Raw genomic sequence first — 72,089 nt, forward strand, 5'->3', positions numbered from 1 at the left:
AAAACTCAAAAAATACAACTAAATGCATATACACCTATGATTTCATCAGCTTCCCTATTATCCATAAATTTGGCAAATGATTTCAGAGCCTTTTCACTAGAGATTAAAGAAAGTGAACTATGACTCAAAACCTCGAAATTTGTGTCAGTATAACAACTGAACTACCATATCATGCAATAGAAAAATACAAGCAAGGCTATAAAACACAAAATTCCAGTGACCAAAAGGATGCCCCAAAATAATTTCAGGCCAAACTTATTAGACTTAACTTGATTACTCTCGCCGTCACATATTTTATTCTTTCTCATTCTCTGGTGAAATAAAATTCTAAGTGTGGACACAAACAATTCCTCTAGCCCGAGAGTGGGTATAGCCACAAAAAAGAGATTCTATGGAAGATTTCCTTAGGTTAGAACCAATTAATAGGGCCTACCCCTTAGTATGCTTATCATGTTTGGTAATGACCTTGCTTCCTTGCTCCAGTTATCTCCTATTTCTTTCTCTGAGCACCTGAAACAAGTAAACAACAACAAACGACAACTATGATAATAGACAAATTGTATTCAACCTAATTAAAGAGTCAAGAAAAATTAAGCCATAAACATGTGAGATGACATATTATGTAGGAAATCAATATATAGTTGCATATATATTAAATCAAGAAGATATTACAACTACTGTCTTGACGTTGTTGTTCTCCTTCGACAAATTAGGGTTCCCATAAACTTCCGTTATCATTCAATGATGGCCTCAACAATGGTAGTTTTAAGGCTCTTCCATTTAGTCTTCACACTAAACCAAATTCACACTTCTCCCTCACACACAACTAGAGAGCTACAACTATGAATAACTTTCTCATTACTCCAAAATCAAAACTTCAACCAGAGTCAAATTAGAACTAGCTTGTGCTTGGGAAAAAGGGAGTTTTATATAGCATGGAGGGAAGGGAGATGGTTCCTCTTCTCACGCGAGAAGATCTTATCTCTTGAGGTAGTTCCATCCTAATAGGGGAAAGGAGCCCAAACTGACCTCCTCGACTCCATCCGACCTAACTATTTACCAGAGTTCTGTTAGGAAGCATCTAGAGTTAGAAGCTTCAGATCCTTATTTAAAAAATTTCCAAAAGAGGATAAATGCAACAGGAAGAAGGATGAGTCGCTCCTATCGGCACTAGGGGCAGTTGTAATCACTGCATATCGGTACGAGGAGGACATGAATCATTAGCGCTGGTCTTGTAAATTGGGAAAAAAAAAAGATATTTGGGAAATGATGTAAAAGGGAATTGTTCTGCTCATGAAGAGGGACACAATGAAAGTTTCTTCATGAAGGGAAAGTATGTAGGGTTCACTGTAGAGGTCCTCCAGGATCATTGAATGGGGAGTACAGGGATAGTTACAAAATGTTATGTAATAGATGCCCCCTAAAGTCTGAAGTTTGAACTAGAGTAAGGGGTGAAATGCTTTACTAATCAGTGTAGGGAACCAGAGTCTCTCGTCGAAAAACATGCAAGCAAGTATAGATACATATACATAATTGAAAACTATGTCAAATGATACATGAATCATGGCATGGATGCAACCATTTGGAGAACGATCATGTATATGGATCCAGGTATGCGCACAAACATATGATAAAGAGAATCATATCGAAACCAAGGTATGGTCATAGCCATCTAATAATGAGAAGGATCACTTATGATAACTCATGGTATGGCCGCAACCATCCATCTGAAAGAGACATGCATATTAACACAATCATGTTACGCCGCCTTGCAAACTGGACTTTTGGAATTTGAGCCCAGGATCTTGCACTCTAACACGATTCGATCAAAGTACAAATTCTAACATGTGAATAGATGTGTTGAGGTCAAACATGGTAGAAAATCGCTTGATTCCTAGTCAATGATGTAAACTATTAACAAGTGCGAGAGAAACCACCAATAATGACAATGGTTCTCAAGGTACTAGCAGCACAATTCACGGAATGTGAATGAAGGAATTGAAGTCGAACACTGTGCAATCAACTAATCGAAAGCCAACGATGTGAACTTGTCGTCAAGTGCGAAGAACTTACCATTAGGGCATGCAAGCTCTAAGGTATTGGAAGGGAGTCTCTCAGTCAACTTCCTGGATAATTAGCTGAAGTCAACAGGAAGTGACCACGTCGAAGGAGGGCCATGATGTATCCCACGTCATCAACATGAGACAAAGGGATGCAAAATTATTTTGGATGATATAGAGAATCATGGGTAACTGTAACTGTAGAAGGAAAACTATTGAACATATCGGCGAAACGACTCAGAGTTTTTTAGTTTTTGGAACCATAGGATCAGTGGTCATGATGATGCAGAAGAGATCAAATGGAAGGAAAAGATAAATGGCCCAACCCAGGAAGGTCTAAGATGAAGTGAGGATATCCCAACCGGACACGAAACAGAAAGTGTCATGTTCAAGAGTGAGTTGCTGACACAACTGATAGAATTTCCAAATTTCCCCCCACCATTTTTGGCAGGTACCCCAATTATTTTTTAATCGTGAGCTTGAAGGGGATAGCATATGCTTGCACTGTAAGTTCATCCTTTGGATGAATCTGACCTAGTAAGTTTAACGAGCCCTAGGAAGGAGAAGCTTATGTTTTTCACGGTGACAAATATGATGTCGTTTAATATTTTAACGAGTCCGAAAAAGGTGAAACTTGGTATATTTTTCATGTTTAGAGAGTTTGAAAAAGGCATAGAAAAGAAAAATCCACATGATCCATTTTCATGCATTTGTGTCTCTCAAGCCCGAAAAGGTAGAAAACGATACTTGAGAGAACCGCTTGACCATTTCAGTCAAGGAGTACCTTTTTCATAAATAGTGCATCCCAGGCCGAAGAAGGGGTAAATGTATACTAGGTGCATGAAGTTTCACATCCATTAATGAGTTCAAAACGACAAGATCTCAGCAATATTTTCGTGCTTAAAGGGTCAAAAAAGAGCTTGAAATCAAACCCCCCTTTTTATTCTCTTTAACGAGCCAAAAGGTAAAAATACTTGGAAATATTTTCATATGCATTTTACAAGTCGAGAAAAGAGTTGAAACGTGACTCAGTACCACCATCGAACATCAATCACCTGTCGTTGCACAAAAGGTAAAATACATTATCCAATTATTCAAGAAAAATACTTCAAAAATACTTCAAAACCCTAATATTTCATGAAAAACTAAATAAAAGGAGGGAAAAGTAATTATCTTTTACCGTTACCATTTTACCTTTCTGTGAAAACTTTTTACCCACTTGTGCCCTAATTTTTCCGGACTAGATCGCGGGAGATCCGGGAAGACATTTGTCGAATCGTAAGTTGTAGGTAAGGGCCAAGCCCTTAAGCTCCATTTCGAAACTTTTTTTTCTTGCTTTTATCCATTTTTTGCATTTCTGAGGGAAGTTTTGGCAAAAATAATTCACTCTCGATCGACGTGATTTCCAAGCACGGAATCGCATCAGCTGGGGGTTGCTAAAACTACAAACTACGCTGTCGATGCAACTATTTTTAAAACAGGCGTGTTGGCACCATGAACAAAGAAAAATAAAATTTTCTCTTAAATCCACCGTTTGAATCGAAATTTCAGTTGCCAAAAATGATTATTGACTTGAATACATGGTTTTTGCAGGAAATAATCGTTGAAAATGGTGGAATGGAAAGAATGTGAGCACGAGGATGTGGACACCCAATCAATCACATATCCAAACTACTTGGATTCCTTAAGGAACTGTGGGCTCCTCAAGTTATTTCTTACACCAAGGATGTGGGCTCAACCTAAGCTGCTTAGATACTTGACTAGTCTCTGGGACATAAATCGAGAAATTTTTATCATCAGTGACTAGGAGCGGGAGTTGGAGACTTAAGATATTTATTTCATCACATAACTATCCTAGAGATGGGAACCAGTCAACCTATATGGGTCAAGGCCGATTGGGACAAGCATATCCACGCTACTTTCCGAACATTGCCTAGAATCTCTTAAATAAAAAGGTAGCAAGATTGAGATTGTGACTATCCGAGATCTTACACTTAGAGTGCCACTATTGACCATCAACAGAGTGGCTGGGTCCAAAGCAGAGCATGAAACCAACAGGTCAAAGTTTTTGTATGTTATCAACTGTACAACGTCGATGATATTCAATTTGGAAGAAGCAATGAAGATCAACATTAAACTCTAGCTGTCAAAAGCTATGGCAGGGAATCTGAAGCAATTTTCCTTCGGATTTGTGGTAGTGACCTTGTTCCTAGAGTGGGTTCCATTGTTCCAATAACAACTGATTGAGGTGGATTTGTCGATTCCACGAGACCCACGAATGGTTCGTTGGATTCGATTGATGCCCAAAATCACTGGGGGCTAGAACATGTCCTACAAGCCTGCCTTTTTCTCATGGCTATGACGACAACTAATCGTAGTGGAGGATTGGCCTTACAGTGGTACCAACTTCCGCAGAGATCTGGATATGTCACTTCAAGATGGGGAGGATTTCAACAATGAAGGTAAGAAATCAATTTTTAATTTTTTGATTTTTAATTGTTTTTGATATATATGTGTTTATAACATTTTGCTTTATCAATGTAGATGTTGGACCAGAGCGTCCTGCTGGGATGTCCCCAATAGCCAGGCACATCACTCGCCAGTTTCGTGTCACTCCTTATTAGGAAGGAGGTGAAAATGAGGAGGAAATCATGAGGAACCTCGAGGGGTTGACTCATGGGATCCCAGAGTATGCCTAGGTGGGAGACATCCCACTCCAGTACCAAAGCCATACGGTGGGGTATCTAATCAGATTTGTTGATTACTGACTCGTGTAGCATAAGCGGTTGAATGTTACCATGATCACTATGTTGATTAGTTCCTAGGTACATAATTTACATTTTTGAGGGCTGCGTTCCACGGATATATGAGGCCTGCGAGCCGCAGATGTTATTTGAATACACATATTATTTTTTTGGGGTTTTGAAGTATAAAACATTATCGCCATATATATATGTTGTATTTTCTTGATTACTATGGTACAAATGATTTGTTTTAGTTTTTCACATGTTTCGTAAATGTTTATCCAACACATAATTAGCTAATGCATCTGTCAATGTATTCATGTGTCTAGGAATATGATGATATGTAATGTAATCAAAATTTCTCTCTAGTTTATGAATACATAGATACATTCTCAATATCGGAGGGTTTTTGACGGAATATTTTTCATTGAGTTGAAGGACAACAAGCTGTGAATCCAGGTTGACAACTAATTCTCAAATGTTAAGAGCAATGGCTTCTGACAACAATTCAATAACTGCTCTGTATTCAACAATTTTTTTAGTTGTGTGACCTAAAAAAATAACTTGAAGATCAATCAACTCACCATGAGGGTCATAAATGGCCCATGCTGTGGAGGATAGATTATGGGTATTATGGCAAGCACCATCAGCAAAACCAATGTGAGGAGTCACAAACATCTGCAAAGCAGAGAAAAAACATAGTAAATAGGAAAGATGTTTGAAAACTAACACACCAAACCGCACTACACAAAAATGAATGACACACTAATGTACACAAGCAACCATGCAAGATGACCTAAGCATAGTAGTTTTTGAGATAAAGCCCATTTCAGGGCTTATCTAAAGGATTTCCTTTATAATCAATTAGCTCATTGGCCCGTTTTTGCAACACACATTTAACAATGTGGGGTCCATGCCACATGGGTTCAAACTTGCCTGCCCCCAACTTATCATTAGCTTGATCATATAGTAAAACCAAGTCACCCTCAGAAAATGCACGAGGGGAAATTGACCGACCAAAATGGGATTTGACTCACTTCTTTTGTGCTTCTATGACCAAAGTAGCGAGATGATGAGTCTCATCTAGTCATTCTAAATACAAGCGATGCTCTTCTTTAGGTGAGGTGTCAAGGAGAAGTTTGATAGCTAGCTTGAGTGAAAGAATTTCGCACTCAATTAGTAACGTTTCTTCCATACGTAGACTAGCTAAAATGGTGTGAAACCAGTTGGGTCCTTGGTCGAGGCTCAGTAAGCCCACCAAGCTAAAAAGAGCATGAGATGCCAATTCGACTTATGCATCCAATAGGACGCTGAAGCATTGTAACCAAAAATTTTTTCACAGATTCAACTTGACCATTGGCTTGAGGGTAATACGGAGTTGAGCCATCATGGCATAAACCCAATGTAGAGGTCAGCTCAGCCATCATGTAATCTTAGAAATGGGAGCCATGGTTGGTGACAATGGCTTGAGGTATGCCGAACCTGGAAATAATGTGATTGAATAGAAATTGAGCAGTCGTTTTACCATTTGCTGAGTATGTAGTCATCACTTTGGCCCATTTCGTGAAATAATCCACAACAACGATAATATAACCATGCCCCCCATCTGCACAAGGGTTACATGTCATATAGTGAATCCCCCATTTGGCAAAAGGGCCAATGGCAATGACACGGTGTAGGTGAGCGGGTGGGTCTCACATCTTGTGTTGGTAAATTTGGCATTCATGACACTTTCGAACGACAAGGATGCAATCCTTAAAGATGGATTGATAGAAATAACCAGTGCGAAGGATTTTTTGAGCAGTAGCATATCCAGACATGTGAACACCACATGCCCCAGAATGGAAGTCATTGAGAACTCTCTCAACCTCCTTGAGAGTAAGACATCGACAAATAATGGAATCGACACCGACACGGTATAAAGTATCTCCAATAATATGGTAGGGTTGGGATTGATGCTAAATGTGTCGATGATCATCCTTAGTCAACGCAGACTGGAACATGGACGTCTGGAGATACAAGATGATATCACCATACTATGGGTCAAGGGTACTAATTATGAAAAGAGTCTCGTTGAGGAGCTGCCCATCTACACCAGCAGGGAGAGACATAGAAGGAAGGGAGAAAATCAACTCGGCAAAAACCACTGATTTCTTAGATTTGGCAGTAGTAAACACCAAATTGAATTCTTGAAGGATGAAAATCAATTTAGAATACTTTCACCCCAACAGCTAATGACTTAGGATGTAAGTCATGGGGTTGCATTTAGAAATCACAGTGGTAGTGTGTAAGAGAATATAGTGTCGAAAGCGCTGAACAGCCTACATGGCAGCCAAAGCCAACTTCTCGACATGATCATAACACGTTTTGGTGTTGAGGAGATTGCAACTGAGGTAGTAAATAACATTTTCATTTCCTTCATCAACATCTTGTACCAACACCATAGTGATGGTACTGGAGGCTACAGCTAGATAAATGAAGTAATCACGATGATAATCTAGGGGATGCAGCAAAGGAGTATTTATGAGGATACAGTTAAGGTCATTGAAAGACTTTTGGGCAATCTCATCCCAAAAAAAGGGCATTCCTTGCTTGAGCAACTCGGTAAACCCTGAAGGTAGCTTAGTATAATCAGGTACGAAATGATAGAGAAAATTTGCTTTTCCCTACAGGCTCTGCAGTTGGTGCAACGAAGATGGAGGGGGTAAATTAGCAATGGCCTTGAATTTAAGCAGATCAATGTGAATGCCTTTCTAAGAGACAATAAAGTCTAGGAGTCATCTGGATTTGACATAGAAAACACATTTATGTGGATTCAATCGAATGTTGTAGTGTCTATAATGAAGAAAAATCTATTGAGGATGATTAGGGTGATCATGGTGCTGACAAGAATGAGCGGGAAGGTCATCCAAGTAAGGCTGATCTATTTTCTGAATGTTGTGAAATGCATAGGAAATTTCCCTCTGAAATGTATCCCCAACATTTTTTAGACCAAAATGGAGCTTTTTGTACGTGAAAGTACCCCATGGATAGATAAAAGCCATCTTTTCTTGATCTGCCGACACAATCTTAATCTGGTTGTAACCAAAAAAGTTGTCCATAAAGGAAAACATTTTTCTCCTAGCACATTCATCAATGATCTGATCAATGAAGGGAGTGGGATAGTTATCCTTTTGATAGGCATGATTTAGATCATGGAAATCGACGCAAACGCGGGTCATGCCTTTTTTAATTTCCATCGCTACAATATTTTACACCCAATCTGTGAGAGGGATTAGATAAATAAATCCAACTTTGAGACATTTTTCAACTTCACCTTTGATAGCGGCTGATTTCCTAGGGTGCACTGGGCAAAGCCATTCACGAATGGGATTCGCGTGAGGATAAGTCGGTATTTCATGAACGATGATGCTAGGATCAATGGCAAGCATTTCCTCATATGACAACGCAAACACATCACTAATTCTTGGAATAAATGAGTATAAAGATTGATCTCATCTGGGGAGAAAGTTACCCCAATATGGACATTTTCAACAATACCAGGCTTGACAGAAATATCAATTGGCGTTTTTTGGATAATGTTACACAAATTTCCTTCTGGCCATACTTCATGACTCATGATCAACACCTAAAGTGGTAGGGAAGGGAACTGAGAAGAGAAATTTTTGAGACAAGTAGACATGACTGCCGAGCTAAGTAGGAACGAGGAATGATGATGAGTATCATTCCAAGGTGGTTCCTCTAGAGACATTAATTCCATAATACGCTCACCAGAAATAAAAGTATCGTCTAAGGGATCAGGAGATTTTGAATCACCAAGCCACGATGTTGAGAATACGTATCGAGAGATGTCTTCGAAATAGGAAAATCCGAGGATACAGAACTTAAGGCCGAAACAATTTCCACATAATTGATTTCGGTGAGACTAAGTGGCATAACCTCGCCCCAAGTATCAACAAGATCTGCTGAAGGTATGACCGAAGGATTAGATTTGACCGAGATCATGTTGACAAAGGTAACATGAGGAGGTGGGGGTGGAAAAATTCCTAATGAACTAGGTGAAGCAGATGGTTCAGACACCATGAACTTGTCTCAGTTAACAGGAAAAGAGAGATAAATTTCAAGGATTTTAAATGTACTTTAAGGAATACTCACAATTTTCTTTACAAAAGACTAACAAGATGTTATAATATCATGAGCAACAATTTTTTAAGATGCATAAATGAACTGGTGCTCTTTGACGTTTTAAGAGTTGAGAAAGAAGCAAAGATGACTATATCACTTTCGATTAGAAACGAGCTCGAAAGGACAAGCACTCGAATGATCTTTTAAGTTTAATGAGTGAAAAAGATTAAATGGCTACTCCAGATGATCTAGATAAAAAGGATTACCAGGTAATCATGAACTATAGAATACCTCCTGGCAGACCAAGATGTACGGGCAGGCAATCTCCCTGAATCCTATGTTTGGTGTATCACATTTACAAGGCGACAAACTTGGCTTCCTATGGATAAAGGATTGCATCCTAGTGGGGTCTCCCTTTATATACTCGACCGTACAGGGAGCACAAGTCCATACTAGTATTTTCTAGTGTCGAAGATAATGACCACTGCTAAGTTTAAAGACACTGAAACATGTCTCTAGCCTAGACCTTCTATATGTGATCATTAGGCTTCAAATATGACTTAGGTTAATTGAGTTCATTTTAAAAGTTTGTCTTGATTTATGTCTCAGTTTTTAGGGCTTAGCAATGTGACTCGAAAAGTCCTAAATGCAACTAAATGAGACAATACCCTTTCAGTTCGATGAATTGTCTACACTAGAGAGGGTAGAAAACACAATCAAATGCAAACAACCAAACAATCAAAAGAAAAAATGATTTTTCACTACTTCACTTTTTGAAAAAAAAAATAAACTAATGAAAAACTCATTCCAATTCCTATTTTCCTATTAAGTGCACTTCACACAGTCTTTTCAAAAGTAAAGAGAATTCTTTTTCTTTTTCAAATGCAAATGCAACTCGTAGTTTTTGACAATGCTAACTAACGTAACATATCGATGCAACAACCAGAGTTATGTACTTTTCATGAAATGACAAAATGAATTTCTCATAAAATACTTCAATGAAAAAGTTTTCGAGACAATCGATTCTCACGAAAATGAAAAAAACAAAAATAGAATCTCTTTCAAACTAATGATGCAATGAATCAACCAAAAACAATACAAGAAATGTGATCTATGGCAGAAAAGAGACATCTAAACAAGAAAACAAAATTTTTCAAACTTGTGTAATGGATACCAAAGAAATAAAAAGGACCACAAATGAAATTCAAGGAGTAAAGCCACCAACAACTTGACTCACTGAGTTCACAATCAACTGAATAGATGACAACCCAGATGCCCTAGGGACACAAACTATCCAAGGACCCAAAAAATCAAACAAAAATAAGGCAAGTCAACAAGAAAATAAACCAAGTGAAATGTAGCTTTCCAGTCAACGAGAAAACAGTCTAAATGAGCTACAAGGGAGAAATCAAGAGAGCAAGACACATTGGCCAAGATATGGGGTGAACCCTAATCTTCACCTACAGGCATCGATGTGACTGCCTAACTGACAACAAGTGCCAGAAGGGGGTCAGCGCGACTATTTTTGAGCATATCGTGTTGGTCGGCACGACTATCAGCGAAATAAGCGCGCTGAGAGAGGATGCAAAGAAAAAAATAAAAATTTTCAAAGGCTGAGACCAGACTTGCTACTTTGAATTTTAGTCCTAGAGAAGTAAACAAAGCAAAGTAGACAAAACTAAAGGGAAATGGCGAAACTGGAAAAGTTCACACAAAACGATGAAATTTTAAGAAAGCAAAAATAAGGATTGGTTTCCCCAGCGGAGTCACAAATTTGTGGCGAAGTAAAATTCTCAGTGTGGACACAAACAATTCCTCTAGCCTGAGAGCATGTCTAGCCACAAACAATACATTCTATGGAAGGTTTCCTTAGGTTAGAACTAATTAAGAGGGCCTAACTCTTACTACACTTATCCTGTTTGGTGATGACCTTGTTTCCTCGCTCTAGCTATCTCCCGTTTCCTTCTCCGAGCACCTGAAACAAGTAAAAAACAAAAAACAACAACTGTGATAATAGAAAATTTGTATTCAACCTACTTAACAAGTCAAGAAACATTAACCCATAAACATGTGAGATGACATATTATGTAGGAAATCAATCAATAGTTGCATATATATTAAATCAAGAAGAGATTACAACCATTATCTTGACGTTTTTGTTCTCCTCCAACAAGTTCGGGTTCCCATACACTTTAGTTAGCATTCCAAGATGGCCTCAAAAATGGTAGTTTTAAGGCTCATCCCTTTAGTCTTCACACTTATCCCTCACACACAACTAGAGAACTACAACTATGAATAACTTGTTGATTACTACAAAATCAAAACTTTGACAAGATCCTAATTAGAACTAGCTTGTGCTAGGGAAAAAAGGAGGTTTATATAGCGTGGATGGAAGGGAGATGCTTCCTCTTCTCATGGGAGAAGGTCTTATCTCTTGAGGTAGTTCCATCCTAATAGGGGAAAAGATCCCAAACTGACCTCCTCGACTCCATCCAAACTAACCATTTACTAGACTTCCATTACAAAGCTTCTAGAGTTGGAAGCTTCGGCTCCTTATTTAAATTTTTTTCGAAAAGAGGATCGATACGAATGGAAGAAAGCTCAGTCACTTCAATAGGCACTAGGGATAGTTGTAATCCCTACATATCAACACGAGGAGGACATGGGTCATTAGCATCGGTCTTGTAAACTGGGAAAAACAAAATATTTTTGGGAAATGATGCAAAAGGGAATTGTTCTTCTCATGAAGAGGGACACAGTGGGAGTTTCTTCATGAAGGGAAAGCATGTAGGGTTCAATGTATAGGTTCTCTAGGATCATGGAGCGGGGAGTACAAAGATAATGACAAAATATTGTGTAACACATTCTTTTCCTTATTTTTCACAACAACTTCTTCAAGGAAGAGAAGTTGAATTATGTTCCAAAGTGTTGATATGATAATTCTGAAAGTCCTCCTTCAATGGCTGGCGATATTTGGGGCATCATGGACCACAATTCTCGATTGCATCTTGCAAGCACACCTTATAGAATCTTGGGCCACAAGATGTGGATGGGGGTTCCAAACAGATATCAAGAGTTCTTATTGTAATTGTTCCAAGAAACTAGGTTTAGAAAATCCTTTCTCACTTCCATATGGACTAGATTCAGTAGATATAGGAGATCTCTCCTTTGGGAATGTCACCACGTAGATTTAAGGGGCTACTACTTTTCTCATAATCTCTTGTAGAAATTGTAGAATACTCATTTGGTATCATGTTCCTTTACACAAGTTTTTCCTGAAGAACAAAGTTAAGTTCATTTCTTTAAGAAAGCAGATCATCCTCTAGGATGAGAGCTCCAAAATGATGCATGTTGATGGCATCAATATCTTTTAAAAATGGACAAACGTGGGTATGATATGGTGTAAGGGCCACTTAACAATTTAGAAATCTCATCCTTAATCCTACGTTGTCATTTCCAGTACACATATTTGCTATATAATGACCATATAAATTTTCCACAGTGCTCTGCCATGCACTTGTTGTGTAAGAAGAAATCCTGGAACCATGAACATATTGCAGAGGGGGATCTCAGTTGTAAGTGTTTTTTTCCAAAGTGGATTTTTTCTTGGAAACAACCTATTGAAGACCCCCCTCCCCCCCTCATATTAAAGTTCAGATAATCAAGGGGGTCTGCAATTTTTCTTTGTCATTGATTTTGTCCCCTACATTCAGATCTTGACACATGTTCAATGAACTTTGAGTAGTGGTGTTGGCACTTGTTATTTTTGACAATTGATAAATTTAATTGGTTCTCTTCACTTATCGCTTGGATTTTTGACCTTGGGAATTTTTGAGATATATGGAGTACAAAATATTATTTGTTGGCATCTCCCTTCATGCATTTGGACACTTGATTGACCTATTTCCTATGTATTTTAACACCTTTGCACTCAACAGTGGTAAGGCATGAGGCTTTTTCTCAACGCTTGACTCATATGAACATAGAGTCTTTTTGTTTACATGGGATATATATTGTATATTTTCATATGAAAGAGATTGAAGGAAAATATATGTATCATTACATATGATGTCTTCGAACACGTAATGAAAAGGTATACCCTTCCTGTCTCATGACTTTGGGTTGTGCATTGGCCTTAGTGGACTTGCGATGCTTGGAGATAATATACTCTGACCCTTTGTGAACTCTTAGTGTGTAATATATTTGACCTGTAAATATATAAAAATAGAAATATGCCTAGAAATAAAAAGATCTGAAAATATAAATGTTTCTCTCTATTAATAAAAACCCTTGAGGTAGGGTAACACCACACAATCACTCCTTAAGGAAGGAGAACACTCCACAAGCCATATGCTTCCCAATACAATAATCCTTGACATCTCTCAATGCGGAGTCTCTAGCCTCTATATAGGCTTCATACATACAATACCATGGGTCATTACCATGAGTCTCTGAATACCATATATCTAATACAATGGACTTATCACATTATTTTTAACTACTTTTGGTCACTTACATGATGCGGGTTAACCACTTTATTTATTAACTATGGCCCATCACATTTATTACATTATTCCCTTGGGTACCTCCCTCTATACCCCATACTATCCACCCTAGGTACACTACACGATGCTTGGTCCACGACTTCGATGTAGGGATTTAGTTCAATAAATTTTACAATAATATTATATTTTAAACACGTAATTTAATAAAATTATATATAAAATTATATTTATTTAAAATTTAAAATTATTATTAAAAATAACCCAATGAAAATTTTTCCAAGAAACTTTATATTTGCCTTAGAGTTTAATTAGGAAATTATCTCAAAAATTTTGAAATTTTTTGTAGCATTTCTTGGACAAGAAAAAGTTACAAGAAACACTATGTAATTGTGCATTGTACTAAACAATTAACAATTCATATTCGACATTCATTTAGTTGTATATGCACATGTTATGAAACCAACTCACAAAAAGATAGAAAACATAGATCAACTCTTAGAAATAAGCCTCTTCGAGGGGTAAACCTCCTTTACATTACACAAATGAAAAATTCTTGGATGATACAAATGACAAGACCTCCTTTCTATATATAGGAGTCTAAGGGGTCATAATATAATCAGAGCCAACATAACCTTAATAATGTAAGGGCACAATAATCACAATAGTGGGCTTCTATGGGGCACAATAGTAACAATATGGGGACTACATGGGTACATCAATATAATAAGGGGGTTTTACTAATACCAATAAAGGGTTACACTAGTAATATAGGGGCCTAACATGCCCCTCTCCTTCAAAAAGTGTTGTCCTCAATGCTTGAGTAGTTCTTGATGCTTCTGTATAAAATTCTTGTCCTCCCATGTGGAATCTTTAGCTGGTAAGTTCTTCCACTTGATGAGATACTCTGAAATTGATTGATTTCATAGCTGTCAGGTTCTTGTTTAGAAAACTGCTCTAGGTTCCAATATGATTTTTCCTTCCTCTTCAAGTTCTGGCAATATTGTTTGAATTGGTATCTTCTACAACTTTTGAATAAGTGTCCACACTTCTTCGTCCATCTTCCATTCATCCCTTGATTTGTTTATCCAATCTAATTGGATTTTAGAAATAGCACAAAACAATGCTTCCACATCCTCATCCTTTCTTGAGAGTGCATCTGCAACAAAATTTTGCTTCCCTTTTCTAAAGATGATGTCAAAGTCATAACCCAACATATTTGTGACCCATTTTTTCTCTTCTTCTAAAGGTAATATTTGTTTTAAAAAGTATTTAAGACTATCATGATCCATTTTTACCTTGAAGTGTCTTCCCATTCGGTAAGGTCAACATTTCTTAAGTGCATGTAGTGTTGCCAACATTTCCTTCTAATAAATAGCTTGCTTGAGATGTAGCAATAAAAATACCCAATCACCTACATCAAAGCATTTTTCACTATGATGTTGATCTGCCTATTGTTTCATTTGATTTTGCACCAAAGTGGCATTATCCTTTAAAATTTGGAGAACTTGTTGTTGATGCTCGATGTGATCTTTCACTATTTGAACCTTTTTCTTCTTGATATGTCCTTCTATCTTGAGAGTTTGCGGAGCGGTAATTTCTTCCAATGCTTTACAAGATATGGTCGGATTCATTTCTTGATGCTCGATGTGATCTTTCACTTCTTGAACATTTTTTTCTTGATATGTCCTTCTATCTGGATAGTTTGAGTGGTAATTCCGTCTAATGCATTACAAGATATGGCTGGATTCATTTCTTCTTTCTCGATGTGATCTTTCGCTTCTTGAACATTTTTCCTCTTGCTATGTCCTTCTATCTTGAGAGTTTGAAGAGTGGTAATTATTTTCAATGCTTTACAAGATATGGTCAGATTCATTTCTTCTTTCTCTGGGGTTGGTTCCTAGTGTATATACTCTTATTTTGACATTTCTTGATCCTTTTCTTCCTCCTCTCCATAATAAATGTAAAATAATTTCTTCTCGGCGCACTGATGACCTTTAATGTATTTTCTATCACAATTGTAACAAATCCATTTTTCTTTTTTTTCTTCTAATTGTTGTGGTGTAACCCTTGTAGGTTGTGGAAGGCTAGGAGAAACAACACTTCCATATTTATTGTTGTGAGGGGTAGAATTACTTGTTGCCATAATTTTGCTTTCCACTTTGTAACAAAGCCCTTTTTCTCTTTTTTCTTCCAATAATTGTGGTGTTGCTCTAGAGAACGTGTCGTTCTTTGTATTCTCATAATGTGCTATAATTTCCTCTATGAAAATTGACGACGTAACAAGTTGTTTACGTGAACAAAGCCCTTTATACCATAAAAATTGATCTGGTTCTAAATATGAAGATGCAATACATACAAAATATTGCTCCATATGTAGTATCCAATTTACCGGATCCTTGCCATCAAAATTCCTCATCTCGCTTTTTCTTGATTTTAGGAGCTCAATCTTGAAACTACTGTAACTATGTATTTTCAGAGCTTTAAGTTTTGAAATTGTGACCTGCAGTAGCCCTCTGCATCCTCTTTCCAATGCCACTAGTCTGATCAAATTTAGATTCTCCAAGAAAGAGTTATGCACAATCTCCCAAGATGACCTGATTATATACATTTTCAAAAGAGAGAACTTGTATGAAGTGCCACATGTCACTATTTTTACCTTCGGATCTAAAAAATATACAAAAGAAACTGCAGTCCATCCTCTTTCTATAACTTCTTATGAAATTTTAATCTGATGCTCAAAACAAAAGTTATGAGGATTTTCCCCAGGTCACCTATTTGAAATGTAATTCGGGAGTCTGCAAAAAGGTTGAATTCCACAAATCATATATTCAAGAATATAGCGTGAAAAGATCTGAAATTCTAACCCAAAGTTTAGAACGTTTTCATCTCAAATGGTTTTTTTTTTATCTTCTGAAACTTCATAGCGAAATAGTTATAGAGAAAATGCCACGATGACCTATTTGGAGCAGTGAAACCCTAGAATCCAAAGCTCTGATACCAAATGTTATGAAACCAACTCACAAAAAGATAGAAGACATATATCAACCTCTTAGAAATAAGCCTCTTCAAGGGGGAAACCTCCTTTACATTACACAAATGAACAATTCTTGGATGATACAAATGACAAGACCTCCTTTCTATATATAGGAGTCTAAGCGGTCATAATATAATTAGAGCCAACATAACAATAATAATGTAAGGGCACGATAATAACAAAAGTGGGCTTCTACGGGGCACAATAGTAACAATATGGGGACTACATGGGTACAACAATATAATAAGGGGGTTGTACTAATACAAATAAGGGGTTACACTAGTAGTATAGCGGCGTAACATCACATAATGTAATTATGATTTGAACAAGTCCTACAACAATTTTATATTTTAAACAAATAATTTAATAAAAATATCTATAATTGTTGGCTTGATGGGGCCTGACCCAGGTGAAGCTTTATCTCCGTCAACCAACGAAACCCTAACAGCTGGCCCTTTCGGCAACAACCCATGTAGCACAGGTTACAGTGTCACCTGAAGCAGTATTGGGGGATGACAGAACTAGGTTTCTGCATCTAGAGGATAGTGTGATGGATTCCCGAAGTCCTTATGGCTCAATCTACCTTCGCGCACCTTTAACCCTTTCAAATAGACAGCTATAAATATCTAGAAATGACTTCTAAATCTTCATGAAGGTCCTTAATTATACTTTTCATGCATAAAGAGTACAAATATATTAGTTTTGCGCAGTAAATAAGCATTAATTCATACAAATCATAACATATAGAAAAGATACATAAACTTTGTAGAAGTAATAATTAAGACACAAATGCATTATAATTGGCTCAAAATAGTATTTATTAAGTATAATTGTCTAGATACAGACTTCTTTTCCCTGTGCACTCAGCTGCAGGGGCCCGCACACTCAGCCTGTGGACTTACCAAGGTCTACACGCATTGATCCAAGAGGATCTTGTCAAATAAGTTGTACAGGTCTAGTGTTCATCGTCAGCATTCAATCTTCATTTGTATCCAGTGTTGAATCAATGTTTTGGTTCATGGGTATCGTCGTGTGGGGTTTTTGTCACATTATGACAAATGTTGCAAATGGGTCTTATTAAAAGCAAGTGATGAAGTCTAATCCTAAATCATTGCTAAAATGTATGCTACAAACTTAATGACCAACCCTAATAATTAAGACTACACCTAAAATCCTAACCTATACCTAAAAACATAAACCATTCATTAAACATGTGTTTCCTAAGTCTAGAAAAACCCCTTTCAGGCTTTAATACAAAGAAATGTGTTATATTGATACCACCATTCCCTAACCGCAATAGTTAGCAGTGTCGGAACTATCAGACATGTGAACAAAACCAATGAATAGTTGTTAAAATTGGCAACTAGGGAAAAACTTCATGTGGGTCATCTTATTCATGGCTAATAATATTTTTATTAGATTCCTCTCGTCGAGAGGTGTAGGATTGATATAAAGATCATCCAATTCCGATAAGTGTTCATGGAGATATGAATTTATTTTAATGATGGAATTATTATCAAGCCGACCTATAACTCATGTAGGCTCAGAAGCCCAACAGTCGCATCTATTCACCCACCAACGTTGTGTATAAATATAAGAGGACTTTTCCTCACTTGGACTCACTCATCTCATCACATCCCTCTCTCTCTACTGCACAGATATGAGTCTCTTCTCTACTGCGCTGAAATGGGTCTCTCTCTCTCACACATGTGAAGCCGAAAGCTGTTGAATTTGAAGCTGCAACTGCAGAAGTAAAGATTGACTTGCATGGCCTAGAAGATATCCTCTTTGGAATTGCGCCATAGGTTCATCTGAACCTCCTTTGAAAGCCTCAACTTTTGGTGGTGGAATGAAGTCAATCCGACGAACGGTTTGCAAGATATCGACTGCCCTAGTTTGAAGCCGGAAACTGCTGAAACTGAAGCTGCAACTGCAGAAGTAAAGATTGACTTGCGTGGCCTAGAAGATCTCCTCTTTGGAACTGTGTTGTAGGTTCATCTGAACCTCCTTTGAAAGCCGCAACTTTTGGTGGTGGAATGAAGTCAATCCGACGAACGGTTTGCAAGATATCGACTGCCCTAGTTTGAAGGCAGAAACTGTTGAAACTGAAGCTGCAACTATAGAAGTAAAGATTGACTTGCGTGGCCTATCTCCTCATCTGAACTGCGCTGTAGGTTCATCTGAACCTCCTCTAGAAGCCGAAACTTTTGGTGGTGGAATGAAGTCAATCCGACTGTCAGTTTGTGAGATATGGTCTGCCCTAGTTTGATAATGAAGTCACTAATGCTGATGATATTGATCTAGGGTTTGCTACTACTGATATGAATCAGATTTATTGTACTATTTCTCTCTGCTGAATTATTGAAGATAAAAGAAGATTTGATCAAAGGGTTTCCCCACACATTGTGGGGTTTGTCCCTGGCTAGCCGCCACATCTTGTGTCTCTTGTCTTGGCTTGTTTTCTGTCGATCGTTTAATGTTCTATCTGCACTTTACTTTATGTGCATGTGATTGCTAATCGGTGGAATATAATAAGAAAAAGAAGTAAACTGTTATAAGCATAGAACATACCATAACTTAACATGGTATCAAAGCTGAGGTGAAGACAAAGCCCGAGCAAGAGCAAGAGCAATCATTGAAGAGAAGATTGGCAAGGCTATCCTAAAAGAACTATGGGGTCCTCAACACTCTTTCCTGCCGAAGACAAGCTCCGTGAGAAAGCTGACTATCACGGATGGAAGATGTCTATCGATCTAACCCTTGAAGATCAAGGAGTGCTGGACCATGTAAGAGGCAATATTGTTGAGCCTTCATCAAATGCATCTGTTGCTGCCTGGAACAAATGGAAAAATGGAGAAGTCAAAACAAAGAAGATCATCTGGGACTCTATCGACAAGCGCTTGGTGGCCTACATCTCTGATCTAGACACCTCCAAGGAAATCTACGACAGACGGGTGAGTTTATTTAAAGTTAATGATGCAAATCAAGTTTTGTTTCTTAGAAATAAGTTGAGGGAAATCAAGAAGGGTAAAGATGAAAGTATGCAAGCATACTTCTTAAGAATCACCGAGATCAAGAACGATCTCCTATCTATTGGGGAAACTATTACTGACAGAGAAATGGCACTCACAACTCTTGGAGGATTGCCATTTGAATGGTATGTGTTCAGGACTACTCTTTTGAACTATAATTTAATTCTTGGTTTCAAGGAATTAATGGCTAGATGCATTCAAGAAGAAACAAGGGAAGAAGTGCAAGAAATGCCCATGCCTAAAGATCCTCCTGCTGCCTTTTCTTCTCATGCAAAGAAAAGAAATAATTCCGGGACTAAATCAAAAGGAAGGGCTGGACCTAAGGCTAGAAGAAAATGATGATTTTACATTTGCGATAAAGCAAGTCACTATGTATGAGATCATGAGCATCATGAGACCATGGACATAAAGGGCAACATGAGATCATGGACATATAGGATAGCATGATGATGATGCACACTAGTTTGAGCAGCATTATGATGGATAAAATCATGGACATGGGCAGCATGATGATAATCATGATTAGAGAAGCATGGTACAGTATGCAGTGGTGCAACTCAAAATCCCTCTGATGGCAATCAAAGGAATGAAAAATTCAACAACAAAGGTAAGAGGAGAGCTGGGAATCAAGGAAGAGGACAAGCATTCAAGAAGGCTAGAAATTCTAGGATGTATTAAATGCACCTGACCTCAAAAGGAACCTAGTGTCCATCTTGGCAATGGAAGACAGAGGCTACAAGGTAACCTTCAGCAATGGCAAGGTATGTATATGGAAAAATAATGTTAAAGATGCTTTTACTCTTGGGTTTAGTGTTGATTCATTATATCAGGTCGATGGAAGTCCGCTTGGTGTCATGTCTTGTGACACAACTCTTTAGTCTGAACTTTGGCATCAGAGGTTTGCCCACCTTCATTACAAAGCTCTACCCGATGTAAGACAGATGGTAACAGGGATGCCCGAATTCCAAGTAGAGAAAGAAGGTGTATGTCCGGGATGTGCTAAAGGAAAGCTCAAAAGGGGACCATTCCCCTCAAGCCAAAGCAATACCTCTGATATATTACAATTGGTTTACTCAGGCATACCTGAGGTTGGCATTAAGAGGGAGACTACTACACCACATACTCCTGAGCAGAATGGTGTGGCGGGAAGGAAGAACCACATGATGATGGAAGCTGTCCGGGCCATGCTACATGATCAAAGACTTCCAAAGTTTCTATGGGCTGAAACTACAATCACCGTTGTATATGTACAAAATCGATGCCCTCATCAAGCATTGGGTTCCTAAACTCCTGAAGAAATGTTCACCCCCAGTCAAAGGGAAGTCGTGATTAGTCATGATGTCACCTTTGAAAAAGATATGGCTCTTAGCAAGGTGGACAATCTGTTGACTTTGAGTAGCTCTCAAGAAGCCGACACCAGGGAACCGAAAGAAAAGGATGATGAATCAATGCCTGATGTAGAAGAACCCATGGATCCGATTGATCCTCATCCACATGAGCCTTCCTCTTCTAGGAAGAGGCCTTCATGGCTTAGGGGGATACTTGATGATGCTGAAGGACGTGCTGCACCCTAAGGAATATTCCATCAAAGTAAGAAACTTAAAAGGTATCAGGGATACCTGACCATCATGAGCACAATCATACAAAATGAACCTTCATCATTCTCAGATGTCATCAAGAATTAACTATGGAAGGATGCTATGACGATAGAATATGAGTCTATTATGGAGAATGATGTCTGGGAAGTATTTCCCAGACCCTGGACAAGATAATTGTTACTTCAAAATGGCTTTACAAGATAAAGCATGCAACAAATGGAAGTATGGAAAAGTATAAGGTTCATTTTGTTGCTCGTGGTTTATCCCGGAAGGGAGGTATAGACTATGATATTTGCACCTATTGCCAAATATACGACCATCCGCTTGATCATATCCCTTGTGGCTTCACAAGGATGGAACCTACATCAGATGGATGTTAAGACTGTGTTCTTGCATAGTTCTATCAAAGAAGGGGTCTATGTGGAGCAACCTGAAGGATTTGAGATTTATGATTGAAAATCTCATGTATGCAGGTTGGAGAAGGCTCTCTATGGGCTGAAGCAAGCACCCCGAGCATGGTATGAGAGGATCGAGAGCCACTTGATGAAGTTGGGATTCACTAGGAGTGAAGCTGATCCTAACCTTTACTTTAAGGTTGAAGATGACAAGCCTCTCATACTGGTGTTGTATGTGGATGACCTCTTTCTAACAGGTGCAAACCCTCTCATTCACAAATGTAAGAGGGAGATGGCTTCTGAATTTGAAATGAAGGACCAAGGACTTGAAGTGTGGCAGAAGCCAAGGGAAATTTTCCTATCTCAAGGAAAATATGTGGTAAATATATTGGAAAGATTCAGTATGATGGACTGCAAGCCTGTGACTACCTCGAGGATCTTAAATTTTAGAATTTATATGGTAGTGATGTCGGACCAGACTTTGGAAATGCCTCTGAGTTTCAAAAACTCATTCGCATTGATGTTCTTGGTGAACCTCCGTCCAAACATATGTTTTGCAGTTAGCATTGTGAGCTCATATTTGGTTGAGCCTCACTGGATTGATGCTAGGAATCTTCTGAGATGTCTTCAGGACACAATCTCTCATGGATTAAGATACACTGCCGGAGATGTGAGACTACTTGGATATACTGATGTTGATTGGGTAGGCAGTGTGGTGGACTGTGAGAGCACTTCCGGGTACTGTTTCACCTTGGGATCTGCTTCAATATCCTGGATGAGCAGGAAGCAGAAGTCGGTGGCTTTGAGCACCACCGAAGCAGGATATATTGTTGCTAGCATAACCTCATGTGAGGCAGTCTGGTTGCGAAATCTCTTCAGTGAGCTATTTGGATTTACATTGGATACCACTATGATTCTCTGTAACATCCAGAGGTGGGATTCGATTATTGAGGAATCCCGTATTCGTCAATTGCTCCAACAAATAGGCATCATCTGGGATATGGTAAGTCGATGAGCAAGGAAGCTCCATCACATTAAGATGATGTACAGGTTGATACACCTTGTCAAAGCCCCGAGGAAAGATCTAATCTGTGATTTTCCCAAATGACTTGGAGTCGGCAAGAAACCCTTGTACAAGGGTCCTGCATGTTGCATACATTGAGCTCTAGGAGCTCTGAGGGCTTGTGGTTCCTACTGGAGCAACATATGACCACAGGGTGACTCACCCTCCCCTGGTGGTGCACACTGGAACAAGATGATTCGCTCTCTTGTGGGACAAGATGATTCGCTCTCTTGTGGAACAGGATGATTCGCTCTCCTGTGTAGTAGGATGATTAGTTCTCCTGTGAGGCCTGGATTGATGTGTTCTCCATGGTAGCCTGGATTGATGTGTTCTCCATGGCAATTGTAGCAGGATTGATGTGTTCTCCTATGAGGCCTGGATTGATGTTTTCTCCATGGAAATTGTAGCAGGATTGATGTGTTCTCCTGTAAGGACAGGATTGATTAGTTCCCCTGTCGAGACATCCTACCCATGCAGTCTGGGACTCATGGGAAGTACCTCTCATCTGATCAATGAGCAGGGAAATGAAGTTAGGGACCATAGTAGTACCGATGGACGCATCGTTGTAACTACCGTACTCCCTACGCTAGGATGACCTCCATTGATATGGGATCAATGATACTGGTCTGGGACCAGTGGTAGGAGTTGTACCATACTATGACGCTGACTTCGGGTCGGTTGAGACTGGTCTGGGATCAGTGGTACATACAACCAGGGAAAAACTTCATGTGGGTCATCTTATTCATGGCTAATAATATTTTTATTAGATTCCTCTCGTCGAGAGGTGTAGGATTGATATAAATATCATCCAATTCCGATAAGTATTCATGGAGATATGAATTTATTTTGATGATGGAATTATTATCAAGCCGACCTACAACTCATGTAGGCTCAGAAGACCAACAGTTGCATCTATTCACCCACCGACGTTGTGTATAAATATAAGAGGACTTTTCCTCATTTGGACTCACTCATCTCATCACATCCCTCTCTCTCTACTGCGCAGATATGAGTCTCTTCTCTACTACGCTGAAATGGGTCTCTCTCTCTCACACATGTGAAGCCGGAAGCTGTTGAATTTGAAGCTGCAACTACAAAAGTAAAGATTGACTTGCGTGGACTAGAAGATCTCCTCTTTGGAACTGGGCTGTAGGTTCATCTGAACCTCCTTTGAAAGCCGCAACTTTTGGTGGTGGAATGAAGTCAATCCGACGAACAGTTTGCAAGATATCGACTGCCCTAGTTTGAAGCCGGAAACTACTGAAACTGAAGCTGCAACTACAGAAGTAAAGATTAACTTGCGTGGCCTAGAATATCTCCTCTTTGGAACTATGTTGTAGGTTCATCTGAACCTCCTTTGAAAGCTGCAACTTTTGGTGGTGGAATGAAGTCAATCCGACGAACGGTTTGCAAGATATCGACTGCCCTAGTTTTAGGCCGGAAACTGCTGAAACTGAAGCTACAACTGCAGAAGTAAAGATTGACTTGCGTGGCCTAGATGATCTCCTCATCTGAACTGTGTTGTAGGTTCATCTGAACCTCCTCTAGAAGCCGAAACTTTTGGTGGTGGAATGAAGTCAATCCGACTGTTGGTTTGTGAGATATGGTCTGCCCTAGTTTGATAATGAAGCCGCTAATGCTGATGATACTGATCTAGGGTTTGCTACTGCTGATATGAATCAGATTTATTGTACTATTTCTCTCTGCTGAATTATTGAAGATAAAAGAATATTTGATGAAAGGGTTTCCCCACACATTGTGGGGTTTGTCCCTGGCTAGCTGCCACATCTTGTGTCTCTTGTCTTGGCTTGTTTTCTGTCGATCATTTAATGTTCTATCTGCACTTTACTTTATGTACATGTGATTGCTAATCGGTGGAATATAATAAGAAAAAGAAGTAAACTGTTATAAGCATAGAACATACCATAACTTAACAATAGTCGCTAACCATGTCAAGCAGGCTCTAACAATGGTGGAGATTGTAACGCAATGAAACATTTGAGTAGAGAGATCTAAACCGTGACAGGCAGGACAAACTGGGCAAAGGTTGATGAGTATAGTTGTCACATATGCTAACCGCAGATCAGAACCGTCAGAGGGTAACCGTGCAGGAGGAAGTTAGCTAGTCAATTGTTAGGGCATGCGGCCTTGTCACACAGAAACTTCCTGATGAGCACGCCATTTGATAAGCACTAGTGGGTTTGGGGATAGACTTTGGTATTTTGGGTTTTTGTTTATTTTTATGGAGTTTATAATTCGAGGACCATGGAAACCTTATGCTTAGGTGTCCAACCATGACATGACTGAGACCCTTAAACCCTAATTTCAGCCTTTCCACTCCTAAACTCAATAGAAAAGAGTTAGAGTGTATCTGGAGGGCTATAAAGCCAAATTGGTGCTTTGAAGAGAATTAGAGTGGTTTTAGAGTTTTCTATGCATATTCTGGAGATTATAGGAAGTTTTTTTTTTCACTATAACAGGAGCATCGAGAGTCGGAATTAGGAACCGTGATAGGCATTAGAAAGCTATTTCAGAGAGCTTTCTTGTGACATTGATCAAATGTTCCTGCATGATAAATCAGTCTAGTTAATTTTCTGTGTAATCAACCTCCTTGGATTCAATCCTAATAAAGCGGTCAACCATCTTGAAAGCAGACCTGAAGACGTAATCCATCAGGGACAAACTTCGTAATCAATCTTGTTGTCTATTATCGTTGTGTTTTTGCTGCTTTTCACTTATGTTTACATATTTCTTATGTTTTAATTTTGTCGAAAATTCATCCCTTTTCAATCGATTCTCATGGTTAGAGCACTTTAAGTTAAGATTCAGTTTACTGATGGCATTAATCAATTCTACTTCAGTTTAACATATGATCATTTTAGATCATATAATTTAGTATCAGAGTAGGTTTCGTTTGTAGTATTTTTCCAGTGAATGTTAACTAGGTCAAAGTCGCAACGTGGAGAAAGAATCCTCCAGGAGATTGATCCAGAGATTGGAAAGTGAAGAGTAGCTCATAAGTCGATCATGACAGGATCAGATGCAGGTGAAAATCCTAAAACTAAGATGAGAGAGGAACAGTTTTAGTAAGCATTCTTGAGTATGCAACAGATGTTGGGAGAACTCTATGTAGATAAAAAGGCGAGAGATGCAACTTCTTATTTAAATACATCAAAGAAGGACAATGGTAAAGGCAAGGATGATAAACCTCCATCATCTCCATCATCATCTTCTTCTTCTTCTAGTTTAGAATCTGAAATAAAAAAGAAACCTAAGAAAAGATATGTTTTGAAACTTGATGTAAAATTTGAGTTAACTATTTATGGTGGTGAAATGAATCCTGAAAAGTTAGATAACTGGATTAAGCAGTTAGAAGTGTATTGTTGTATTCAAAACATTTCTGAGGATAAAATAAAAATTCAGTTAGCTATACTTAGAATGGGGGGAGCAGCTTTAATCTGGTGGGAAAGTAAAACTCAAATAGATTTAAAGTGGAAAGGTAAAGTCATCTCTTCATGGTCTAGGTTTTTAAGAGCCCTTAGGAAACAATTCTATCCGTTAGGATACATGCAGCAAGTTGTTATTGATTGGCATCACTTGAGGCAAGGTAAAGGGTAGAGTGTTCAGGAGTTTAGAAAGAAATCATTGGTGCTTGGTATTTCATTGGATACACGTGAAAGTTTATTAAAACACATCAGCAATTTACATTCATATTTACAGCATACATTATTCATGTTTAAACATGATGACTATGATGAAGTGTGTGTTCAAGCCATACATGTTGAATCGCGTCGCAGACCATTCAAGTTTTCACAGAAACCATCCAGACAATTGGAAATCAAGGATTCCAAAGACAGCAAGAGGAAGGGCAGTTTGAAGGGAAAGAGATCAGCGATAACTCAAAAGGATGGTGCAAGACCTTCTTGTACCCATTGCCAGTGGATCGGACATGATGAGTCCAAATGTTGGAAAATTCACCCAGAACTCAGACCAAAGAAGTTCTAGAAGAAGAAAGGTGAAAAGAAGGCCAATGCAGCAATCCAACAATATTTGGGCTCCGATTCAAGTGATGAAGGTAAAATAACCACAATGGTTTCAACAAGTAAAACTTTTGTTATGGTTCAATTTCTAGTACTTCTGCACCTTCTTCAAACTGAAATCATCTAAATGAGGATAAAAGGGTTGAACTATTTCACATAAGGATAAATTCTAAGAACAAAAAAATAGATACAATGTTTGACAGTGGATCACAAGCAAATTTAATATCCAAATATTTAGTTAAGAACTTGGGTTTAGAGACACGTAATCATCCAAGACCATACCCATTAGGTTGGTTAAATCAACTCAGATAAATGTCACAAAGAAGTGTCGGTTAAAATTTTCCATTACAGCTAATTACATTGATGAAGTGAAGTTAGATGTGTTTCTAGTAGAAATTTGTGGAGTTGTCTTAGGAAGTCCTTATCTTTATGATCGTGATGCAGTGTTTTATATGAGAGAGCATAAATATCACCTTAAGAAAGATGGGTTGAATTTATTGTCAGGGCACATAAAACTAAAACTCACTTGGATTTAGTTTTAGTTAATCAAATGAAGCGATTAATAAGTTCAAGTAAGAGATATGTACTTATGGTTGTAAAAGAACAACATAAGGATCGACAGGATGTTTTATCAGGTTGTGAATCTCAGTTCAAAGATAGATTGGTGAAAGTGGTAGATTCTTTTCAAAATCTATTTAAGGAACCAAAACATCTTCCCCCTAAAAGAGAAATACAACATGAAATACAATTAATGTCTGAGGCCACTCTTCCTAATTTCAGAATGTATCATTTCAGTCCAAGTTTGGGAGTTATAAGTTACAAGGATGCAACTTAGTATTGGGGAAAGTCAATGTTACATTTCTCTTGTATTGTATCGACATTTCATGTTTCAAACAATTTTGAACCCTCTTTTCAAGTGGAGAGGATTGATCTCGGAGGATCTTGTCAGTCCAACATAAGCAGAGTCTTCATTGGTTCAAGATTGAAGTGGTCTTCAAATGATCGTGGTCGATGAGGTCTTGAACTTTATCAACTTCGGCAGTATTCTTTTTTAGCATTTAGTGTTTGGCATCTTTAGCTTCGACGGTGATGTTTATGGTTAAGGTTGTCCAGTGTTGATTTCTAGTTTCATCGATGATGTTAATGGTTGATATGGTACCTGGTTGTTAACATGTGTTTGTCGTCTATTTCGTCAGGGTTTGGTTGTCAAATGTGGTCCATGTAGGGTTTGTATGTCATATTGTGACTGTTGGACACAGATTGTCATTGATGTCAATATGGCAATATTCAAGAGGAGGAGACAAAGCATATCGGAGCCAAGGGGAGCAAAAGGAGCCAAGAGGAGCGGACCAAGACAGAGGAGCCACATATCGGAGGAGTGTCAGAGCAAGAGGAGCCATATCGAAGGAGTGTCAGAGCAAGAGGAGCCATCGGAGGAGCTACAGGAGCAAATAGAGTGGACCGAGAGGAGCAGATGGAGCAAGAGAGGAGCAATATATATGGAGCAAATGGAGAAAATGGACCGAGAGGAGCAGATGGAGCAAGAGGAGCCAAGAGGAGCCATATATATATTACAAACAAATAGGGCCATCAGAGTCATGTGATTGAAGCCTTGGGAGTCATTTCCTTTTTATACAGACTCCTTAAATCATTTTACAAGTGCTATATCGAATATCTCTGTTTACACAGAGAATTCAAAATATTTCCCCTTAGGTGGGACAGTGGCGGAGTTGAAAGAATATTAATTTTGGTCCAGACCCATATCGGGTCCGGAAACCAAATATCGCATCGGAGGAGAGGCCTCGGAACCACCGAAGTGTATGCTCCGAAATCTCGGAGCCGAAGTATTATGAAGTACAGCGGATAAGGATTTCAGGTCCGAAATCAATATCGCATCGGAGGAGTGGAGCCTTTCGCAATCACCGAAGTGTATGCTCCGACAGACCAGAGCCGAACCATTATAAAGGGGAGCATAAAGTAATATCAGGTCTGCAAAGGCCTTTGGGACTATTAAGTGTAAGCTCCAACTATCCGGAGCCGAAATATTATAAAACAGAGCCTAAAGGAGCATCGGGTCCACAGACCCATTACATTGCAAATCTGCCGATAGGGAACTGCCGATAGGCCGGACCCGAAATCTCTTTAGAAGGGAGCTTAAAGGAGTGTCAAGTCCGCAGACCCTTTGTATTACAAAATCGCTGAGGTGAACTCGCCGAATTGACGGAGCCGAAATTTGAATAGGCTGGATCATAAAAGGGTGTCGGGTCCGTCGCATCGGAGGAGGTTGTTCTATTGTTTACAGCGAACGCCGATGTTCATCGGACCCGAAACAATATTAAAGGGAGTCTAAAGAGCATCGAGTCCGCTCCTCATCGGAGGTTGGAGTAAAGGGATTTATTGTGATCGCCGAATTCCGGACCCGCCGATAACTATAAAGGTGGGCGGATAAGATTTGAAATCTGCGAATGATCATTTGAGCGGATTTACATGGGTTCCTTTGTAGTAATGTATATGTGACCGAAATCTTTATAAAGGGGTTTTATAATGTTTCCCATATATTATATGTGGCTGTGGGTTTAAGCCTTAAGACATATATTGAAACGCTTGTGTTGATTGTATGTGTGGACACGGTTGGGTGGTGGCTTCCGATAGACATAAAAGCGGCAATAAAAGGGTGGCTCTAATTCTATAAGTGTGGCAGGTTGATTAAAGCGCTTGGTGATGGTTGATTAAAGGCTCGGTTGGTGGCTTCCAATGGTTGATTAAAAATCTCGGGTGGTGGCTTCCGATGGGTGATTAAACGCCTCCGATAAAGCCTGTAAGGTATTAACCACATGTCAAGGGCCGAGTTTTGTTTAAGAAAGGGGAGTTTGGGTTTTTCTCTACTCAGATTTTGGAACAATTGTATAGACAGAAGAAGCAAAGGAATAGAAGCCGAAGTGTCAAGAGATCAAGTGAGGAGGAAGCCAAAGAGCCAGCATGTAAGAGGAAACGAATGGACAGGGGCATGGAGCATATAAAAGCAACAAAAACATAGAAGTGTGGTTATTGGTGGATGACATAACTTGAGCATGAGATAGTGGAAGCAGCAGAAGAAAAGGGGGCAGCAGAAGCAGTGGAAGCTGAAAAGAGTGCAGCAGCACACCAGTGTATACCAAAGAGGTTGGAGCCTCAGAATTGAAAAGGATTGAAGTCCTTGGGAGTTGGTGCTCCTAAGTCCAAGATTGGTGTCTTGGCAAAATAGAGTTGGTGCTCAGGAGGTTGGAGCCTCACCAAAGTCCAAGTTGGAGCTTGGCAACCAATTGTGACATTCTATTTATTGTATTTATTTTAATGCATAGTTATATTAATAAAAGCATTTATTCCTGCTGTTCATTTTGTGTTCTGAAAATATATGTTTTAACTAGTAAAACAATAGTGAGAAAAGAAATATTGATTCACCCCCCTCTCAGTATTTCCAACAATTGGTATCAGAGCAGGCTTCTTCATTCTAGCCTAACAGCTTGAAGAAGGATCAGCAACCATGATGATAAATCATGAAGCATCAGGAAAACCTCCTCTGTTCGATGGCACTAACTTTGGTTTTTGGAAGAAAAGAATGACTTACTATTTAATGTCCCTTGGACCTGAAGTCTGGCATTTTTTTCAAACTGAATACCAAGCGACTTCCACTCTTCCAACAGACCAAGACGAGAGGAAAGCCTACATTGCAAATACAAAGGCCATGAACTCCATCACTAGTGGAATCACTGATTCCGAGTTTACAAAAATCATGCACTGTAACTCTGCCAAAGAAATGTGGGAGAAGCTAGTTAGCTTGTACGATGGAGACTCAAAAGTCAAAAAGGCAAAGCTTCAAACTCACAGAAGACAATTTGAAAGTTTGAAGATGGAAGAGGAAGATGATATTGCAGCATACCTCCTCCGAGTAGCTGAAGTGGTAAATTCCCTGAAAGGATTGGACGAAAAGGTTGAAGAAAGTACTATTGTACAAAAGGTATTAAGGTCCCTTCCAGACAGATTTGACTCCAAAATAAGTGCTATAGAAGAATCAAAGGATCTTGACACCCTCAAAATCGATGAACTCCATGGAATTCTCACTGCCTATGAAATGAGGAAATGTGGACCTAGCTCCAAAGATGCAGCATTCAAGGCCTCAAAGTCAATGAAAGGGAAAGAAAGGAATGACTGTAGTGATGAGTCAGATGTGGAATCTGAATTGGCTCAATATGTACGAAAGCTGAAGAGAGGATCTAAGCTTAAAGGCAAGTATCCTGTTATCTGTTTTAAATGTGGTAAAATAGGTCATTATGCAGCAAAATGTCCTCATAAACATGACAGTGATGATGAAAGAAGTTCTAAAAGAATGACATACAAAAAGAAAGGGTTCAATAAGAAAAACCTTCTCTCCAAGCAATGAGTTTATTGTCATCAAAAAGAAATCAGATGAGGAAAGCGATCATGATGAAAGCCAAGAAGCATTATTCATGGCACTCACAGATGATGATGACTCGGGGCAAGAAGGAAATGTGGATGAACTGTTAATAAGTGCCATTGAAGAGAACGAGAAACTACGAAACAAAATTATCTCTCTCAAAGTGGAAAACGAGGAAATAAGAAGGAGAAAAGATCTCTTGGAAACAAATCTTAAGGAAAAAGAAGAGACTTGTGAAGAACGTGAGGCCGAAGTAGTATCTCTGAGAAAGGAGTAAAAAGGGCTGTAAAAGCTCTCAAATACTTGATACTATTTTGAAAAATCAAAAACCTCAACATGATAAGTCTGGAATAGGTTTCAAGGGAGAATCCTCAAGCACTAAGAATAGTGCGAAAAGCTATGCCGATGCACTTTCCTGCAACCCAAAAGATGAAAAAGTATCTTATCAAAAGTGCATCCCAGATTCCAAGAATCAAGAAAGAGTTATTCCAAAGAAGAATGTGGAGTCGAATCATGGACACTACAGCAAATACAAACCTGTACTCCACCAAGGGCCCATCAAAAATCCAAAGGACGAGGGAGGAGTAATTCTCAGAAAGGAAGGCGAATTAAACCGTGGTTTCTTCAAAACCATATTTCTTGGACATTGTTTTCACTGTAAAAACTTCGGTCACCAAGCTAGACACTGCATGGCTCGCAGAAGTGAAAAGACAACGCAAAAGGACTGAGTAATCAACTCATATGCTCCCAAAAGACAGGGACAAATCAAAACCTTCAATTCATTCGATCCCTTGACTAAATTTGATCTGACTTGCTCTTTTTGCTACAATAATGGACACTATGAACAAAACTGCCCACTCAAAGGAAGAAAGACAAGTAACAAGATCTCTGCAATGGACAAATGCGGCCTGGCTCTATTTGCGCAAAATAATGGAAACCAGTGGTTTGTGGATAGTGGGTGCTCCAGACACATGACAGGAGACAGAAGGAAATTTATCTCACTGAGCAAAAAGGAAGGGAATGTGTCCTTTGGAAGCGGAACTGGCAAAATTGCAGGAAGAGGAACAGTTACTCTGATCAATGGAAAAGGAAAAGCTCAAGATGCTCTGTTGGTTGACGGACTCAAACACAACCTTCTGAGTGTCAGCCAAATTTTTGATTAAGGACATAAGGTTGTCTTCAGCACCAAAGACTGTGAAATAAGGAACTCTGTCTCTGGGAAACTTGTGGCAAAAGGAGTAAGAACACCAGACAATATTTACATTCTGAACAAGATTCAGGAGAACAAATGCTAGTTGAGTCAGGCAGATGAGAGTTGGTTGTGGCACAAGAGACTTGGACATACCAGCTTCGAAAATCTGGTCAATATCAGCAAAATCAAAGCTGTCAAAGACATCCCAAGGTTGTCCAAACCAAAGCAAGCAGTGTGTGGTCCATGTCAACATGGAAAACAGACCAGAACCAGCCACAAGACAAAGGAACACTGTACATCAAAGCCCTTGGAGATCATCCATGCTGATGTGTGTGGACCAAATAGAAATCAAGCACTCCAAGGAGAAAGGTACTTTGTGTTATTTGTTGATGATTATACTAGAATGATGTGGATATATTTCATAAAGTATAAATCTGAAACTTTTGAGTGTTTTAAGAATCTAAAAGCCCTTATAGAAAACGAAAAAGATTCAAAAATTAAGTGTCTCAGAATAGACAGAGGAGGAGAATTCACATCAAACGAGTTCAGTGAGTTCTGCAATATTCATGGAATTAAAAGGGAATTCTCGGCTGCCAGAACACCTCAGCAAAATGGGGTAGTTGAAAGACGAAACCAAACTGTCCAAGAAATGGAAAGAACCATGCTGTTAGCAGTAGACCTACAACCTAAATTCTGGAGGGAAGCAGTAGGGACAACTGTCTATACATTGAATCAGACTCAATTAAGACCAAATTGTGACAAACCTCCTTATGAGCTATGGAAAGGAAGACCTGCTTCGGTGAAGTACTTCAAAATATTTGGAAGCAAGTGCTTCATAAAAATAAATGATGGTTCACCTGGAAAATTTGATTCTCGGGTTGATGAGGGGATATTTCTTGGATACTCTCCACGGGGCAAGGCTTACAAGTGCTACAATTTTCGACTGAAGAAAATAGTGGAAAGCATCGATGTTAAGGTTGACGAAGATCTTCCAGAAAAGGAAATTGAAGAACAGGAAGATGACTTTCTCATTGAAGAAGAAGAATCTAAAGAAGAAGAGATAGATGATGAAGAAGAAGAATAGGAAAGAGAACCGTCTCATACTCCTTCAAAGATGAAGTATGTAGAAAGATACCATCCAGAAGAACAGATCATTGGTGATAAAGATGAAGGTGTGCAGACCAGAAGAAGGATAACAACCTCACCCAAGAGAAAATCCATTGCCCTCCTATCTATGATAGAACCAGAAACATTCACAGAAGCAAGTAAGGATCCTCATTGGGTAAAAGCAATGGAAGAAGAAATGTCCCAAATTGAGAAGAACAAGACATGGGAGCTGGTACCTCGTCTGAAGGACAAAAACATAATAGGAACCAAATGGGTGTTCAAAAATAAAATGAATGAGGAAGGACAGGTTATCAGAAACAAGGCAAGACTTGTTTGCAAAGGCTATTCGCAAATTGAAGGAGTTGACTTTGAAGAGACGTTTGCACCAGTGGCCCGTATGGAAGCTATCAGGATGTTTTTAGCATTTGCTTGCTCGAAAGGATTCAAAATCTATCAAATGGACGTGAAATCAGCATTTCTAAATGGGGAACTCAAGGAGGAAGTCTATATGGAGCAGCCAGAAGGTTTTGATCTGACAGCAGGAAAGCACCTAGTTTGTAAGTTGAAAAAGGCTTTGTATGGGCTGAAACAAGCTCCTAGAGCTTGGTATGAAAGACTGGATAACTATCTCCAACAAAAAGGCTTCAAAAAGGGAGTGGCTGGAAGCAATCTATACATAAAGACAGATCAAGGTAAGTTACTAGTTTCTCTTGTTTATGTCGATGATCTGACTTTTGCTAGTAATAATGATGAAATGAGCCATGAATTTTCTCAAAGCATGGCAAAAGAATTTGAGATGTCGATGATAGGAGAACTGTCCCACTTCCTTGGACTTCAAGTATCTCAAACCAGAGCAGGATTGTATATATCTCAAGCCAAATATCTAAAAGACATGCTCAAAAAATATGGAATGGAAGACTGTGCACCCATGAGCACCCCCATGACCACAAACTGCAAATTGAGCAAAGATGATGACTCCCCTCTAGTATATGCAACTCATTACAGGTCAATGATTAGAGCCCTCCTATACTTAACAGCTACACGACCTGACATAATGCAAGCAGTAGGAATGGTGGGAAGATTTCAATCGGCTCCCAAACAATCCCATTTATTAGCAGTAAAAAGAATCCTTAGATATCTGAAGGGAACTTCAGATTTCGGTCTTTGGTACCCAAGGAACTCAACACTGACTGTAACTGCATACACCGATGTTGATTGGGCTGGAAATATAGATGATCGGAAAAGTACTAGTGGAAATGCATTCTTCCTAGGAGACTGTTTGGTATCCTGGCTCAGCAAAAAACAGTCATCCATATCATTATCCACAACTGAAGCCGAGTATATTGCTACAGCAGACTGTTGTACTCAGATACTATGGATGAAGGAAGCGCTAAAGGATGTCAACATATGTGCAGATCAACCAATTACTGTTTATTGTGACAACACTAGTGCTATCAGTCTCAGCAAAAATCCAGTGATGCACTCAAGAACCAAACACATACCAATCAAGTATCATTTCCTCCGTGAGCAAGTAGCTGAACAAAACATCGCTCTGGAATATATCAGTACTAAGGAGCAGATAGCTGATATTTTCACAAAACCTCTTCCTCAGGAAGCATTTGAACATCTGCGACAAAAGATGGGGGTTATTTCTTTATCATCGCTCAAGTTTATTCATAAAGATGCAGCAGGACAGGGGGAGCAGCTTGACAGGGGGAGTTCGTATGCATTCCTTTGCCATTGATGTCAAAGGGGGAGAAGGCAGAAGAATATTGCCATCAATAACAAAGGGGGAGATTGTTGGACACAGATTGTCATTGATGTCAATATGGCAATATTCAAGAGCAGGAGATAGAGCATATCGGAGCCAAGGGGAGAAAAAGGAGCCAAGAGGAGCGGACCAAGCCAGAGGAGCCACATATATCGGAGGAGTGCCAGAGCAAGAGGAGCCATATCGAAGGAGTGTCAGAGCAAGAGGATCCATCGGAGGAGCTACAGGAGCAAACAGAGTGGACCAAGAGGAGCAGATGGAGCAAGAGGAGCCAAGAGGAGCCATATATATATTACAAACAAATAGGGCCATCGGAGTCATGTGATTGAAGCCTTGGGAGTTATTTCCTTTTTATACAAACTCCTTAAATCATTTTACAAGTGTTATATCGAATATCTCTGTTTACACAGAGAATTCAAAATATTTCCCCTTAGGTGGGACAGTGGCGGAGTTGAAAGAATATTAATTTTGGTCCAGACCCATATCGGGTCCGGAAACCAAATATCGCATCAGAGGAGAGGCCTCGGAACCACCGAAGTGTATGCTCCGAAATCCCGGAGCCGAAGTATTATGAAGTACAGCAGATAAGGATTTCGGGTCCGAAATCAATATCGCATAGGAGGAGTGGAGCCTTTCGCAATCACCGAAGTGTATGCTCCGACAGACCGAAGCCAAACCATTATAAAGGGGAGCATAAAGTAATATTGGGTCTGAAAAGGCCTTTGGGACTGTTAAGTGTAAGCTCCGACTGTCTGGAGCCGAAATATTATAAAACAGAGCCTAAAGGAGCATCAGGTCCGCAGACCCATTACATTGCAAATCTGCCGATAGGGAACTTCCGATAGGCCGGACCCGAAATCTCTTTAGAAGGGAGCATAAAGGAGTGTCGGGTCTGCAGACCCTTTGTATTACAAAGTCGCCGAGGTGAACTCGCCGAATTGACAGAGCCGAAATTTGAATAGGCCGGATCATAAAAGGGTGTCGGGTCCGTCACATCGGAGGAGGCTGTTCTATTGTTTATAGCGAACGTCGATGTTCATCGGACCCGAAACAATATTAAAGGGAGTCTAAAGAGCATCGAGTTTTCTCCTCATTGGAGGTTGGAGTAAACTGATTTATTGTGATCACCGAAATCCGGACCCGCCGATAACTATAAAGGCGGGCGGATAAGATTTGAAATCCGCGAATGATCATTTGAGCGGATTTACATGGGTTCCTGTGTAGTAATGTATATGTGACCGAAAGCTTTATAAAGGGGTTTTATAATGTTTCCCATATATTATATGTGTCTATGGGTTTAAGCCTTAAGACATATATTGAAACGCTTGTGTTGATTATATGTGTGGACACGGTTGGGCGGTGGCTTCCGATAGACATAAAAGCGGCAATAAAAGGGTGGCTCTGATTCTATAACTGTGGCAGGTTGATTAAAGCGCTCGGTGATGGTTGATTAAAGGCTCGGTTGGTGGCTTCTGATGGTTGATTAAAATGCTCGGGTGGTGGCTTCTGATGGGTGATTAAACACCTCCGATAAAGCCTGTAAGGTATTAACCACAGGTCAAGGGCTGAGTTTTGTTTAAGAAAGGGGAGTTTGGGTTTTTTTCTACTTAGATTTTGGAACACTTGTATAGACAGAAGAATCAAAGGAATGGAAGCCGAAGTGTCAAGCGATCAAGTGAGGAGGAAGCCAAAGAGCCAGCATGTAAGAGGAAACGAATGGACAGGGGCATGGAGCATATAAAAGCAGCAAAAATATAGAACTGTGGTTGTTGGTGGATGGCATAACTTGAGCATGAGATAGTGGAAGCAGCAGAAGAAAAAGGGGCAGCAGAAATAGTGGAAGCTGAAAAGAGCGCAGCAGCACACCAGTGTATACCAAAGAGGTTGGAGCCTCAGAATTGAAAAGGATTGAAGTCCTTGGGAGTTGGTGCTCCTAAGTCCAAGATTGGTGTCTTGGCAAAATAGAGTTGGTGCTCAGGAGGTTGGAGCCTCACCAAAGTCCAAGTTGGAGCTTGGAAACCAATTGTGACATTCTATTTATTGTATTTATTTTACTGCACAGTTATATTAATAGAAGCATGTATTCCTGTTGTTCATTTTGTGTTCTGAACATATATGTTTTAACTAGTAAAACAATAGTGAGAAAAAGAAATATTGATTCACCCCCCTCTCAGTATTTCCAACAGTGACAAGTTGTATAAAAGGGTTCTTGGAACAAAATGATGTTAAGTCCTAGACCTAACACCTAAACCCTAAACTAGAACCTAATCCAAACATTAAAAATGAATTAACCCTATGTTCTAAACCCATTCAGGCCATGTTATACTACCAAACATATGTAATAAACATAAAAACATTGCAAAAACATACAAAACAACCCCTAACTACTGGACTAACTCCACGGGGAGCTAACCATAGTAGGCCATGTGAGCAGATAGGGTAACTGTCGAGGCTTCATAACTACAGAGTTAACACGCACCCTAACCACATCAGAAAAAGGGGCATGTGATCAGTTGTTGTTAGGTCGTCGGGATGTCGGGACTGTGCAGTAGGGAGGAAATTAGGCTAACCGCAGAGCATCTATCACATGCAGAGTCTGCATGTGGTTTAGAAACTATTGAACAAACCTGTAACTGTATCAACTTATGGTTTGACCAGATCATATTCACATGGTCAGTCAACCAACACCATGCAGTCAATCTGAACGCCAATGGCTTGCACTAATCCAAAGTCATTTTTCGGTTTTGATGGTTGTTTTTGGGCTATTTTGATACAAACCACCATGTAAACCTATCAGTAAGTGTCATTCAATGACAAGGCTGAAGGATATCAACCCTAAATTCAGCCTATTCACTCCTAAACTCAGCATGAAGTAGTTAGAGTGTATTTGGAGGGATATAAATCCAAATTGGTGCTTTGAAGAGAGGGAGAGTGGTTTTTGAGTTTTGTATGCATATTCTGGAGGATATAGGTTGTTTTGTTTTCAGTGTAACAGGAGCATCAGGAGTCAGAATTGGGAACCATGATAGGCATTCGAAAACTAATTCAGAGAGCTTTCTTGTGACAGTGACCAGAAGTGCTTGTGTACACAATTAGTCTGGTTAATTTGCTGCATAATTGACCTCCTTAGATACAATCCTAATAAAGCAGACACCCATCTTGAAATCGGACCTGGAGACATAGTCCATCAAGGACGAACTCCGTAATCAATCTTGTTGTCTGGTATCATTGTGTTTTTGCTTATTTTCACTTCTGTTTACATCTTTCTTATGTTTCTCATCTGTCGTAAAGTATTTCCATTTTAATCGATTCTCAGGGTTAAAGCACTTTAAGTTAACATTTGACTCATTGTTGGCATTAATCAATTCTACTTCAGTTTAACATATGATCATTTCAAATCATATAATTTGGTATTCGGTAACCCAAAATGAACCCATATCTATTCGAGACACTAGTTTTGTAGGAGAATGCTGGTCCACTTTATGGGAACTCATGGACACAAAGATGAAAGAGAGCACAAATTTTCATCCACAGACCAACAGATAGACCGAAGTGGTGAATAGGACAGTCATACATATTCTTCAAGGTTATTACAGTAAACATCCTAAGTTTTGGGATGAATCTTTACTTTATGTGCATCATTCTTACAATCGAGGCTTATATTGATCAACTAATCGATCACCATTCAAAACATGTTTTGGCTATCTACCGAAGTCACTGATGGATTTCATGTTTGGTTAAGAGGATAAAGTGGGTGAACATGATGATGTGAAAAAAGTAGTTAAGTTCATTCAATAGTTACAACAGATACATGCAGTAGTGCAGGATCAATTAGGGAAGAGTCAAGCCAGGTATAAAATGTGCCATGACAAGCATCGAGGTGATCGTCATTTTTAGGTCGAAGATCAGGTATGGTTGTATATCAGTAAAGACAAGGTTGAAAGGAGAAGGTAAGAAATTGAAACCTATCAGGTATGACCCTTTCATGATTATGGAAAAGATTGGAAATAATGCATTTCGATTAAATTTACCTCCTGACATGTGAATTTACTCAGTTGTAAATGTGGAAAATCTGATATTGTATGAACCTCCGATGATCATCAATCCTGAGGAAGATACACAAATTCTGACTATTGATGATTTGGCACCTGAGTATATGAATGAGTTGCAAGAATATATCATCTTGGACAGGAAGATTTGATCTTCGAGGTGTGGAGATGCTGAATATCTTCAAGTAGGACTCAAGGGCATGAATCTGAGCAAGGAAAGGTGGATGGAGATCAGAAAAGTGAGGGAATTATACACTCACCTTGTATCTGCTTAAAATCAAAATTTTGTGGTCCAAAAGCTTTCAAGTGGAGAGGGTTGATCTAGGAGGATGTCGTCAGATCAGTTGCACAAGTTCAGTGTTCATTGTGAGCATTCAATCTGCATTTGTATCTAGTGTCGAATCAGTGTTTTGGTTCATGGATATCGTCATGTGGGGTTTCTATGACATTGTGACAAATTTCGCAAATAGGTTTTTTAGAAAGCAAGTGATGAAGTATAATCCTCAATCATTGCTAAAACCTATGCTACAAACGTAATTACAAGCCCTAACACTTAAAACTACACTTAAAACCCTAACCTATACCTAAAAACTTAAACCATGCATTAAACATGTGTTTCCTAAGTCTAAAAAAATCCCTTTTAGGCTTTAATACAATGAGATTTGTTATATTCATGCCACCATTCCATAACCACAACAGTTAGCCATGTCGGAATAGCAAGACATGTCAACAAAACCAACGGACAGTTACTAACCATGGCAGATAGGCTCTAACCGTGAAAGATATTGTAACGCAATGAAACATGTGAGCAGAGAGATCTAAACCATGGAGACAAGACAAACCATGTGGATGTTGATGAATATAGCTCTCACATGAGCTAATCACAGACCGGAACTGTTGGAGGGTAACCGCATAGGTGGCAGTCAGCCAGTTGACCATTAGGGCATGCAGCCTAGTCACATGGAAACCACCTGATTAGCCTGTCGTTTGATAACCGACAGTGGGTTTGGGGACAGAATTTGGTATTTTGAGTTTTTGTTTGTTTCTATGTAGTTTATAATTCAAGGACCATGGAAACCTTACCCTTAAGTGTCCAACCATGACATGATCGAGACCCTCAAACCCTAATTTCATCCTATTCACTCCTAAACTCAGCAGAAAGGAGTTAGAGTGTAACTGAAGGGCTATAAATCTAAATTGGTGCTTTGAAGAGAATTAGAGTGGTTTTATAGTTTTGTATGCAGATTCTGCAAGTTATAGGCAGTTTTATTTTCTATGTAACAGGAGCATCGAGAGTCAAAATTGGGAACCATGATAGGCATTGGAAAACTATTTCAGAGAGCTTTCTTGTGACATTGACTAGAAATTCATGCGTTCATAGTCAATCTAGTTAATTTGTTGTGTAATAAACCTCCTCAGATTCAATCTTAATAAAGCAGTCACCCATCTTGAAAGTGGACCTAGAGACGTAGTCCATTAGGGATGAACTCTGTAATCAATCGTGTTGTTTGTTATCACTGTGTTTTTTATTCTTTTCACTTATGTTTACATATTTCTTATGTCTTAATTTTGTCAGAAATTCAACCCTTTTCAATCGATTCTCACGGTTAAAGAACTTTAAGTTAACATTCGGTTGTCTAATAGAATTAATAAATTCTACTTCAGTTTGACATATGATCACGTGCTTAGCTGCGAGAGCCTTCCCCTTTCGCCTAAGTATAGGAAACTAAATATAGGAAATAGTCCTTTCCTTCCTTAGCACCTTGCCCTTACAATGATTCTTTACTATTAGATAATTTTTTAAGACTCACTATGACTCATATAGCATTTTCTTTACAATACCATGGTCCACGAACCATGGGTAGGTCTCAAAACAACTGTATCACTTACCCACTTAAGGGAATAAAGTCCCTTTGACTCATACTAGCTTCGAACTCCACTTCCACATTTCACAGAGACTTTAAATTCGTTACAAAAATATATTACAAAATTGACACAAAACTTCACCAAAATGACCCTAGGGACCCTATCCCAACACACCCCTAACACAAATTGGGTGACTCACCCTCGAGTCACTCGACTGGCACAAAATCCCCACCTGGAGTTCATGGAACTCCATCTTTAGTACCTGCAAATCAAGTGTACCCTGCACCATGGCCTGTTGCAGTTCCTCTACTAGCTTCTCTGTTATAGGGCCTTCCATTGCAAGGCCCATTGTCTGTTGTGTTTGCTAGATTATCTTTAGCTTCTCTTGTATTGACAGAGTAAGATGAATTTCTTCCTCTATCCACAGATGTGTCCTTTCCTTCAAGATGGCCTCTTTCCTCTATAGCTCCTCAATTTGTGTCTGCATTTGTTTCCCTTCTATCAAGTGAGCGAAGCACTGGGTTGGTGTCAAAGTGTGCGCAGTAGCCCTAAGTTCATCAAATTCTTGTTGCTTCTCCCAGATATCTGTGCTAATTTTTTGCATAGTGGGGTCCTCCTACAGAGTCATCCATAATTCCATTTTGCTCGAAGAGATCTGTGCATCCCTTAACCGCTGCATCTAACGTGGCCATTCCCTCCTTGATGGCTGCTCTGCACTACTCCTAGACTTCTGGTGGAGTAGTTGGCTGCAACTTTAAATTTAATTTGGAGATTTGCATTTGTAACTCAAATCAGACTCGGCCGACCTCCTCTTTTGATTCTTTAACTATGACAGCCAAATTTTGTATCTTCGCTGCTAATGCTACATATGTGGGAATATTAAGTTCTGGTAGCACATTACATGCTTTTGTAATGGCTACCTCCAAGTTCTGGCTGCACATGGCTAGTTCTTCCTTTTGCTTTGGTGCTTATGCCTTCTTTGCAAATATTTTCTCGATTTTCATCTTTACTTTGCTGATGACCAACAACATGCACTACTCCCTGACCCTGAGCTCATCTGATACCTCTTGATGCAGTTTGTGGAGGATCTGAATAGGCAGGGTGACTAGGTTGACACTGACATCCTTAATATATGCGAGCTAGGTGATTGCTTCACCTGTGTATGCGCATAGTGATCCCTCTGGTAATGGTGTGACTCTGAGATCTAGAGTCATATCTGTCTCCACCACATTCATGCTCGCTTGTTGCAGGATTTCTTGAATCCACTCACCTATACCACACTCGCTTGAAGTCGTCCCATTTCAATATACAACTTGCGCATATCCTTCTGCATGTTCCCCACCAGCTATTGGTATTGATTCTCGAACCGTGTCCATAGTTTGATCATTGTGTCGCGAACATTCTCTCCAATTTCATCCAAGTACCCCTTAGTGAGTGCCATTTGATCTACGTGCGCATGCTTGTCCAACTTCTGCTTCTTCATGCGTCCGAAAGTCAACTCCTTATGGCACTTTGTTATTCTGAAGGGAGTACTCTGCTCCTCGCTCCTACCTCCTTCCTCATTGGACCCTTCCTTGTCCATAATATGTTGAGAAGTAGACTCCTAAACATCCACTATGGTTTTCTTTGCGACACGCTCCTTTTCAGCAGTTGCCTTAGCAGCAACCGCCTTGGTAACAACTTCCTTCTTTTGTTGTGTAGATTACTGTCGAGCTGCAACCTACTCAACTTAGTTTTATTTCTAGGCTACTTTCATGTGCATGGAGGAACTCTCTCCACCCTTGCTTGTGCCTGTACCAAGATCTGTGGGGTGTAGCCACTCCCTTGGCCATTTTCCCACAATTTCCTGTACATCAGCCTCATTCACTAGGTATGGAAGCTTGTACCAAATAATGTTTAGATCTCATCGCACACGGATAGACACATTGTGAAAATCCTCCTTGAATTTTGCATAGGTCCCCAGCTACTAAAAGAGAGTTGGTGATAACCTCAGCCTCTGGCTGATGATGGTGTATAGCTCCATCTTTACCAACACTTAGAACATTTTTGTTTCCATGACCCGGACAGGGTCCTTCATTGCCCATACAGAAGTGAACTTCACGACTTCTGGAAAGTCCACTTCCTGTGGAGGGAATTGATTGTCTTCTGGTAGCCTCCATGCAATGAGGGCGATCAAAAACAACAATCAAGTGTAATGGAATTCCTTTCCCTCGTCTTTTGCTTCGTGACAATTCAACAAAAACTCCTTACACAGAGATTGTGCCCAATTGTACTGTACTCCCTTAGCGCATTGGGCAGCAAGCGAAATAAATAACATCAGAACCTCATCCATGTGGCACTTTCTCATGACCTTGCAGGCCAAAATCGGAGTGGAAAATTATAATGTCTTTTCTATGATTGAGCGGATGGAGTATCCACGTGACTTCTTTACTAAGCCAAAATCACTCTTCATTCTTTTTGCAAGTTGCTCTTCCTTGGTCTTACCCCCAAACTCCTTGGTTGGATCCACCCCTTGGTAGGGAAACCTTGTGATACGATGGATTAGGATATCTGTAATGGGGATGGGTTCTCCCACCCAGAGACGTCCATCATGTACCAATGCGAGTAATTAGCGCACACACACCGTGTTGATGATGGTTCTACTAAAATGTCGCACCCATGACATATTCAACAACCCAACCTTTTCAAGCCCCACAACCCACTCCATAAGCTCCAATCACGTGACTCTGGTCTCCTCATAATAGATCTTCGCAAAAACTTGTTGGTAACCTACTACGAGAATTTTTCATGGTCAACTAGATCCCAGCCCTCCATCTTTAGCACAGGAATGCATCCTAAGAGAGCACCTTCAAATAATAGCTTCTCTGGAAACAGTGGAATAGAAATCATGAACTTGGCAATATCTAGGTCTTTTGGTATCTTCGCTTTGCCTTTCCCCAAAGGGATATACTTTGGGAGCCTATTGATAGACTCACCGTCCTCAACATCCAACTCTTCAACACCTTCCCAAAGATCTTCTTCATCAAGATCTAGGGGTTCATGTGGTTCTTTTGCCTTATCCATATTCCCTTTCTACCAAATCTCAGTGGGATTCTTCCTTGGTTAGTGCCTCACCAGAACAAATTGTGGTTTCTTCTCTTTCTCCTTAGAAGATGGCTTAGGCCTAGGTGACCATGATGTCGTAGGTACTGAAGGTGTAGCTTCCATTTTCGATGTAATTTCAGGGGTTGCGGCTTCAAACGAAGCGACTCCAGAACTTTCAGCTTTTGCAGGATTGGTGGCCATCATTCTCTCGAAGATGATCTCACGGCACCACTCAGGTAAGCTGGAAAACTCTGGTCGAGCTAAAATATCATCCAAAATTTTCTCAGACATATAGTAATATCTTTGGCAACAAATTCTCTGAAAGATAAGTGTTCTAATGTAGCGCAGCATGCTAGATTTATAGGCAATTTCAAATTCAAATCTGACCGTTCCCTCCAAAGTCTGATCATAAATGAATTTTGGCAACAAATATCCAAAGATTTGCACCATAAATGTGGCCTATCCACTCCTCCTAATGGGATTTTCACCTTCCAATCAACTACAGTGCACTTAAGGACTACTTTTGGACCCTGTCGCACGACACCACCCTCCATGGCACAGTCCTCTTGGTGCAACTCCTCCTGGCACAACTCCTCCTAACGCACTTCTTGTTTCCATCATGCAACCCACTCACTTCCTTTTTCCACTTTTTGGGTAGTGTATTTTATACTCCTACACTTCCTTACAACTTCCTGGATCACTAAGACTATCTCTCCATCATGTATTCATTGCGCAGGGGCAAGATCCCCTTTATACAACTTCAATCGACTTCCATTGAATTTTCCTGGAAATAATTCCCCATTCAACTTCACGAGTTGAACTACGCCACTATCTGTAATTTCTTGACTACATAGGGTCCTAACCAGTGCATTTGAAGATTCCCTAGGAACTTTGTGAATTTCATATCATAAAGCAGTAATAAATCGCTCACCTTGAAGGTGCGCAACTTAATATGGCGATCATGTCATGCCTTCATGTTCCTTTTGCACCTATTGGTGAAATCCTACTAAAAATCGGTCTTCTTCAAGTTCCAACAATTGCATGAGGCGCTCCTCCATAGTCTCATGATCCCCCATATCAGCCAATGCTGCAATCCATAGACTCATCACAATATACTCCATGGGCATCACAACATCTATTCCATAGACCAACCTAAACGGAGTTTGGCTTGTCAAATTTTTACATGTCATCTTATATTCCCATAGGACCACTGAGATGCATACATCCCAATTGTTCCTCTGCATGTTGCAGACCATTTTCAATGTTTTCTCCATGATTTTACTGAATTATTTCACCATACCATTAGCTTTAGGATGATAGGGTATACTCTTTTAATGATAAACCTGGAATTCTTCAAGAATCATGGAAATTGCTTCATTTAAGAAATGTTTATTCCTATCACAAATTAGTATCTTAGGACATCCAAACCGAGTCAAGACATATTCAAACAGGAACTTCATAGCTATAGTAGTGCTATAGTATTCAACTAGTTATGCTTACACCCATATTTTCAAATACTCTATCACAGTAATAATATGCTGCGCTCCCGTCTTCTTCCCTGGTGGCTTTATCGGATCCACAAAATAAATCACCCATTTGTCGAATACCTACAATTAGATCTGTGGTTTCAAGGGAAAATCACCCCTCTGTGATGGCTTCGTCGTCCTCTGATAAGCATCACATGCCCTACAATATCCCTCAGAATCCTTACACACCGTTGGCCACCATAATCCTGTGTGCAGAATCTTCTGTGTGGTTTCTATTCTTGCATAGTGTCCTCCCACCACTGCTCCATGTGCTTTAGTGAGGATTGTAGATCATTAAAACTTTGGAAATATAATCGTAGTATTTCATTAGTGCCCGTCTTATACAAGTGTCCAACTATTACATAGAAATTAGCGGTGTGGACCACCAATTCCTTTTTCTACTATGTAGAATATCCTTTTGAGGTTGTACCAATGGTTAATAACTGAATTATATCTACAAAATGATCACCTACAACACATACATAAAGAGTCGTGCATCCAACAACCCTTCTTCCAAACTATTTGGTTCTTCGCCTATCTCAATTTTGGATAGATGATTCGGTCCCACATTCAATCATCTGGGCTTCACAATTACCCCAAAATCATATCCTTGGAATAACAATAACCACCTACAGATCTTCCCCCCCAACACAGGCTTGTTGACCAGGTACTCAAAAGTAGAGTGATATGTGTACATATTGAAGTGTGCACCCAACAAATAATGTTGATACTTTTGTAGGGCATAGACCATCGCTAACCATTCGTGCTCTATGGTTGAATAATTATTCTCTGCCTTTCATAATTTTCTTCTTGTGAATGCTATAGGATGATCAATTTCACCTTCAACTAGTTGGGTCAATACCGAACCTAATGCAATACAGGAGGCATACACATGAACATGAAATTCCTTCTTCCAGTATGGGAACAACGAAATGGGTGCAGTGACCATCTTATCCTTTAACACATCCAAATTGTGCTGACATTCCTCATCCTAGTATAAATTCACGTCCTTATTCAATAATTTCTCTATTAGCGCAGTTATCTGTGCATAATATTTTATAAACTTCCTGTAGTAGCGAGTGTGTCCTAGTGTTGCACGCAACTAATTTACATTTTTCAGAGCCTCTAGATTGACAAAGAAAGCTATCTTCACAAGGTCTACCATTAATCCTTGCTTACATACAACATGGCATAGAAATATCCCATAAGGCACACAAAATATACATTTCTTCAAATTCAGGGAAATATGGTATCTACAAGAAGTATCCAATATATGGCACATACTTCCAACGTGGTGCTTTTCCAACCCAAAGATAGTCCAGTCATCAAAATAGAATTCTAAAAATTGATGGATGAACTCTTTAAACACTGCAATTACAACCCTCTAAAATATTGTGTGCGCTTTTTTCAACCCAATTGGCATTACTGTATACTAGAAGCATCCCCACTCTCTTGTGAAGGTCATCTTGCTACGATCCTCCGTCGCGATCTTAATCTGATGGTACCCTGAAAACCCATCATTGAACAAATAAGCTTCATGTCCTCCAACATTCTTCAAAACTTCATTTATAAATGGCATAGGAAACTTGTCATGAATGCACGGATCATTGATATTTTTTAGATCTAACCATTTCTTGATTTTGCCTTGTTGCTTCTCTTCCTGAACAACCATAGGGCTTACCGAATCGGACCTCTCCACTACCTCAATGATTCCATTTTCAACCACTTTGTCAAGCTCTTTGCGCATCTTCTCCTTATACTTTGGATTTAGATGGTAGGGCCTCTATTTCACTGGCTCCACATCAGGCTTTAGAGTGATCTTCATTATGCCCAGATCGCCTAATATTCCCTTTAGATTTCAAGAACTTGGTAGGAAACAAGTCCTGGTATTTTCCCTGTACCTCTGCAACTTTATATATTGTATATTCATCCCAATAATCACTAATCTTTGCAAACTTAGGCTATGCATTAGATCCAATGTTTACTCAATGCCTAGTCTTCGGAGGTTCTATTATATTAGGGCTCACTTCTTTGGGTTCTTCAACCTCGCGTTGTCCTTCAGACCTCAGAATGTTGATATTCCATGGGTCCTCTTCTTCTACTTCTGTAGTCGTGTTGTAGAATTCCGATGCATGGCACAACTGTGTGTTCCAGTCCAGTTGAAACCATTCTACTAGCTCCTCAGTCGTCCTTGTTATGAGGAATTTGGTATCTACGGATAAATACTAATTCCCTAGGTAGGTATCTATACCCAAAACAACATATTTAAAGCACTTATCCTTTTTCTATAAACGATAAATAAGACAAAGGAATCGAAGGACCTACTTGTTCTTTTGCTTTAGTTTTGTCTCCTTTGTATAATTCCCATCGCTCCTTCTCAAACTTAACTCGCTCAAAAATTACCTACAAGCATAAAACGAAGATAGAGAACCAATCAAAGAAAGAGATCTATTGAATATAAGGAAATGGAATTAGATACATTCACACATATAAAAATCATATATCAAGATAAGAATATGGAAAAATGGTGTGAACAACTTTATTAAGTAGAAGGAAGAATTACAACCATGAAGTCCGATCCATTGTCAGTCTTCCAGCTTGGGTTCCAACCAAAATCACATTAATAGCACAACACTATGGAAGCATAACACTGCTCACTTATAATCTAAATTCTCACTCCAACAATACCTCCTTACAAATTCTCAAATTCCAGGCCCTGATCACTTAGATGAGTGCTCAATTTATAATAAAATGGAGGAGGCTTTGTCATAAACGACGGTATTGAATGGCCTTCCAAACTTAGAGTTAGTTTCCATGGAGGAAGGGATGAGAGGATATGAGGTTACTTAACTCATTCCCTATCAAATTTCGAGCTCATAGGAGATGATAAGTGTGGGAATCTTCTAGATGGCTCCAGAAGATAAGAATATTCCCAGAACCCTATGTGAATTTCACTCAATCTCACCTAGTGTAGGTTAAAGTGGGCCTAAGTTCTCTGCAGAGCACCCTAACATTGGCCTACCTACACTGAAGTGCAATTACCTTATCCAAGGTTGCACTGGTCCCTCAAGGAGGCAATTCTGGAGGGTTTTAGGCCAAAGAACTCTCAGGGAAGGAGGCATTCAAAATGATGACTTGTCTAGGGCAAGTATGTTATAGGCATTTTTGTGCCTTATAGCCTCGAGAATAAAATTTCCATAATCTAAGGGATCCAAAGTCCCTAAACATGCTGTTCCTACCCCTAGAGGAACAAGGCCAACTAACCACAGCAATTCACAGAAGTTCTCCGCCTGAAATCACTCAAAAACAAGCCAATTCTGGATCATGTCAACTGCTCCACTGAGCATCTGCGCTGAATGTCAACTGCTCCACTGTCTACCTGCATTGAATGTCAACTTCAACAAAGGCTACCTACGCTAAGCGTAATTGGACAAGTGGCAGGCTCTTTCCTCAATGTGTCAATGCCCAGGAAGCTTCCAAAATGACACTTGCATTAAGGAATTCGACTGGTGATGAGTAAGAGGTTCCAAATCTCCAAGTGGAAGCAAGAACCTCCAAGTGGACTCAAGAACTGAGAGAGGGAGAGGACACTAGTCAGATCTCAAGCTGACTCATCCTCTCTCCAAACATCTATATATAGATCTCTCCTCCATGGGATCTAGAGGCTGGAATTTTGTTATTGCAAAGAATTGTTGTTGGTTTGAGACTGGATCATTGGGTGCTCAATGCTTTGAAGGGAGCTGAAGAAGGAATTCCATTCTGCTGGGAAGGAGATGCTGGATTGGAGCCCTATGGGTTGTATCTCTTCCTGAACCCTGTTACTTATCAATAAAGCTATCTTGGTTTGCTCCTATATATTGGTGTGTTTGTATGATTGCATTAGTGTATTTGATTTACTTCTAATCCTGAATCATTTCTGAATATGAATATATGCCTTTGTGTTATGTTCTTCTCTTGTCGCAAGTAGCTGTTCTCTTGTCACGGGTAGCTGTTCTCTTGTGATCTCGTGGAATCAAGTAGCTGTTCTCTTGAGCAAGCGAGGAGGCAAGTAGCTGTGAACATCCAAAGAGAAGAGGATCTAGATCGAGGGACAAACGGAAGACAACGGTAAGTCTATCGATCTCCTCTCTTTCATATTTCATAAAGGAAGAAACCAGTGTAGCTGTATTCGTTTGTTGCTAAGGTACTGTCACACCTTAGGTGGATAGGATCGTCCTGCATAGGCATTTTTCCCCACAACAAAGTAGCAACTCAATTATGGTTTGATGAGCCCTAATGGTAATGATCTGAATGATGTGAGTGATGTGCCCAAATGGATCTATAACAACCACCACCTAAATCATGAAGTAGAAAATAATAATGTCGAGTGATATGCTTTACGATGTGATGAGGAGGTTCCGAAGTGGTTGGTGACCTGCATATATTACAATACATAATATCATGATATTTTGATTTTTTTTCATGAATCACTGAGGGAAGGTATACGCATGCTCATAATATAAAATTTCATTAGATGTGCATAGACAGTAATCTATATATATAGACCCATGATCAGAAAGACCATCAATGTATGAGTCTAACCATGTGAATATGTGATCTGAATTCAAAAATGGGAAGACACCGTCTGATTACCAGCCAATGATGTAAGTTGTTAATAGACACGAGAGAAATCACCGATAATGATAATGATCCTCAAGGTACTGCAGTACATTCTGCATGGTGTGAATGGATGTTTTGATGTCGAACACCATAAAAATTCTTTCGGTCAATGGCTAGTGATGTCAACCTATTGCCGGAAGCGAGAAACTTGCCATTATGCAAGCCTCAAGGTACTAAAAGGGTGTTTCTAAGTCAACTTCTTGGATAATGTGCTGATGTCGACAAGAAGCAACTCGTTGCATGAGCGACTTTATGTATCCCACAGCAACGACACAAAACGAGTGTAATGATTTTGGAGATGGAACTTGACTAACGACACAAGGTTCAAGAATGGCAGTCATGAAAATGAAGGTTTATGAGTATTGCAAAGGATGAATTTTAATTGAGTGACTTCACTTAAACATGTCAGTGAGACTAAATGAATTGGCAGCATTGACCCAAAACAAAAGTAATGGATGGTATGATACACCAAGGTATGATGACTCTCAAGTAGATAACCCAACCCATATAGTCACAATGATGAAGTCAAAGTGTAATGTTCAAGCTTGAGGAGGATAACATATGCTTGTTGTATAATTCCACCCTTCGGGTGAATCCATCACTATTTTAACGAGTCTAACAAAGGTTAAACTGGGTCTTGTCATGATGGACAAGTTTGTCACTATTTGATGTTTTAACGAGTCTAACGACAATGATAACTTGGTGTTTTTTATGTTTAGAGAGTTCGAAAAGGGACAAAAAGAAAACTCCACAAGTTATTTTTTGTAAATTTGTCTCTCAAGTCTGAAAAAGTGTAAAACAATACAAGAGAGAACCTATTGTCCATGTTCGGTCAATGTATTCCTTTTTCGTAAACAATCTATCTTAGCCCAAAAAAGGGGTTAAAATTATACTCAGTATATGTCATTTCCAATCCGTTAACGAGTTGAAAAGGACAAGCACTCAGAAATATTTTCATATATCAAGAGTCTAAAAAGAGCTTAAAGAGGACTCCAAGGGGGTTCCTTTTTCAATGTTTATTAGAGCTCGAAAAAGAGATAAAAGTATGCTTTGTGGTCAAAATACAATTCACGATCGTGCACGCCAAATTCTATAAGTCAGCTATAAATCCATTCAATGAAATGCCAAATGGATTAAACATACCTATTTCATTGGTAAAAATAGGTAAATACTAAAGTTTACTCATTTAATGATCATGAAATAAACATAAAAACATGAATTTAGCATGTTATTTTCACCATTTAATATTTACCATTTCGTTTGTGCTCTGACCTTGTTTTTTAACTCAATCATCATCAGCTGGTTGTGAAGGATACTTTGGATCATTTCTTCTGTCCTCTAGACTAGGTAGGATATCTACCCTTCCTCTTTCTTTTCATGTCATTCTTTTACTATTTCATGCAAGTTTTAAGGGTTTTTAGGGCCCCTGGGGTTTGAACTTTTCACCCTGGGACTAGTGCAGGATTGCATGTCGAAAAATATGTTGGGGAGCACCCAAAAAGAAGGGATTCTACACTATGGCACAATGTCTCCTTGCCTAGGTTGCGCTGGGTGCGTTTCACAAACTTGTTTCACCAAATTGACCCAAAATTTCTTCAGTTTTTTGCATGAAAAGGATCCTAACTATGGTTATGGTTTGATTTTAGGCTTTCATCAGATCAAAATATCCATTACTTGGTGAGAAAGAGAGCATGAAGAATAATACATGGTTTCCCTAAATGATTCAGGTACAATTGAGGCCCTCAAAAACTGTGGGTTGCTCAAATACTTCAAGTTGTTTGGAATGAGGCAACAATCAGAACTATTGCAGTTCCTAGTTCATGCATGGGATCCAACAGATCAGGATTTTCACATAAGAGACAAATTTTTCCCTATTGTGATTGATGATGTTTACTTCCTTACAGGGTTTTCGAGACATGGTGCCCCCATATCTCTTTCAGGTGCTTCTCGTGGAGGGGAGTCAGTGAGGGACTATGTTCGACAATTCTGTCGGCCAGGTACACAGCCTAGCAAGGATGGAAAGATAATCATCAAAGATATCTATGATTTTCCTTTGAGAACAATCCTTTTCACCATCACAAAGTTGGCAGGCAGTGTGACACTTCATCTGGCGAACAGATCATATGTTTAGTATGCACTTGAGTGTCTTGAGCCAACTTTATTCAACTGGTGTGAAGCAGTACTTTCTTCACTAAAAGAGCAGCTGACAAAGGTAAAAAGTGGTAAGACAAAGAAATTTAGCTATGGATTTCTCTTAATTGCTTTTAACTTAGAAATAATTCCATTGATGCAACCCCAGCATGTAACACTGGGTGTCGCTGGTCCTAGAGACCTACAGATGCAACAGTGGGTTGAATTGATGGCTAGACATGCTGGTCAGTCATCGATTAAATTTACCACTTCATTCTTCAGTTGGCGCGATCGACAACACATAGTCATCGAGGAGAATCCATATTCAGGGATGGATTTTCGTGGAGATCCAAAGTTGAGTTTACCAGTGGGCACTCAATGGGGTGCTATAGGTAAATTGTTTTTGACCAATTTCTTTTTTGATTTTTAAGTTTCTACATGTTTATTTGTTTTGATGTTCCAAGACTAAACTAAAATTATTCTCATGCATGCATATGTGGGTACTGTTCAACCTATGAGGCACCAACAAGAAGTAGGTGGGCTAGTGCAGAGAAACATTGGGAGAGTAGTTCTCCAGGATTTAGATTTGGTCGAGACACTGACAGAGTTGGAGGATCATGTGGAGGGATTAACCCTTGGTATTCCAGATATTCGGATCGAGGAGTTACCTATGAGGATGCAACGCCATACTATTGGTGTTCTAGGTCATTGGATGCGGCTCTTTCACATGATAGCTTAGGTTGTGACTTCTTATCATGAGCATCACTAGGTCTACTTAGGATGGTTCTGCATGCATTTTGAGTTTTTAAGTGAGATGACCAAACATGTCTTCCACACAAATTTTGTAAAAACTTTTTAAAACATTTATCTATTTTACTTTCAGAGTTTATATATATATATATATATATATATATGGTTATGTGCAATCCTATTCAACTAATGATGTGAATTGAAAATTTACTTTTACATGTGTCGCAAATGTCTATTTAACACATAGTTCGCTAATGAGTCGATTAATGTGTTAAAGTTTCTAGAAATATGTTGATATTTAATGTACTCAAAATATCTTTCCAAAAGACGAACTCTAAGGAACATATGAAGAATAGTTTGATTTCGGATGGTATAAATGTTTGTTAGTTATAGTACAACGAGTTGTGAGTCCAACCTAATGATGATTTGGTGGATTCTAAGTGAAATGGAATCAGAGAAAAGTTCGATCAATGCGCTACACTCAACGATATTATTTGTTGATTGACCAATACAAATCCCTTGAAAAATCACTAACTTTCCACTTGGAGAAAAAATGGCCCATACTGTAGAAGATAGGTTGTGCATACTATGACTAGAACCATCGGTGTAACCAACAAACGGTTCCAAAAGTTCCAAAATTTGCAACAAATGTAAAGAGGATTACTTAACCACATAAAAACTCTAAAAGACACACTGACACACACACACCAGCAATTAAAGCATATATACAATCATTTTTTCTACACTCAATTAAGCATAGTAATGTTTGAGATACAACCCATTTTGAGGCTATGACAATGGAATTCCATCATAAGCCACCAATGCATAGGCCCCTTTTTCCAAAACACGCTTGACAATATAAGGACCCATCCAAAGTGGTTCAAATTTTCCTGCTCCTAGTTTATCAGCTTCCTGATTGTAAAGCAAGACCAAGTCTCCTTCTGAGAAAACACGAGGCTTGATATTTCTGTCATATTACACCTTGATTCCTTTCTTATGCCCCTCATTAGCCAATGTGTCTTCACGATGGGTTTCATCCAAATGGACAAGTTCCAAGAAACGCACTTCTTCTTCAAAAGTGTTGGGTAACAGCTCAATCACGAGTCTGAGAGATGAAATTTCGCATTGTATCGGCAAGATTGCCTCTAGACCACACACCAATTGAAAGGGTATGAATCTAGTTGCATTTCTCACTGAGGTTTGATATACTCACAAGGCAGAGTACAAGATTAAATTCCAGTTTCGATTATGAACCTATATCATTCTTTGAATCATTAGCTTGAAGACTTCGTTGATGGCCTCAACTTATCCATTCGCTTGTGGATAATAAGGGGTAGAACTATCAGGTGAAAGTCCTAACATGGCAGTCAACTCAGCCATCATGGGATTGCGAAAATGTGACCCATGACCTATAACTATAACCTGTGGTACACAAAACCAGGCAACCACGTGGTTGAAAAAGAAAAGAGAAGTCATCTCGCCATTTTTGTTTAATGTTGGCATGGCCTTGGCCCATTTGGTAAAATAGTCAACGACTATAATGTACCCAAGCCCCCCGGTGGAGGTGGGGTTACATGTCATGAAGTCAATGCCCCATTTGAAAAATGGTCTAACACTGATGACAAGATGCAATGGTGCAGGCGGTAATCTAGCCTTATGGTCATAAATCTGGCATGCATGACAGCTTCTGACAACAATTATGCAATCTTTCAATACAGTAGGCCAGAAGTAACCAACACGGAGAATTCTTTATGCGATAGCATAACCAAATAAGTTCCCACCATAAGCACCTGAATGGCAATCATTCAAAACTTTCTCGGCTTCCTCATGAGTGAGGCACCTTCGTAAAATCGTATCGATACCACAACGATAAAGAGTGTCACTAATGATCAGATAATCTTTGGCTTGGCATCGAATACGTTGTTGTTTCGAACGAGAGCTATTAGGCCAAAAAGCTTGGGTCTGGAGATAAATCAGTATATTTCCATACCACGTGTCAAATGGTGAAATCAAGAACAGAGACTCGTCCATAATTGATGGTTTTGATGTTGAATCAATGGTATTCAAGGGAAGGCTGTAAAGAAGCTTGGCAAAGACTGTAGATTTCTATGATTTGGATTTGATGAATTCCAAATCAAACTCCTGCAAAATGACGATCCATTTTGAGTATTCCCCCCTAGCAATTAACGTGACAAAATATATGTCATAGGGTTGCAATCTAAAATGACAGTGGTCTTTCGGAGCAGGATATAGTGGTGAAATCTCTATACAGCTTGAACAACAGCTATAGCTAACTTTTCGACATAAGAGTACTTAATTTTTGTATCATTGGTATTGTGGGTCAAATAATATATCAGATGCTCAATCCCATCTTCTTCTTGGACTAAAACCATTCCAATGGTTGTATTTGCAGCGGCGAGATACAGGAAGTAGTCGTTTTGATAATTTGGGGAATACATTAATGAGGCTGTAATCAAGGTATCTTTAAGAGCATCAAAAGAAGCTTGTGCAATTTGGTCCCAATGGTAGGGTATCCCCTTTTTCAATAAATGATTAAATCCTTTAGCCATTTCTACATAATTGGGAATGAACCTCCTCAAAAAGTTAGCCTTCCCTTGGAGTCTCTGTAACTATAATATATTGGAATGTGGAGGAAAATCAAGGATTTCCTGAACATTAAGTGGATCGAGTCAAATTTACTCCTTAGACACTACAAAGCCAAGTGAACGACCAGAACCAACGCAAAACACACATTTGTGTGGATTGAGTCAGATTTTGTAGTGTCAACACCATAAAAGTATAGCTCTCAAATGTTGTGGGTGATCAGACAGATTTCGTGAATGAGCAGGTAAATCATCAAGGTATGGTTGAACAATATGTTTGATGTCATGGAAGGCATAGTTCATTTCCATCTTAAATGTTGCCCTTGCATTCTTTAGACCAGAAGGGAGTTTCCTATAACCAAATGTGCCCCATGGACAAATAAATGCAATTTTAGATTGGTTCTCGGGGCTGATATTGATCTGATTATAGCCGGAAAAACCATCCATAAATGAGAATATTTCGCATTCACCACATTCATCAATTATCTGGTCGATAAAGGAAATAGGATAATTGTCTTCTGGACAAGCCTGATTAGCATCCCTATAATCGACACACACTTGTATTGTCCCTTGTTTCTTCATGATAAGAACAATATTGGAAACCCAATCAATAAGAGGAACAAGGTAGATGAAACTAGCATGCAAAACTTTTTCAACTTATATTTTAATAGCAGCGGCCTTCTTTGGATGAACAGGATGGAGGCGTTGTCGCACTAGTTTGACATTAGGATACATTTTGATTTCATGTTCAACTATACTAGAGTCAATCCCTGGCATCTCCTCATATGACCATGCAAATATATTTCGAAATTCATGAAAGAGAGCATGGTAAATATCAAGTTCTGATGGAGAACAAGATTTTCCAACATGAATGTTTTCTACAATGTTAGGTTTGGTCAAAATATTGTTAGAAATAGTTTCTTCTATATTTGACAGGTTTCGCTCGGAATCTATTGTATCTATGAAAACAGAATTCGAAAGGAAATCGACAACTAAAGGGTGATTAAGTTCTTTCGAATAATCTTCTACTTGATCTGGAAGATGGGAATGATGATGATAATATTCCCATGGTTCTCCTTCGATCATCATTGATTGGATGATTCCTTCATTAGTAGAAAATATATGTGAAAAAGGATCAGAGGAAGTACCAAATTCTAAATAAGGATCTACCCATACAATTGACGAATATGGATTTGGGTTCGTCGTGCAAGCCAGAAAGATTGATTGCTATGCTAGCTCAATAGGGCTTAGCGACACGATTTCATTACTACTATCAACTTAAAAACAATTGGTAATCTTCCTTAAGTCAGAAGACGTTGAAGATATCATGTTGCAAGTCTCAACTTTTGCCACTTCTACCAAGTTTGATGGTGGTGGTAGTAAAAAAGTACCCATTAGGGAAGAATCTTTAAAGAGACCTACACCAATGTTTTGGAGAGATAGCGGGGGTCCATGTACCAATGGAATGCTTCCAGTAACTTGCGAACTAGAGGTGAAGAAGGCGAGTTGGTCAATAACTGTGATTCCACCTTTATGAGGTAATGCAATCATATGGATGTATGTTGAAACTACAACAACCATAACATAAACCCACAGTCTTCCTAGCAAAATGTTGTAGTCAAGGGGTCCGTCAACAACCTCAAATTCAACAGTCACTGTTTTTCCTCCTAGTTCGATTTGCAGATTACTCAATTCGACAAGGTGTATATGTGCGACCGTCGAAAGCTTTTAACTTTGTTGGTGAACATGACAAAGGTGGTAATCCAAGTGTTTTCCAGCAACTCATAAAAATTATACAAGTAGATGCCCCCTCATCAATAATGGTTCGATGAACAAGTTTATTCAAGGCATTTACTTGAATCAGGAATGCTAATTGTGCTGGTAACTATGGCGTATAACCCGCATGGTTGAAAACCACAGGATTGGAATCAGTTGGATCAATTCCACCAATTGCTGACAACAAAGCCTGCTTTTGGGAGGGATAGTTCCGAAGTACCTCGAACGTAGACATAGCAGAAGGTGATTGAGCCAAATCTTCTACTATATTATAATTATGTGCAGCTCGAGTTCAAGGCTTAAATGTCGATTTATGTACAACTCCCTTAGGTAGTTTTACTGTTAACTCTGGTGCAATAGGTGGTGGAATAGGATCATTCAAAGTTGAAGTCAAAGGATTAGGTAGATCAACCTGGTTATTCAATGATGATGGTTGATTTCCATAATCTTTACTTCGTGTTGACACCAAAAAATCATCTTTCAGCTTAGAGGCAGATAGCATAAGCACTTGGGAAGTGAAAGCATGGTCTGTAGCAACCATATTTGTCTCCGGTTTTGGAAAAGGATCAGCCAATACTACAGATGTATTATAAGTCTTCAGAAGCTTTGAGACTTCAGAGCGGTGAGGACAATCTTGCGTAAAATGCTCATTGTTACAGATCAAACATGGGTAATAAGGTTTCCTAGCCGAAGGAGAGGAATCAGATGATTTATCTTGAGGGGAGTTATTTTTTTATTCTTGTTTTTCCCTTTCATCTTACTTCCTAATTGCTTTTCATTCTTGCCCTTATCATATGACATGACATTGATTTCAGAAGTAAGAGTGTTATCAGGTGCATTTGTAGTTTGATTGGAAATGGCAAGTGTTTGACCAGATGGTCTACCTACCATTTGTGTGCTCGAAGAACCAATCACACCGTCGCCAGTATGAGATTCCTTACTCAATGGTGGAGGAGGAACAGTGAAAGCTGGTCGGGGTGCATTTGGGATGTTGTCATAGAGCATGCTAGACTATGTATAAATCAAGTCCAAATATTGGGAACGAGCAATTATTTTCTCTTTAGTGACAACTTTACCTTTCGCCACATCCTCAGCGATAGATGGAAACAAGGATTTTATAAACCACTCAGCCAAAAGCTGGTCAGGAACAAAAGTTTTAACCATCCGACGATGACGACGCTACTTATGAATATGATTAGAGATATGAGTAGCAATAGTCTGTTTAAAGTTGGTTAATAGTTTTGTTCCAGTCTCATATCGTATGGGTAACTCGAAGTAGGTTGAAAACGTGGTAGCTAAGGCAGTTAAGTTATCAAAAGATGCTCATGGTAACTTGATGTACCACCTCATAGCCGGACCAGTAAGCATTCTCTGGAAAAGATGAAGTCTAACAGAATCATCATTCAAGGAGTTTGATGAACACCATAAATGAAAATTCATAACATGGTTGGATGGGTCTTCTCTAGGGTTTCCATTGAATTTCAGAATATTGGCAAGTAACTTATGAGGAATCACCAGCCACCAAGGTGCATAAATAATTGGGTCATTGGTGAGACGATTTAGATCTGGTAACTCAAGTGTCGCAATGAAAGGAAATTTTCTATTGAGGTGAGGTTGAGAATATCCAGGGTAAGATGGGATTGCCTAGGCAATGGGCCTTTGCATACCAGCATAAGGCATCTAGTGCTAGTAACCTTGATATGGGTAAGTTTGCTGAGCAAATCCGGTGTAAGGTTATTGTTGTGCACCAAGGTAAATTTGATGTTGTCCAAACCCAGCATAGGCGTGTTGACCAGGACCTGGGTAAACTTGTTGTTGACCAAACCCAGCATAACCTTGTTGTCCAAGTCCATGTTGAGGTTGGTATTGCTAGAATTGTTGTTGTTGATATTGGGGCTACCAAGTCTGTTGAAGCAACTATTGTTGTTGTTGATACAATGGTTGTTGATTTAATAGTTTTCGTTTCCCACCGGTGTAAGGTTGACCAGGTTGTGAATACACTAAACTAGTGTAAGTCTGAGTCATTCCAGTAAAGGGTAAACTAGCCTGAAGCTGTTGGGCTCCATACACAAGTGCTTGTTGTAAAAATGCTTGAGAAGGCTGGATCTATATACTTGAAACTTTGGGGTTTGAGGTTGGAGGGCCAGCTTGCATAGGTTGAGATACAAAAATCTAAGCGTCTGACTATGATATGTTTGTAACAATAGGTGTTGTGGGTATGGATGCGATAGATTTCATAGGTTGTGATGGATACACAAGCCTAGGTTGAACGGGCATTGTTGGCTGCCACTGATAGATAGTCATTCCAGGCTGACTAAAAGATGACGACATATCGACATATGGTTTCCCCATAGAGAATGGAGGATAAGGAGAATTTTCATATTGTTCTCCGTATGGGGGTAGTCTAGTGTAAAGCGGATACATAGGACAGTAACCAAATGAACTAGCTTGATGTGAACTTGATGGGTCTAGCTGTTCAGTATCTATTAATGAAGAATCAGATAAAATTTCAGTAGAGGACATTGGTGAAGACCAAGGGCTAGAAGCAACACCTAAGTGGGTTCCCTATAAATATTGGTAACCCAATGGGACAGACGAAACACCATACAAGTGTGACTCAGGTGTCATAGTAAACATCAAAGAGGTTGTGATAGAAGATTCTACAGTAGCTATAATAGATGGTATGGTTTGGGATGTTGAATCTTCCTAGTCAAATGTCCAAATAAGTTTCCTAAGGAATCAACAGGTGTCTGAAAGTAATCAAGATCAAAAGGAGAAGTAAAATTAGGAGTATAAGGATATAGATAAAGTCCAGTTCCAAAATGGAATAGAGTTCTAGGTGATTCTACCTCAGGTTCCTCTTCTATTGAAATCAAACCAGGTGGAATAATTTCACTGTCAGGTGCATAATAGATTTCTGGTATTTGTTGCTGAGGTAAAGAGGATGTCTCGACAGTTATGGATGTTTGAGGATGTACCGATCGATCTTCTTCTGGTAAGGTAACAACTTCTGATTGTTCAACCTCAAGATCCAAATGTTTTGGTAAAAGAACATGTTTAGGTTGGGCCTCATGAACAACTTGTGGTTCAGAAGTAACTTCTGATTGAATAGTGATGGGTTCAGGATCCACTTCTGGTTGAACAGATTTAGGTTTATAAGTAATTTCTTGTTGAACAACTTCGAATTGAGAATCAACTTATTGTTGAACAACTTGGGTTACCATTTCACTAGAATTAGTTCTAGTTTCCTCAGATAATTGTGGAGATTCCACTTTAGTAATAGATGTACTAGTAACCATAGGAGTAAATGGGGTCACAGTACCTACTGGTATAGGTGTTTCTAATAATTGAGATGAAGAACCAGAGGCTTGTGAAGTACTAGATCCAGTGAAATGAGACCGCTTTGACTAAATAGGTCTAGCTTTGGGCGATAAATGCAGGTTACTCATTGCTCTCCGCGAACGACGGGGTAAGGGCTGATTTTCCTCCACGATTTTTGATTGATTTTATTACAAAAAAGAAATAAATAAAAAGGGTTAAACTAGGCAAAAGGTTTACCAAGCAACTGTGAACTGCAAAATACCTATTGGCGAACCAAGAAGTACAGGCAGGCAATCTCCCCGAATGTTGTGTTCAGTGTATCACAATGTACAAGGCAGCCAACTCAGTTACCTAAGGATGGATAGAAACCTAGTCTTGTCCTCCCATATATACTTGAAATTACGTGGAGGCCCAATCCATATTAGTGTTGTCTAATGCGAAACCGCATAGTGAGAGAATTCCCATATACTTTACATACTGTAACACTGCCCGGTATACCCGTAGGTATGTGGACGAGCTACGATATACTCATGTACATGGAATGAGGTATCGCACTCTGAATGTATCGCAAAAAATTTAGCGACAACTCTTATGTTTTACGACGCTGGAACACATCTCTAGCCTGGAACCTCTAAATGTTTTGTGTTAGATGACAATGCTCCATTAGGTTAATTGATGATAATTTTAAGTTGATATTGATTAAGAATTTGCCTTTCAAGGTTCAACAAATGATGTATTTTCAATTCCTAGAATGCAACTAATATGATAAGAATTCTTTTCATTCAATTTTGACAATGAAAACCTTAGCTAGTAGGGATAGAGCAATGAGATTTTTTTAATCAAAGAACAAAGACACATCCAATGCAATTTCCCTAAACTATTCCTTTGAGCACACACAAACATTTTCAATGTACAATGTAAGTTTTTATTTTCAATTCCCTTAATGTTATGATGGACAAAAGGAAACTAATGCACATACAATCAATCAATCTTTTTGCAAGAACGAAGACTTTACGACAGTTCCGTTTTGAAAGAAATGAAGACTTTCACTTTCTTTTGAATAAAGATTAATCGACTATAAACTAACTTTGATAATGAATTTATAGTGATACAGAAATCATTTAAGAAACACTAAACAATCAAGGACAAAGTAGGGCTAGAAAAGGAAACACAAATTGATTTCAGAGACACAAGCATCATTCACCTTTCAGCAAGCAAAAACAAAAGGAAATTTGGCAAAAAATCAACTCAAAGGAGGGATTCTTGTCTTAAGGAGGATCAACCTAGCCTTGAATGGGAGATAGTGCACTTCAGAGCACTATCCTCAAGCCAGGGGTGCTTTGCAACGCTTTGTCTCTAGACCAAGCCTGCGCTGGTGCCTGAGAGGCCATCCTAGGGGCTTACAAGAACAATTTTTACCAAAAAATACTTCAAAAGGCTGAAAGAAGATCAATGGAAGAAAGTAAGGTCTACTAGAGAATAATAGGATGAAGGTGAACTACCTGGAACAATGATCGTTCCCTAGCAGAGTCACCAATTTTTTATGAGGAATTTGGTATCTACAGATAAATATTAATCCCCTATGTAGGTAGCCATACCTAGAACAATAGATTTAAAGTGCTTATCCTTTTTCTATAAACGATAAATAAGACAAAGGAATCAAAGGACCTACTTGTTCTTTTGCTTCCCTTTTGTCTCCTTTGTATGACTCTCATTGCTCCTTCTCGAACTTAACTCACTAAGAAAGTACCTGCAAGCATAAACAAAAGACAAAAAACCAATCAAGGCAAGAGATCTATTGAATAAAAGTAAATGGAATCAGATACATTCACACATATAAACATCATATATCAAGATAAGCATATGGAAAAAGGGTGTAAACATATTTATTAAGTAGAAGGAAGAATTAGAACCATGAAGTCCAATCCATTGTCACTCTTCCAGCTTGGGTTCCAACCAACACCACATTAATAGCACAGCACTCCGGCAACATAACACTACTCACTTACAATCTCAATTCTCACTCCAATGGTACCTCCTTACAAATTCTCAAATTCCAGTTGCTGATTAGTTAGATGAGTGCTCAATTTATAGGAAAATGGAGGATGTTTTGTCATAAATGAGGGTATTGAATGGCCTTCCAAACTTAGAGTTAGTTTCCATGGAGGAAGGGATGAGAGGATAAGAGGTTACTTAACTCATTCCATATTCAATTTCGAGCTCATAGGAGATGATAAGTGTGGGAATATTTTAGATGGATCCAGAAGATAAGAATATTCCCAGAACCCTATGTGAATTTCGCTCAATCTCGCCCAGCGCAGGTCAAAGTGGGCCTAGGTTCTCTGCAGAGCACACTAACATGGGCCTACCTACACTGAAGCACACTTACCCCTGTTCAAGGTTGTGATGGTCCCTCAAGGAGGAAATTCTGGAGGGTTTCAGGCCAAGGAACTCTCAGGGAAGGAGGCATTCAAAATGATGACTTGTCTAGGGCATGTAGCAAACTGAATTAGGGTTTCTTGAGCCCTAATGGTATTGGTTTGAATGATGGGAGTGATGTGCCCAAATGGATATGTAAAAATCTTGAAGATTGTGGCCTTGATTTCCTAGAGCACTTCATCAGTACAGTGAAATCCATCCTCAAAGCTGACAGTTAAAAAGAAACTTTCCCTTTGGATCCCATTTAGCCATCCCATAGCAGAGTTTCACTTGCAAGTACCAGTTGATCGAAATAGTATCGAGGGTGTGACAAAAGATATGTACCCATTATGGTTGAGGTTCCTCCCCCAAAGCTTTAGTTCATCGTGCAAAATTATCGTGCTATCATCCTTTCATGAATATTTCTCTGTGAGGTGGGTATTCAAATACCTCAACCTTAGCTTCATCATTCGCTTGTACTCTTTCTAGTCATCAAAGCTATCCTTATGCGTACCCCACCAATAGGTAGGTGTGGCGTGTAGTGCTAGATCAAGAGCCTTCAACTAATGCTCTTCTGGCACCTCCCTTTCAAACATGTCTAGAAACAAACTAACATCATCCAAGCCATCATAATGAGGGTGTTTCCATACCTCTGTGGATACACACTGAAGTGATTTTGTCATCATATTGCAGCACATCATGGAAAATTCGTGCAACTTGTTCTTCCAATGCTCGAGTTCTTCATCTAAATCCAAGGTACAAGAGTTATCTTTATCCCATGTAATTCACCCATCTATGGTGGGATTGATCCAATCTTCATCACGCACAGTAATCTTGTATATTTGATCCAAATCATTGTCCTCTTCATAGTCGCGGACTGGCTCAGTGTAGAGCACCCCCTCATTAGGATCTAGTGGTACAATAAATCAGAGTGCCTTTCTTTCAAATGTCATCCTTCGCTCCTTCAAATTGATTATGGCATCCATGTCAAAGGCCTAATTAATTCCCAATAGCACAGGGTAAGGATTTTTGTCATTAACTATTTCAATTACTTCAAAGTTGGCTACAACACTTTCTCCCTCAATGTCTACTGTTACACCATATAGGCTTCCCCTAGGAATGATTTTATGTTGATTGGCCATACATAGCTATACAGGAGACCACTGTAACGCAGGTCTCCCTATCCTTTCCCATGTTTGCGTAAGTAGTACATTCGCATCAGATCCGAGATCCAAGATGACTTGATCCATTTCATATTCTCCAATCTCACAGTAAACGTCATTTCACACCCTGTCTGCTTCTTATGTTTACCCATTTTCCTCACAGCGTGTTGTTATGAAGGAATCTTAATTTTACCTGTACAATTATAAATTAGCTCCTGGAGCACTTCTACTGCCTTGCTATCCCACGAGAACTTCATACAGGTTTTCAAAAAAGTAGCCAATAATGAGGGATCCACATCATGTGCTTCATTTTTTCCAATCGATTTTTCCTGACTCCCCAACATAGAAGCCTCAACAAATTTCTTCTTGGCTTCCATGAAAGTTTTTTTAGCCGTGTCGAGATGAAATCCAACTTATTTTTCGACAACCTTGCACATCCAACCTTTATTCTCTGGTTGCTTTCCTTTATCTTCTCCTATGGAAATACCACTTCGTCTCACTATATTAATGCTATGGTCCTCTTCGTGAGGCTCCTCCCTTGGATCTTGGCTATCAACACGAAGCAATCTTCAATCACATGGTAGAACTATTTGCAATACTGATAGGATGGATGTGTTAGGTTTTGGCCATCGTGTGAAAAATGTCTAGCTTCTCCACAGTTGTAGAAAATAACTTGTCCATGACCTTTGCCAACCCCTCCTCCCCTTCCTCTTCCACAACCTTGAAATCCTTTGCATGCTACACCTGCACCTTGATCCTGAGGCCAATTTTTAGCTTGCATTCGATATGTAGGGGTCCGCTGCATCATCATTTCGCTCATAATGCCCAATTGACTTCGAGAAGGTACAAAATATTTTTTGTGGAATCTACACAAACTTTTGCAAGAGGTGACAAGGTTAGTTGCATGCTTTCGAGCTATCTGGTAGATAATGCACCATAAGGGTACTCTTGTGCTTGGTCCCGCAATATTCTCTAGTTTCAAAGGAATAAGACCTCTCTAATCAAGTAATTCTGATAAATAAGGTAGTGATCCTTATCATGTCCCTTGTCTTTGCATTTTATACACCAGACATCAGCATGCACCGATGAGATTCCTTTCCTGTCTTCAATCTCTGCAACTCCATTTGTAGGCTTGCAAGATGCAACTGAATCTATTGTACTCCAACATTTGTATCCTACACTAGTGAGGCTTCCAACCTCATCGCGATCTCTACAGTCTCTGCTTGCATTCCTATCTTCTGCTATGATAATGGTAATCTTAGATGAGGAAAGAGTGAAGCAATGTACCAATCTCTGTGTTAATCATCCATGATCTTCATATTACCCTGTCGGATCAAGAATTTTAGCCTCTGATTGAAATCCCATGAGAACTCATTTACCCTCTATTGGATTTCCTTAAACTCGATTACAGACTATGCCTAAGACTTAGGCTTCTTAAGCTCATTGTTCAATGCTTACTGAGTCTCTGCCATCGCTGCTCCAGGTCTATCTGTACATAACTTGATGTACCAAGTCAATGATATGTCCTACAGTGCTGTGACCAGTTGTGCTTTCTTCACATTATCATCTGTAATTTGTTTTGTTGTCCATACAACATCCGTGAAAAACTAGAACTATTTAGGGTCTTGCTTCCCACCCCTTTGAATATTGACATCTTCATTGTGTTTGCCATGTTGAATGGTTGATGTGGAGGTGTAGGTGTATGTGGTGGAGATGGAGGTGGTGATGTAGTGGATGGATGGGGTATCCCCAGGATACCTTGGCTAACTATCTGTAGTGTGCTTCACGGTTTTCTCAGAATAGTCCCCTCGTCGTCGCTATCAGATGATCCTAATATCAGATTGTATTCAGAATCTGATTCCTCATTCCTTCTTAAGGGTTTTCCAGTTCACATAGTCCCAAACATCAATGTAATGGCATAACCTGTTTCTCACACAACAACATATTAATCCAAGTCTTCAGGGATTTTAAGTACTTACCTCATGGTCCCTTGAAGAACTTATGCTCTACTTCACTATGGCTGATAGTTGTATCGATCGCGAGCTTAGTGAAAAAGCCTCCTATGATACGATCAATCTAGTGATCGATAGCCCACAAGATGTTATTTTTCCAAGCGCTTCACCATTTCTGGAGTCCACACAATAGGGTCGTTAAGCCTCCACTTACCCTGACTGTTTGCTAATACATACAACCACGCATGCAATCCACAAGGAAAGAAATAGAAAAAAGGCTTTGTCTCATCTGTGTAGAAGTATCTATTCAACCACAGTTTCTTGGATACTCATGGGTTTTTGTTCTCTTGAGCTGCAACCTCATGTAACTTTCAATCGATACACTTCTCGATTTCCTTCTTAGTATGAAACCACTTATTTAACATCACACGTTCCTTATATATATCCCATTCCTGACAACAGAACCATTTATTGGCTTGATGGGGTGAGGCCCAGGTTTAGCTTTATCTGCACCAACCAAAAAAAACCTTACTGTTGCCCTTTCGGCAACAACTCGCTTAGTGCAAGTTTCAGTCTCACCTGAAGCAGTATTGGGAGAAGACAAAATGAGGTTTCTACATTTAGAGGCTAGTGTGATGGATTCCCAAAGTCCTTATGGTTCATATCTACCTTTGCGCACCTTTAACCCTTCCAAATAGACAACTATTTTAATATATCTAAATGAATTTTAGATCTTCGCGAAGGTCCTTAATTATAATTCTCATGCATAAAGAGTAAAGATTTGCTAGTTTTGCACAGTAAATAAGCATTAATTCATAAAAATCATAACATATAGCGAAGATACATAAAATTTGCAGAAGTAATAATTAAGACACATATGCATCAGAATTGGCTCAAAATAGTCTTAGTATAATCGTCTAGATACAAACTTCTTTTCCGTGCACACTTAGCTATAGAGGTTTACACACTCAACCTGCAAGCAAGGTCTTTGGGCAGTCAGCTGCAGGAGCCTTCCCCTTTCACCTAAGTACAGGAAACAAACCCTTCCTACCTTAACACCTTCCCCTTACAATGATTCTTTACTATTAGATACATTTTTAAGACTCGTTGTGACTCATCTATATATAGCATTTCCTTTACAATACCATGGTTTGCGGACCATGTGCGGGTTTCAAAACCACTCTATCACTTACCCACCTAAGGGATTAAATTCCCTTTGACTCATACTAGCTTCACGCTTTGCTTCCACATTTCGGAGAGACTTTATATTCATTACAAAAAGATATTACAGAATTGACCCAAACTTGACCAAAATGACCCAAGGACTCTATCCCAACAATAATAATATTTTTCTGAAATTATATTTGTTTAAAATTTAAAATTATTATTAAAAATAACCCAACGACTTTTTCCATGAAATTTTATGTATTCCTACGAGTTTAATCAGGAAATTTTACGGCAAATTTAGAAATTGTTTGTAGCATTTCTTGGACAAGGAAAAGTTACAACGAACACTATGTAATTGTGCATTGTACTAAATAATTTGTAAGTCATATGTGACATCCATTTAGTTGTATATGCACATAATGGAAATATGATTTGAACAAGTCCTACCAAAGCTACAACTTTGTATGTGAATTCAAAGATTTTGTTTTTTTGTAGGAAAATATAAATTGTTAAACTTTGTCATATAAATATGAATCCAATTGTGCTTTTTTCCAGAAAAGAGTAACCCTAAACTACTCTTTCCTACCTTTCTTTTTCTCCACTTTTCACCAACCACTAGAGTTGGGTGTGGATGATACAATAGTAATTTGAGTTTCTTTTACGTTTGTTCGGATTTTTTTTCTAAGTATGATCCTTTTAAACCATGAATTCATTTGGTTCCAAATGCTTCTTTTTCAGAAGTAGTTTGCTTCGGTTGATCTGAAGATATTGGAACTAATGCGGAGTTGCTCTTGATCTTGTCCTTTTGTGGAATGTCTTGTAAATTATGATCATTTATGTTTGACATATTTTAAGTAGTTTCTGGTTCATCGGTTTCTACTTCCTAATTTTCGGAAAACTCCAACCTTTCGGCTTTTGTGCTAGTCTCTTTTTCCTTTTGTGGTCTTTTTTGACTAGAGGACAAGCGGTTTGGAGACATGCGGCTACATCGAAAAGCTATTTTCTCATAGTCAAGGGGATATGACCACTACAAATTGTTGTGGAACAATAAGATGCGATTAGACCACTACAAATTGTTGTGGAACAATAAGATGCGATCACGTAAACCTTTACTAAGGTCTACCTCTACACAGATTGTCGAAAAGTTGAAGATACACTTTGATACTAATTCTGGATCCATCTTTAAGAATCTTCCCAATGAATTCTCAATCCCTTCTAATACATTGTTGTGATAGAAGTGCAAAGGTAGATTATGTATCCTAACCCACACTAGAATTTTTGAAACCACCATGGTATTTTCATAAAAACCTGGAAACCATGGTCCCTCGTTTAATGTGTAGTCTTTGTCCTTTGCTGTATCAAAATTCACAATGAAAAAACCTTTGAAACATAGATGTCTATCACAATTTTATGTCCATGTAGAGTAGATCCATTGGTGTAACACCTCTAATTTGGTTAAGAAGCCATTAAATCTACATATAACTACTTTAGAATGGATTTTTTCATAAATCTAGTTTACCTCAGTCAGATTGACCATCAAAGCTAGTATCTAGGTAATATGCTCCAGGATATATGGACTATGGATGGTGGAGAGTTGTTCACATTATTTTTGTGGCTCTGTCTTCCCTTTGAAATCACCTTTGTATGAGCCTGGGCTTTTTGAGTTGGATCCCTAACATCCTCCACAAAGGCCATATTCCTGCAGCTTGTAATCCTATTGCATTTATTTCCCTTCATATATCATATTTTGTAGTTTTTCTGGGATACCCATGTGGTATTGAATCTTTTGTTTCGGACTTTGTACCCAATCCCAGATTCAAAGCCTCATACAAATAGTTTTTCCTTGCAATGATTTGATAAAAATTTAGATCTAAGCTCCTTGGGGAAGTTTTTGTTGGAGGTCTGTCTATTTATTATTCACATCTAGTTTGATGTTTCCTTCAACACTCAGTTTGTGTTGTAGATCAAAGGCAACCTCATATCCATCTGTCACCTTCCACTATCTTACATATAATTCAATGTTCGAATAGCCGTCGAAAAAAATGCTAACTAAAAGCCCGCCACCATAAAAGGGGAGAGTATCACACAACATGTGTACGGTTTGGAACTAAAAGCACTATTTTATGGGATGATATATTGAAAAAGACCCATTCAAAGGCTTAACACTGATTTTCTAAGCAGGGCGGGTAGATATGGATCTGGTCTCTTCATCAGAGGTTCCATTCTTTGAATTGTCGAGAGATCCAAGGTAATACATTAAGATCAACTATTTGTAAGTAACAACCGGAGTCTATTGAGTATCATCCGCCATCATTGGGTCAAATATTCTCTTGGGAGGTCAATCGACACAACGATGGATGCAGTTTTCCTTCTGAAACCTCTTCGCCTCCTTTTCACATCGTGTAGATGTAATAACTAATTCGATTTTAGGGGTTTCTTACTTGTCCTTGGTGTAGATAGATGCGCAGAGAGTAGCGACCAAGATCGATTTGTGGTTTCGATATCCCAAATTTGACACGGTAAGTATCAATGTTGGTGGGGTTAAAAAAATGCATCGTCGTGGATTAAAGATACAAAATCAATCTATAAATTTCAAATGTTTTCCGTACCTTGGATTACATTCATCACTAAATCTATCCTCTACAATCATAAATGGGAGAGGGAGAAACAATAACGGTCATTGAGCCATTGTATCAATAGTTTGGTCGATTCGGGAACTTGATACATAGCGACCTATTGGAGTGTGTCGCAGGCCAATAAAACCCTAGACTACATCGTGCCCATGGAATACAATTATTCTGTGTAAAACAATTTCATAAAATAAATATTTTTTGTTTATTTATATATGAAAAATATATAATAATATGAACTCCATATTATATTATAGTAATATCAATTTAAATATTTCATAGTATGTTTTATATGAAATATGCAACAATTTCTATATGCAAATCAATTTTGTAGCAACATAATCTTTAATTTTAGTGGCAGAGATTAAGCTACCCTGTTGTAATTGTTAGTCTTTGGCAAGGTAGGAATCTAATAAGCTGTTTGCTTGTTGATCACTATTAGTTTAGCATTGACCAATGAAACTTATAATTTTCAACTTGAAAAAAATATATATTTATTTTTCAATATTATTTTAAAAACTAATTTTCAAACATTTGATTGGACCATAACTTGAAGGTCCCAGTGCAACCTTTGCACAAGATAATGCCATGTGGATAACTACCTCATATATTTTATGCCATAATTTATGGATATAGTTGTGATATTCATGCATCATTTTTTAGATATTTGTGTAGTGATATTTTATTCTCAAGCTTTGAAGGAAGTAAATAACAAATTTACCATCAGTTACTTCCCAACATAATTTAAGCAAGTTTTTGCATAAAATATGGATAAGAACAAGTGTTATAGGATAGTGTAGTATTGGCCATTTAAGTGGAAATTATGCTTTTAGAAAAATTGCAAATTGATATATGAAACTAAAAATTTAATTTCATGATAAGAAGAAAAGAATTGCATTACTTTTCATAATTGTTTGAGGCTTAAAATTTCGAGTGAGTAGTTGTCTCTTACATATAGTTATAGCCCTAAGTTAACTAAATTTAATGTTTTCCTTTTTCTTATTTTTAATAATTGACATTGTAACTATTTAAATGACATATTTTTTTATATATAATTTTATAGGTTATATTTTTAATATAAAATAATATATTTTAGTGTTATGTTATTAGCTAAAGTTAAATTTGGTTAATTATTTTTAGGTTCCTTAAGAAAATCATAACAATTTTATTTATAAAAAAAATAAATTATTTTGTATGTATAGTTATTTGTTTAGTTTGATTTTATGGTGGGTTAGTGCATAGTATATTAGTTTATTAGTATAGTATAGGTATAATATGTAATATTTCTTATATTATATAATTTATTCAAAAAAAATCTAGTACATTTTCATGATCAAAAGATGTTTATCGAGGACAACCACAAGTAGGTCAAGATAGTCAAACCTACGACTTCCCTCTATTTAGGGGAGATATCTCAGATATAATTCACAATCACTTTTGACAATCCTCAAAGTTGAAATATATCATATAAATGTTACACACACATTACACACACACACACACATCATCATCATCATCATTTTTTTCCAAAGGAAAACCTCAGAAAAATGAAGGTATACATCCCCACATGAACAGATAATTTAGTAAACCCTTTTGCATAGAGTAGTGTGCAAAACCCAAGGGGATTTGAACCAAGCACCCTCCAACACAAAAATATATTAATTCCTAGCAACAAAAGATAAAATTAATTATTCTAATGCCTTGGGATATAATATCATTAATATAGCTACGAGGAGAGCTAGGGGTTTTTCAAGAATAATGGAAACAACATTGGAATTTAGAATATTAATGAAGGCCTAAATAGTGACTGAATCAAGTAAAAATCTCAAATAACCATAAATCCTCCATGTAGGTCAAGTAGTCATCAAGCGAGTGATTGGTTATTGTAGTCAAA

This window comes from Pinus tabuliformis, chromosome 5_2 (genome assembly GCF_031772625.1).
Source record: "Pinus tabuliformis cultivar Carrire ecotype Pingquan chromosome 5_2, CPIR1, whole genome shotgun sequence".
Taxonomy (NCBI): Eukaryota; Viridiplantae; Streptophyta; class Pinopsida; order Pinales; family Pinaceae; genus Pinus; species Pinus tabuliformis.